The sequence below is a fragment of the Strix uralensis genome, chromosome 5 (genome assembly GCF_047716275.1).
Source record: "Strix uralensis isolate ZFMK-TIS-50842 chromosome 5, bStrUra1, whole genome shotgun sequence".
Lineage (NCBI taxonomy): Eukaryota > Metazoa > Chordata > Aves > Strigiformes > Strigidae > Strix > Strix uralensis.
Window position 1 is genome coordinate 22,542,213 of NC_133976.1, and position 72,089 is coordinate 22,614,301.

General features: G+C 38.7%; 1 protein-coding gene across 2 annotated transcripts; it reads right to left on the minus strand.

Annotated features, from left to right (window-relative positions):
• Positions 1–10,459: 10,459 nt before the first annotated feature.
• IL17REL (interleukin 17 receptor E like) lies at positions 10,460–58,943 on the minus strand. 2 transcript variants are annotated; one of them, XM_074869329.1, is made up of 17 exons: positions 58,605–58,943; positions 39,679–39,706; positions 33,807–33,956; positions 32,917–33,026; positions 31,313–31,427; positions 29,680–29,724; positions 28,733–28,872; positions 28,498–28,569; positions 26,821–26,875; positions 23,347–23,510; positions 20,945–20,989; positions 20,244–20,301; positions 19,760–19,905; positions 17,110–17,169; positions 15,995–16,052; positions 12,414–12,468; positions 10,460–11,426 (listed from the first exon to the last, which is right to left on the minus strand). In XM_074869329.1, exons 1-17 carry the CDS (start codon positions 58,704–58,706, stop codon positions 11,399–11,401), a joined length of 1,431 nt encoding a protein of 476 aa, XP_074725430.1. In that variant the 5' UTR covers positions 58,707–58,943; the 3' UTR covers positions 10,460–11,398. The 2 variants fall into 2 exon arrangements, with proteins under 2 accessions (XP_074725430.1, XP_074725428.1); XM_074869327.1 differs by having other exon boundaries at positions 20,945–20,992.
• Between the last annotated feature and the right edge of the window lie 13,146 nt (positions 58,944–72,089).

Consider the following 72,089-nt stretch of genomic DNA (forward strand, 5'->3'; position numbering starts at 1 on the left):
CTTGAGAATACAAAGAGCAATGGTGTCCAGAGAGTTTTCCAAATGGCCTGTCTTGAAAATCAAAGAGACTGACAGATGTCAAGGAATGAATAAACAAACAAATGAAAAAACAAACAAGCAGATAACTAAGTGTCCTCGATATTGTATGGAGAATTTTGCTATGCAGTTTCAGAGGCACCATGCAATTGTGGAAGTACATTTCAACACAAGTTGTAATTCCCCCTATCAGACTCCCAAATGCAGCAAGACTTGAGCCTGGGCCCAACAGGTAGTCTATTCTTTCCTTACCAGTCATTATGGTTTGAATGCTGTGTTCAGTTTTTCACAATTAATCAAATAAATGCTAAACCTACGCAGTTGTTAAGAAACACTTGATAAAAATCACAGCTGAGAAGGTGAAGGAGAATGACTAATCCAAAGCAAACAGTACTTTGCATAAATTAAGAAATAAATACAGGGAGACATATTATTCATTGCAGAGCACTTCCCTTTGGAGCACTCCATGGTTAATTGCAAGTCAGTGGAATGCCATTCCACAGTTTTCATTTTTGGCCCCAGCTGTGCTATTAAGCAATCTATCTGAAGACAATGATGTCTTCTAGTGACAAAAAACTGAGGATGAGATAGAGGGCATGGAAATGGTATCCAGCAGTTTAAAAAGAAATATTGATGTAAATTTTTACTGCTGCAGAGGGAGCTCATGTTGGTTTCTCAACTGTTCAACATGCTTGTAAATTATCTAGGTACTGATATAAAACATTTGCCAATGATGCTAAGGTATTCAATCTGAATATGACAAATTGCAAATGGGTTTCACAACAGTGAGCAGCTGGTAATAAAATGGTAGGTGATATTCAATGCTGATAAATAACGTGAAGTATGTGGGAAAAAACAATCCTAACTTCACAGCTACAGAAAACACCATTGACACCACCACCACCACCATCACCACCCCTACCGTGAAACCTTAACTACATGCAGAATGTATCCTGGGATGGCTCACAGTAACTCAGTAGACTCATGAAAAAAAAAGCTACCATAATGAGTAGGTTGCAAAAGTTTTCTAAAGCTGCCTATCTTGAAGAAAAATATTGTAGTCCATATATGATATAGTCATGTACAGCCTGCTCTAGATAGAAGTGATTTAGATTGGAGGATCAGGACTATTTTCCCTTAAAAGCTGACTACGTAAAGAGCACAGTGTTATAACAGTGCATACAGTGCATGGGTGCCACCATCTACGACAACCTACTTACCATACAAACATCCAGGTAAGGAGCAAACAGCCTCTGGCTGGGTCTTCCCTGCAGGGTGACACAGGAGCATATTAACATGCATGTAAGTGTTACCAAAAACCATCTAATACAAGGGAAGTGCCGGCAGTTGTCTTTTTTTTTTTCCTTCTGATTTTGCTCAGTTAAAGAAGTAAAAATGAAGCATCCATCTCTTCTGTCCAGTCTACAAGAAGCAGGGTCTGCACAGAGCATAAACCTGCATTTTTTTGTAATATAGTGCTAAGCTCTGATTTAGCCATAAACACTAAGCAATGAGATCTTGGATTTCTAACAGTTCCATGTTGCCAACAGTCCAGTACTTAATAGTACTGGTTAAAAACATGCATGTAGTTTCCAGCATTATTAGGCAGGGAACAGAGAACAGGACCGAACATCACTATGCCACTGTATAAATTCATGAAGCACTCATATTTTGAATACTGTATACAGTTCAAGTGATTTCCATATAAAGAATGATTAAACGTACTAGAGTTCTTCAAACTGACAAAAAGATCAGGAGGAGATAACATAGAGGTCAATAAAGCATAAGGAGTGTGAAAAAATCAGTACAGAGAAACTTCATTATCCCTTTCAATGCAAGAGCTAGAGGGCAGCTAGAGCTAGGTAAATGGCATAGTGGCTAGTGACAGGTTTAAAGCAAAGACATATACTTCACATATCACTTGCTTAAACTGTGGAGTCCCTTGCCACAAGAAACAGAAAATTTGAGTTTACATGAGTTCAAAAAAAGACTGAGGTAAATTTGTATAAGAAAAACCCTCTCAGAGATATTAAACACCAAAAAAAAAAAAAATTAATTCTTCAAGTTCTTAAGAAATGGGCATTGAAGTTGGGGAGTATTACCCTATGCTTGTCCTGACTATCTGCAGACGTACGTGTTGAAGACAGAGTACAAGCTAGATGAACCTTTTACTTGACGCAGTACACACTCTCATATGTCCTTGTACAAAGTCAGGAAGCCTGAGGTGACTGGGTAGAAATGTGAAAAAGGTAATAGTGCAGAGAAGGTCTGCTGACAGTGTGCATTGAAACCCTGGCTAACTCATCAAGATTGGTTTTGGAGTGCTTCACAACAGGTAATGAAGGATGGGATTTACAGGGGAAAAGATCTGACTTTTTCTACCTCTGTCTGTGATTCCCTACATTCCCCAGAAGTACTTTTTACTTCTGGCTTCTCAGCCCCAGTTTCCCAGATGCCAATCAGCTGGGCTCCAAGAACAGGAGAGAAAATGCAGTGTTGTATGGCAAAAAGAGAAGGCGTGTCTCTAGCTCCAGCCCCACAATCCTCCAGGATGGACTCGATTTGGAGATGGCATAAAGGGAGGTGGCTTGTCTCATCATGCGATAGAACATGGTTGAAGGAGGAGCATCTTTGTCACAGCACACAGTCCTGGCAACTGTGAAAAAGTAGCTACCCCCACAAAATACCAGGACTGCATCCTGCCCTGAGTTATATCGATGGGGACCTAAAGTCGAGTCTTTAGGGGAACTAGCAAGGATGACAGCAAAAGCATGGAAGCTCATACTGTCCTGATCCAGAGCCCATCAAAATTTGCCTAGTGAGGAACAGACTTTGATTTCTCATGCTTCTATACCATATATATCATTTGTACTCTCTGAACAAAACCTATAATTACCCACATTTCAAAAGCTGTTCTGTATGTCTCATAGTCTAAAAACTTGCTTTCCACTTACCTGGAAATGAATCATTGGACTTCATAGGAGAACTAAGAGTTTTTGTGCTTCTGGGAAATGAAACTCAGTAGTGTGCATATATTGCCAAGCAAAAAGTAGCACAAAAGACAAATGGAATCCATATTTGACTGGGATTTACTACTAATTACTACAGATGACTTACAGAGCAGAGGCTTACTTTCCTTGGGCAGGACAAAGTCTGTTTTCTTCATGACAATACTAAGTAAGCAGTAAATGATGATGTTTCTGCAGGCATAGTGACTGTTGCTGTCAAGCAGTGGTTCACAGGGCAGATAATACACAAGAGAAAGTTTCTTGCGATGTTCATTCTTTGTCTCCCTTTGTCTCACACTTCACACACATGAACACACACACACCCTTCACAAAAATTCACAACTGTCAGATTAGACATGGAATGGGAATTGTGGTTGTGAACTATATTACAATGACCATTCTTTAAGAGACCCTCCCACTTTGCTGGAGTTTTTTAGAATTCCATAAAATTGCCTATTATTACATTTAAAAGCAGTTTCTTTACAGACCTTAAGATATAGATAAGGGAATGCTGCTGCCCTGTATGCTAAGTCTTACACAAACCTATCTCCAGGAAAGACTTGATGCAATAGTTCTTCATTTTTGTGAGCTGGAACCACAATATTGGAGTATTTAATGGAGAAAGAGAATGAAACCTTGTGAGAATCTAAACCAAATTAGCCTGCAGTGTCTGAGTCTTATAAAATACCAGAAACATAGATGGTGGCTTACATTCTTCAGACACAGTCACTACTTTTCTCCTGTAATGATACAGAGCTTTGGTAAGCTAGAGTACAGCAGAGCATCCATTCAGGAATCACAGAGTCCTCTTTCATCTGAGGTAATGACACAACAGCAGCAATTTTTGTACAGCTATTTCCCTTGATACCCAATGTATCTGCACCAAGCAGATAATGACAGGTGATAAACAGCCCTCACAATTACATTTACATTATCTTTGTGATCTTTTCCATAGAGTAGATCTTAGTCTGCAATATCAGTTTGTGCAGATTAGGTTGTATATATGCTGTTCTAGGGCTCTTTCAAGAGCAGACTGGCTATATCCACACCCCCCCAAAAGGAGGGAAAATACCCTGGAGCTTAAGCTGTGCCCATGCTTTGTCTCAGATGTGAAAGGTTAGTTTGCTGCAAATGAAAGCCCTGGAGTAAACTACTATGTATATAATATGGATGATCAGAACCCTGAAGTAAACTGGAACAATAAAGTTTCACCCTAGGGACTACAAAATATTTCTTAGACAAAGAAAATAACAAAATATCAGAGTTTTGTATTCCCCAAAGACTGGGGTCATTTCACAATGACTCTTCAGACCCAGTTTCCTGAAAGTTGTCCCTGTATCACTTTTAAGTGCCTGATAAGAACTTTGTAGCAACTGGAACACATTTACCTCAGCATCCTGTTGGTGTTTGTCTCTCCAAAGTATTCCTTTAAGTTAATTCCAGCTGGCTGTGATTGAAAGGGCGGCCTCCTTGGAGGCATTCCACCTCATGGGACAGCAAGAAAAATAGGAGGACAAGAGAGAAAGAGATAAGCTCATTAATAATTTCATTCATGCAAGAACAGATCTCCAGAGCCATTTATGGACTAGAGAAAGGCAGAGGAACAAACCTTTCACTCTGAACTTCAAGAGTTGTTCTCAGAGAAGAAAAGTCAGAAGACTGCTTGTCAGGGAGGAACTAACACATGCTTCAGCTGTGAAGGCATAGGTTCTTGATTTGCCCCTGGCATTTGTTGGACTTTAGGCTTGCCACAAAGGCCTAAATCCCACCCCCCACCCCCCCGCCCCAAGGTAACCAATTCAAGAACTTGTGAGTTCATTTTCATGTGGAGGCCAGATGGAGCTGCAGTGGAACAGCTCCCAGGAAGGAAAATTAGCAAACAAAATTAAAAAACAATGCAATAAGATGGCATCTGAAGGTTTTGCAGCCACAGTTGAAGAACATAAAGTCAAGCAGAAGAAAAATGTTTGTTGGATTTGACTGCAGTTTTTACTGACAGACTGGGAAGCCCTGTTGTGGCACTTCTTTTTGAAAGTGGGGATGATGTCTGGTGAGCTGGCCAGCATCAACTAACTGTTTGGTGAATATTTTTCTGGCAGTAGAAGCAGATGAAGTCTGATCATCTTGGAGCTTACAGATAAAGGTGATCTGTAATACACCCTTAAAGTGCTAGAAATGTGCAACTAGAAAGAAACTTGAGGGTCACAAAACATCACAGAAGTCAGCTGCCTGAAAACAGGCCAAAGGATTTGAGTCAGGCTAGGTATTTATGACAGCTTTCTGCCCATCACTAACTCACAGAAACTTAAAGGAACATAGGAAGATACCTCAGCTTGAATCACAAAAAAACCCCACAGTCTCTGATGGAAGGCACCCCAAATGATGTAGCTCATTTGGCTCAGCTCAGTCTCATACTTTAAACAAGCCAAGACAGAAAAGTGAATTTGGGAAACACAGCTCAGATAACACTGCAGAACATATATCCAGAAAAAAAGGCTGAAGTTTTGTTTCTATAGCAAGGTGAGGACAGATACCAGATTGCTGTCTGTGCTCTGACTTGGCCAGAGCAAGTTATAGTCAATCTGGAAACTACATTAGTGCTGTGGTCGAAATGATCTATTCTGCCTTTCAGTAAATATTATTAGTTTAGGCATACTCCCACACAAATATACTTAAGTGACTTCCAGGACTCAGATACACAGACATCTTAGAGCACAAACAGAAGAAGCTTGCATGGTCTAGAAATATTCTGAGATATTCAGACACTCATGGTTGTAAGGTTCATCAGCATAACCTGGGCAGCGTACAGATAAGGAACTGGGTAGATAAAAGAACACATCAATGGAACAAGCAGAACATTTAAGTGTTATTATGATATTGGTATCTGCAGACATACAGAGAAAAATGTCTTCCAGGGTGAGCAGGCAACAGCCCAATCTGAAGGCAGTGAGTTGGCCAAGATCTTGCAGATTAAAAAAATCAATGAGTAGAAACTACAGATGTAGGAACACATTCTGGATTTCACAAAGAATGTGAACAGAGAGCAGAAGAGGAAGAGCCCCTGGAGAGGAAGCTGGCTGACACAGAAGTCCAACACTGCAATAGAGGAAGAGATTCATTATAATATTAAGTAACTAAAGAAAGTGAAAGTTCTCCTTCTAAAAATAAAGGGAAACTGAGAGTAATGCAAAAAATGAAAGAAACAGCTCTGTCAAGTTCCAGTGTTTTTAAAGGGGAAAATGGTCATGAAAAGACTATTAAAGCTATATGGCTGTTGTGTAACTCAGTGTTTCTCCACTCATTTGAATCACACCTTTGCTTTCTCTCCCCACTGTTAGAACTTACTGAAGAAGAAAAAAAATGGCAGGCTGTTTCCACACCTCTTCTAACTCATGATCTGCACTTATGCTGAGGCATAAGATGACTTGCTGAGGACCTGACAAACTGTGAAGTCCTGTAGGTAAGGAGCCCATAGACACACTGAAGAGGACTCCTTGTCATACAAGGAGGTTCTGGGTCTGTTTGCCTCCCACTCACCATGACATTGTGCTCCATGAAGGAGGGGACAAGATAGCATAGGACAGTGATGAAGGTGAGAAGCAACCAGGTAGGACAAATGAAAGCTCTGGATGCAGAGCAGTACATGCCTGGTTCCTCTCCACTCACATTCCCATTTCACCTGGAGGTTCTGAGTGAGGAGTAGATCTAAACCAGCAATGTGAATCACACCTGCACTGGCTGGCTTCATCTCCCCCTTCCCTCTTCTGCCTCACAATCTTTGTCCCCTCCAGTCCATCTCCCCTGCCCCACCTTCCAGTCATCCCTGCCTCCACTTCCGGATGTCCACCTAATTCTTCACCCTTTGTGAAGGCTTCCTTCTGTAGACTTCATATACACTGTTTCCTGCTGAGTGCTTCTCCCTACCTGTGCCCATAGATTGCTCAAGGTACATTCTTCCCATCTTTCATCTAGTCATCCTATCTCTGGGCCTCCTTTTACCTTTCATCCTTTCTTATTCCAGATACATCCCATCAGAGAACCTCTCATGCAAAAGCTGTTGCCCAAGCAAAAACCCAGCTTCAGAATGCATACAAGCTATGAGAGAAAAGCTTGGAAACCTCTGCAGTGGGTGTTTAGCCACTGAACATGTACTAGAAGTTGTGAAATATATGAGAATAGTGGCTAGGTAATAATAGTGTAATAGTGGCTAGGTACTCAAAGGTAAGAGCTTTTTGATTATACTGGAAACAGTATGAAAAGGTCCAAAATCTTACAGCACTCGTGTGGAGACAGCAATGTGGAACATGATCCCATCCCAAGCTGATTTCAAAAATGATACCTTTAGAAGTTATATAGGAACTTACACAGCTTTAAAAGAGGATGGTTTAGGTTTCATTAGTCAGGAGGTATTCAACGGCAGGAAATATATCTTACATATTCAACCTGTTGAAAGATGCAGTCTAGTGAAATTATCATCTGCTTTTCAGTATTATTGTATCAGCTGTATACTAAGGAGTCCTTTAGTCCAATGTAAGATGGAGAGCAGATGAGATCTGTCTTGACACTGATGGTTCCTAGAAAATCAAAATTTCTAGAGTTCTTGTGAATCCAATAGAGGAACTGCTCCTTGCTCATTTAATTAAAGTTTTTTAAAAGTGGCACTTAGTGCCACATAAAAGGGCCTATTCCTGCAAAATGTGATCCAGTGATACTGACAATGGCTTGGAGCAGCAGAAAACCAGAAGAGGGATGGGAGTACTAGTTCCCACTGTTGCTACTGGACTTGTTCCAGTACTGCACTAAACACTGCAGCATTACATGTTTGCACTAAAGGGCTTTCTGGTTAAGAGAGAAAAATTGTTTTCTTAATCCAGGAAAGATATTTTATGTACAATAAAAAACTTACAGGGGATATGAGATATAAGATAAAGTCACCGTTTTTTAAGGCCAGCTGTTACAGAATATGAGTAAAGGGAATTTGCTCATTGCAACTTTTCACAGTAAATTGAAGAAAATAAATTATCTTCTGTTTCGTAGGCACAGATACGTGATCAGCTTGCAGTGTTACATTACAGTTCGGTCAATCTGCTATCTAAGGAACTAACAGGAGCAGCACTGTAGCCCCTATAGCTGGGCTGCTTCCCTTCTGCTGGCTCACACATGCCTGACTTTGTAGTTCAGGAAGTGAAATCAGCAGTAAACCCTGCAAAAGTAGTCATTATTTCTCTTCCCATTTATTTCTCTGAAGTAGATTATCAGAAGTCCAGAAAAGAGATGGGTCAGGAACACAGACTGCAGAGCACTGGACTAGATCTGCTGTGGCTATTATTACGGCTTAGTGAATACACAGCTACTCATTAGGGTGTGGCAATTCAAGCATACCACACAACTATAACTTGCTATCAAGGAAATGTATCCACTACTGCAAATAAAGACATCCAAAATATTGCTGCAGCATCAGTCTGGTTTCCCACACGAGACCCAGTGTGGGTGTGGCAAGTGCAAATAAATCCCTAAATAAGTGGAGGAAAACTACTTTAGTTTATGTGGTAACTTTAAATTATAGTTTCAGGTTTGTGTAATGCATTAGACACAACTGAAAGTCTTCTGAAGAGATTAGTACAAAGCATCTATCAGTGTTTTTGCTATACCTCAATGATATTCTGATATATACTAATATCGGAAGAACTGGGACATTGATGCTCTGTGATAATAGTAAGAATGTACAGATGACATGAAAACAAAATAACTGCAGGTTGTCTCAAAATAGGGTGATTGGACTGGGCCCACAATAAGCAAGAAGGGAATTTCCTTCAACAAAAGAATGGAGGCTCTACAGAATTAGCCAAGTCTATAGGCAATCACATAGGGGAGTTTTGCATTTGACTGTTATTACAGCACATTTACTTGTGCATCAGTCAATTCTGCAAAACTATTGCATAGTTTGGGTGAGAAAATAAAATATTTCAGTGGTCAGCAGAGGAAAATGAATACTTTTAGAGTTGGGAAAGGTTCTCATACCTTCTTTCAGGATTGGCCTACCAACGTTTAAAATGTTATGTAAAAAAGAACAAACAAACAAACAGAACACTTTATTTTTGTAGCTGTAATGTCACAAGGACAGTATTATCTGGTAGCTTAGTAATGCAGAAGTCTTTAATTTCTCTAGAAAAGGAAGCACCCAAGTGGAATTCCTTCCTGTGTGTTACATGTACAGGGTGGTCCAAGTCACTACTTGAGAGAGTGGGAAGAGGTAGTCTCAGGTGGAGCAGGAATTTGTAATCAGAAAAGACAATATTTACCTGAAGTAGCGTATTAGAATCAGGACTCAAAGATCAGTTTGGGAGTCAATCAGAAAACCTACCAGCAATTTTCTCACTACACAAACACAAACAGGCAGACCTGAGCCAAAGTATGGAAATACTATTATTTACAAATATTGCTGTAAACAGGAATATCTCAATGGTAAGCACTTAGGCTAAGTTGTCTAGGCTCCCTCTAAAACAAGTATCCAAGCAGAATGAAGTGTGCTTGGGAAGTACCTATCTGTCTGCAGTGGCCATCATGGGAGCCTAGACTACTACCTTTGAATGAACACTTTACTTTCAGACAGTTAATTTAAGTGACATGTCTGCTATGTTCACCATTCATGCTTTCCTGTAAAGCCACATGAAAGTGATCAGGACCATGGCTGGTCACATCCTCTTTGCTATTTCCATCACTGCAGCCAACAAGAGAAGATATACTGCAAGAGATTTAGTGTCTGTGCAGCTGAAACAGGACCTTATCATTGAAAGCATCGAGCATCAGTACAGCTATAGTTGCTTCAGGACCTCTTATGAACTTCTCATTGGAGGCTGTGTTTTGTCTTCGCTACACTTAGGTTTTCAGATCCTGCCACACCTGTAAAACTTTAATTCATTTTCAGTCTGAGGACATATTCAAACAGTTGATCTTAAGACTTTGCTGCAAAAAAAAAGCACACTGTACAAATCAACCTTTCCTACAGAAAAGACTTTTCCACTGGAGGAAAGTCAAGAGAATAGTGTTATGATGCTCTCTCAGTTGAATGGCTGAATGACTTGTTTCTGGCTGCAGTCTGGAGGGTATTAAAGGAAAAGCAGATGTCCGAATAGATCAGTGCTTCTATTTCACAGCCAAAGCAAGTAACTAAATGCTTCAGGAAAGCTGCCTTGCCGCCTCTGCTTTTGGAGCTGTAGCACTGCTTGGAATAAGAATGTATCTAACATATGTGTCGTCTATGCAATGAAGCTTTGATATCAAAGGAGTCAAGCAGAATTTGTCCTCTTCAGGGCACCTCAAAACCCTCATGTTTCAAAACAACAGATATGTCTCTTACACCATATTTGTCTCCTGTAAATTGGTCTTTGAAAGTCTTGAAACAAAAAAAAACATTCAGATGGAATTTTTTTTTTATTGATCAGCTTCTTGTTCCAGACCCTTACTCCCCACCCATATTCCTGATCCCCCATGAGCAATTCCACATGGTTTCAGGATTTGCTATTAATCATCTTTTAGTTGGCTTTATTTCCTTGTTACACAACAGGAAGTAAGGATGTTTGACAGGAGTATTCAGTGAAATAAAGGCCAAATGTTTGATAATCAGTACAGTGTGTAATATTCTCAACAATGGAGTATAAATACTGATATAATGGGAAAAAAAACTTAAATTCTTTCCACTAAACTATTTCCTTCTAGACTGGATTTCCACATGACAGTTTTAAATAGCTATGAAACAAAAGACATGTACCTTCTCAGACAAATAGGACAGTTATGTCCAAATCGAATACAAATGCAAACACAGAAAGCAGTTGTTAGACATATTTAAGGAGTATGGTCCGTCTAGGTGAGATCATCAGAATGGCATCAGAAAACAAAGGAAATTACAAAGAACATTAATGTAACAAAGCTGAGAAATCTTCCTTCATTCTTCATTTCTCAAAATGTTTTGCTTCTGGTTTAAAAATGAAGGTTACAAATAAGAAAATCTGAAATACTTGTTCCATAGGTACACAAGGTACTATGAATGTACTCATTTATAACATATTGTATATAAAATATTAATTTAGAAGGAAAATGTGAACCTGATTCTCTAAGTGATCTAAGACTTTTTTGTTTTGAAATACTGGGAAATGAGGCACAATAATACAGCTTCTTTTGGATATGTTAGAATAGGTTTGGCTTGCTAAATTCTTCACTCATGAGAATAATGTCAGTAATTAGCAGAAACTACTAACATGAGATATGACCAGTTAGACAAGACTTGCAAGTTGAACCAAAATACAACTTGATGTTGAGAAGATACTAAGGACCTTGAAAATGTGTTCTTAAATTCAGTGCACGGAATGCACACTCTTCATTCTAGGGGAAAAACAGAAGAGGAAAGAAGATTGGCTTCTTTTCTCTGAAGTGTGAGAGTTCATTTCATTCATATACAGTTGGAGTTAAATAACAAATCTAACCATCTGTCTACAGTTTGTGGACTTGACTGTCACAGTCCAAACAGCACTCATATGAACAAGTGAACAAAACCAAGATACTTTATTCTGTAATGATATCTTCTGACAAGGGAAAAGACTGCCTCAAAGCAAAATGGTAGCCCCTTTCTCAACCACATGACTTGCGTAACTTCTGCAAAGCTGCGTGTTTTTTCCATCTTTGAACAAGGGCTTTTCAGAGCATCTCTATTCTCTCCGGAGTTCTAAGTTGCTCCTGCTATTCTAGATCGCCTCTGAAAGGGTATCCTTAAAGGAAGGGCATTTTAAGAGCTCTGGGTCTACCAAATCATACATCTATGGGCTGCATTAATTACTGATTTGATTACAATTTAGGAATAGGTGTTTTGCAAAGGGCTGTGAGAATGAAAAGAAGCACTGGAACAGCTGAGCAGACACATCTAATGAGTGAGAGCACAGAGGGGACTGATCTGCCTGCAAATGTCAGGGAAAAAGCAGGGGGCAGGTGTAAATAATGTGAATGTCATGCTCAGCAAATCTGAGATTGTTCTAGGGCTCTTGAAGGTTGTCTTGTTACTTTACAAGCTTCTCACTTCCGCTGGTTACTTGTCTCCCTTTGTCCTCTCTCCATGGTAGCAAGGCAGCTACCTCTGATGCCAGACTGCACTGTGGTGCAATAGAGAGAGAGCAAGAGGAGAGAGAGCACACAAGCAAGAGATGTCTTCAGTGGGGACAAGGAAAGGGGAGAGATAGGAACCCGATATTCCTGCTGGCTAGTACAAAATTTGCTCAGACATTGCTTCTGTTCTTTGGAGAGGCCAATGATATGTTTTCAGGATTAACAACACCATCAACTCTCAAAGATGTTTTAAACTATACATTGGATGGATACCTGTGTGTCATGGCCTTTGCTGGGTTTCCATCACCGTATGTCTGACCACAAAAACCTGAAGAAACAAGTTCAAAGGTAGGTTGCCATTTTGTTTTCATTATGATTCATGCATTTGTTCTCACATTAACTGATTTGGGTTATTGTTTCATTCAGAATAGTTAAGTTTCTTTATAATAGGTGAAATAATGTCTCAAAATGTTTAGCTATGTTAAATGGAATCCAGAAAAGTGGCCAAAGGAAAAATAAAATTTAAAAAGAACACAGTTTTGCCTCTAAGTCAATGCTATTAAATGCAAACAAAATTATTTTCCCATTTCCATCCTCTGTAGAGCAAATAAGGCTAAGCCATTCTGATTCCAAAACACAGCTACTGATAGAAAAATGCAATGCATTGCAATATAAGGTATTCTATGTGCCAGAAAACTCCTCTTGCAGCTGGAAAGAGTGTAGTCTTCATGATGGTTAGCTACACTGTTTTTTTTTATAATAGATACTGTCATCACTTGAATCTTGGTTTTGAGTAACAAAATACATGTTAATAACATGGCTCTTTTGGACACACTGATGCTGCTCGGTACCTTTAACAGTGATACTTAACAATTTAAATTTCTATTTTAGAAAGATGTATGCAGTAAATATTTTCACTATTTTCACTATGCCATTATAAGAATTATAAATCTCATTTACTGTGACATTTTGTGTAGTCCAAATTGTCACAAATTACGGAAAAATCTTAGGTTTAATATTCCCTTCACCTTTTTGTGGACTTTCTTAACATCTTAGGTTCAAACACAATAGCATCCCAGTGTAAGAATTATCACTCTTGGTGACATTGTCTTTAAGAAACTTCCATCATTTCCTGATTTTAAAAAACTAGTGCTTGACAAAATATGTTTGCTGTAGAAAATAAGCATTTAAGAATACAAAAATCCTTAGTAGTAATGCTATTACTATTACATTAAAAATCTTACACATGGCAAGCAGTTGATGGCTCCCAACAAGTCATTAAGAACACAGGAATTACAGCAATGAGTTGGACCCACCTAGTTCAGTTTCCCATCTCTGACATTGACTTGTACCATCTGCCTCATAGTGAGGTCTTGGGAACCCCTTCCTGGTCAGCTGACATAGATGGAATTATCCACCTGCTAGTGTGGATCACATTATCCCAAAAATATAAAGTATGGCAGAATCCATGAAGCATGAGGTTAATATCCTCAATACAACAAACACAGTGATCATGCATTACAGTTCTTATATTCTTGATATGCACACAGTTTCTCATATTCTTTTCTGAGTCTCCACAAATTCTTGATCAAAAAGTTCCACATTTAAATCAAATACTGTGCACAAAAAGTTCTTTAGTCAGTTTTTGGTGTTCCACCATTTTCATTTAACATGCTCTCCTACTATATATATAACGATTCTCTCCTACTATAAAGTAGAGGGGGATCCCCAGACTGCCAGCTCTGGAGCCTTTCATTATTTTACACGCTTTCATCATAGCCTTACATTTGTTAAAAGGAAAGTACAAATAAGGAAAATGCATCCAGACTACACGAATCACAATGCTCTGATTATTTAATCGATTCACCTTGAGTGGGCTTGTTACGAGTTTTTAAGTGGAGAAGAAACCTGAACTAGGATTATGCAAGTGCTTTCACAGAGAACATTTAGACTGCAGATTCAAGCCCCCTCCTTTAGTATCAGGCTTCCAAATCTGAAGCTACAGTTAACTGACAGGTATTTTGAGACAGCAGAGAAAATCTGTCATAGAAATCACTGGTTACAATGACCTGGGAGGGCAGGTAGTTTGTTTGGGTGGGTTTGGAAAGATGGTTTTGGCAATACTTAGATTGAGCTTTCTCTCAGCTTGACTCCTTTTAGACTTTTTAGTTCTAAACTAGTCAGTCTACTCCTGTGCTCTTCACAGTAAACCCCACAGCCTTAGTTCACTCTGAACTCACTAACTTCTACAACGCCTTCCTTTCAAGGCTTGAAGATTTCAGAATATTCTGACTCCATGAGTGTATCTAAGTGTGCCTCAAATCATATTTACTGGCCGCTCGAGGCTTGGATGATCACACGCTTTGCTGGGTAAAAAACTGGCTGGATGGCCGAGCCCAAAGAGTTATGATGAATGGAGTTAAATCCGGTTGGCGGCCAGTCACGAGTGGTGTCCCCCAGGGCTCTGTTTTGGGGCCACTCCTGTTTAACATCTTTATTGATGACCTAGACGAGGGGATCGAGTGGACCCTCATTAAGTTTGCAGAGGACACCAAGTTGGGTGGGAGTGTTGATCTGCTCGAGGGTAGGGAGGCTCTGCAGAGAGATCTGGACAGGCTGGAGCGATGGGCTAAGGCCAACTGTGTGAGCTTCAATCAGGCCAAATGCCGGGTGCTGCACTTGGGCCACAACAACCCCCAGCAGCGCTACAGGCTTGGGGAGGAGTGGCTGAAGAGCTGCCAGTCAGAGAGGGACCTGGGGGTGTTGATTGACAGCTGGCTGAACATGAGCCAGCAGTGTGCCCAGGTGGCCAAGAAGGCCAATGGCATCCTGGCTTGCATCAGAAATAGCATGGCCAGCAGGGACAGGGAAGTGATCTTACCCCTGTACTCGGCACTGGTGAGGCTGCACCTCGATTACTGTGTTCAGTTTTGGGCCCCTCACTGCAAAAAGGACATTGAATTACTCAAGCGTGTCCAGAGAAGGGCAACGAAGCTGGTGAAGGGTCTGGAGCACATGTCGTACGAGGAGCGGCTGAGGGAACTGGGGTTGTTTAGTCTGGAGAAGGGGAGGCTGAGGGGAGAACTCATCGCCCTCTACAACTACCTGAAAGGAGGGTGCAGAAAGCTGGGGATGAGCCTCTTTATCCAAGTAATGAGTGATAGGACAAGAGGGAATGGCCTCAAGTTGCACCAGGGAAGGTTTAGACTGGATATTAGGAAGTATTTCTTTACAGAATGGGTTGTTAGGCGTTGGAATGGGCTGCCCAGGGAGGTGGTGGAGTCCCCATCCCTGGAGATGTTTAAGAGTAGGGTCGACATAGTGCTGAGGGATATGGTGTAGTTGGAACTGCCAATGCTAGGTTAAAGGTTGGGCTAGATGATCTTCAAGGTCCTTTCCAACCTAGATGATTCTGTGATTCTGTGATAATAATATCATCACCGTACTTCTGCAGTGGAAGGCAGTACTACTGTCCCATTTGTAGAGGTGGGGAATTAACAGTAGCACTGTGTACCTACTTGCCAATGATTGTTTTTAACTAGTTACCTCATGTACTGACAGCAAGGTAAATATAGGTGTGGCATGCAGAACTTGGCATAGGATGGAAAACTCACCCAGGAAGCAGAGAAAACAGCCAGCCACACAAGTTGCCCTTGCAGTAGCTAATTAAAAGCTAGTCGAGGTATACAAGTCCATTGTCTATAAAGGAAGCTGAGCATATCTAGCTCACATGCAGACCCACATTCAGTCAGGTGAATCCCACCTCAGTTTCCCAATGAAGACATACTTCAGCTGAGATGCTCTCTTCTATACAGTCAAGATCTAATTCTTCTTTTGTTATCGTTCATACTTACCACAGTGGATATCACAGATCTGCAGTGGAACTGAATAATCTACATCAGTCCTCCAGCCCTTTTAAAAGAAAGAATTGAGTCTTATTCCCTTTTCAGCAGAACTGTTACTAAACATTTGTGTTGACAAAATGAGATTTCTTTATTAGTTTACTCAAGTGACTGCACTTTTTAAACTGTTTTTAAATAAATGCATATGGAGACTGCTGGTCTAGTGTATATTTAGTGAGTTGCAACCACTTTTAGGTTTCTAAATGATAAAGCAAGTCAGATGTTTTTTTGAGGAGGGCCGTAGAACTGTATTCTGACAGATATCTTATTTACAGAATAAATTATTTATGCAAGAAAACATCGATATTGCCACCAAATCTGATTTTTCACTAGGGAAAGAACAACTCTCATTACCCAGAAGGCTCTTGCCAATCTCACTTCCATCTTGCCCCTTTCTTCCTAGCAATGAAGGTGAGGCTGACAAGGGCCTTCCTGGGCAGCTGCTGAAGTCTCGCAGCTCTGGCTGTCAGTCTCTCTTGTCCTGGTGTCTGCTAAGAACATTAACTCCAGAGAGGAATAAACCTATCAATCAGCTTCATGCTCATTTTCTATTAATTTTGTCTTAATAAAGTTCAGCTACGGAAATAGTGTGCAAAAATGTCAGAAATAATTTGCTCAGCTCTGCTTTCAAGAGTGCTAATTCTAGCATACTATGCACTTACTGTACTGTTTGCTGTATGTCTAACCTTTTCCAGCTAATGTCAATTTTTGAAAAATTCATCTATGATTTACTTGGATCTTTTGATACCTTGGAAATTTTTATTACAAAGGAACATATAAAATCAGGATTAACAATCTCCTGATGATATTCCTTTATCTGCCACTGACAAAGGAGCAAGATCATGGAGAGCAACTTCTCTGTTAATTAATGTCATCTCAATGAGAGATGGTGGCAGCACATCAAGCTATAAATAATGCTCTTTGCCAACTCCATTTGCACAGTAATCAGATTTGGCTGGGAGGAGAAAGCAGTGAGAGTGCCTGCTGGTTTTCTTTTTTGTGGGTTTTTTTTTTTTTAATGATTTGTTTATCTTGTACAGAGTAGCTGGCAAAATCAAGACACATACCTGAATGCAAATTGTTGACCCACACATTTCCCGTGACATAGTGATTGATACAGAATCTCCCTAATGAAAAGAAAACAAATTGAAAACTATTATTTTCTATACCCTCGAACAATGAAAATGTGTTGTGTCTCTCCAGTTCTTTGGTTTGTTTGACAATAATGCTACATATTCTATTGTGTCAGAAAATTAATAAAGTACATACTCATTATGGAAGGTTATTTATTTTCAGAGATATCCCCAGATCTCAGTGACCATAAGCAGCTGGTGTAGCTTTGCCAAGCACAATTTGGGCAGCACGGGAAGAGGGCAAATGTTCCTGCATTTTATGAAGCATCATAAGGCAGGACACCCTCCCCACCATGGCTGCTCACACTACGTTAGCCAATGAGCATCTTCACTTCCTTTCCCTGGTGTACATGAGTTGAAGGAATGACCCTTTCTTTATAGTTCTGGATTCCCCATCACATTGTATGCTGAGAACAAGTCCAGCCTTAGGGTAAAATTGTCCTAAATGACTGTTCTGACACTTAACGTTTGATTGTTTATGGTTTGTCCTCAAAATATTGTTAGTTACTCCACTAATAGCTATGAATCCTACACTGCTCTCTTTGTGTGGCAAACTCCTAAAATAATTTCAGGCAAATTAGGTGAATATGTTCCTTTTTGAGCACAGCTGAACAGGGATTACTAGGTAAATAATGAACATTGGTTTCTAGGAACACAGAGCTACGTCTTGATGAAAATTTTGTGTATATTGCTCATGGTGTTGAGACAGGAACTGTATGTGGGTTTTTGTGGGCTCCATTTTTATATGGGCTCCCATTCTGTCACAGTAGCAGAGCACATAACAGCTTTGTACCAGAAGGAAGAAAACAGCATTTTTAAATGCATCAGTGCCCTTCATGAAACACACATTTTGATACCTAGCTGTGATTTATTGGTGCTTCACCATTACCCTTCTCACTTAGTAATTCACACAGGGAACCTTTAAAACCAGAAAGCCTAAACTCACAGATTTCATGTGAAATAAGCCAGTTGAAGCAAAGTGCCACTGTAAATGTTCACTGAACATAGAGTTTGACAACTCTTCTACCATGCAGATCTCCATCTTTGCCATTTCCCCAGACATCCTTCCCCATTAGGACAGTCTCTTGATAGTGCCACCAATGCCCTCTGTGGTCTGTGTTGATCAGGATAGCTGTTTTTTCCCAGCCTTTCCCCATGATTATTCAGCTCTGGGATCTCCTGCAGAAGCAGTTATCATGTTCCACTTAGCATGTGCTTAGCTTCAGCAGCACAGCTGAGTTGGGAAACTGCTTTTAACAGCTTCTCTGTTACATTCAGCACCAGAGATGTAATAAAGACTTGAACTGATTAATTAGAAAATAAATTCAGCTTTCAGTGTCCACCCCTTTGAGTTTAAGAAGTCCTTATTCATAGCTGCCTCCTTGTCAGCTACCCCCTAGCATATGCACCCTGCACACTGAAAGCATCAGAGGTACTTGAAAAAGTCACAGCTGCACCATGTATGTGCATACAGTGGCAAAGGAAGTACAGCTGGAATATATCTTAAAAAGAGGACAGGTGTAGGAGCTACAGCATGCTTGTCTCTTCTAAAGCACATCCCCCTACAGCAGCATGAAGTCAGTGGGCACAGTCAGGAATAACAGTAGAAATCACAACATATGAATTTCTCAACTTTCTCAAAATCCATCATATGACATCTGATATATCTGGTCAGTGGAGGAGACAGCAGGAGCACACATTTAGGGGTGGGCATAAGACTACTGAGGAGCTGGCTGCTGAACCAGCATGGTGGTCCTAGTAGCTCCTAGACCCTATTCTGCTAATATTCTCCTATTTGAAAAATAATACTATGGCCACTCCTCTTCTCTTTGACCCTGCTTTCCAGATGTACCTCTCAGTAGATCACAGGTCAGGCCAACAAGGTAACTCTGGTTGGGAAGGTTGAAGGGCAAGGGCAAGCCACAGTGCTGCACTGAAAGTGTCTGAGATACAGGCTTAGTTGCAAGAGAGGAATGAAGCTCCCACTTCCTGACCAGCTGCTGCCTGAAACAGAAATCTCACCCTCCCATAATCTTTTTCCCTCTCTTCCCCACTTTGCTGGAAGAAGCAGTTGTGTAGTCACAGTCAGCCAGCTCAAAAATCTATTTTGGCTGAAGACTTACCTTTTTTGTGTGTTGAATTTGTTTTGGCAGCTGTGAGATTTAGCGTGGCTCATCATCATGGATTTATGCCTCAAGTCTTATGTTTCATGATGTGAGATTTGCCAGGTCAGTTGTATCAGTGACCCATATATGAAATACTAATACTAACACTAACATTTGCCATGTACATAATAGAAATACTACACCACAAAGATGATGTTTAAAGCACATCAAGGTCCCACTCAATAGCCACTTCCTGTGATGTGATTCATTTGACTTCAGGATCCTTATTTATTTCTTTCTTCAGTGTGGGATCCGAATTAAAACTACATGCTTTAAAAATGTTCCAGTAATTGTTCCAATACGTACGTGCATGGGTTTATTAATGCTTTCAAGCTGCAGAGTGATAAATGGAATAATAAATGAATGCAGTCAGATATATTTAAAAGTCTTACAATGTTTAAGAAATAACATATACAAACCACAGAGACTGAATGGTGCATCCCAACAGATTCACATGAGGCCAGCTGCGTCCTGTTACACACAAGCACTGAGAACTGTGCCTTGGTTTGGGATGTGAAGAAAACTTGTATTTGTTCTGCAACTGCAGCAGTTCTCATTTTCCAAGCTGATATTAGGGGAAAAGACTTACTTTTAGATGTACAAGGATCATATATTATATTCTAAATTGTAATATTTAAAATAAATGCCTTTTTAATTAGTTAAGTGCAATGAAATAATATGCGAGTAATTATTTTGATCCCCACTAGTTATTTTTTATACTGATAAACACTTGATCTGCTGGGGATACATAGAAGTAGCAAGCTGACAAATCTCTTTGCCATAATTTAGCAGCTACAGTGATGTGAACATATCTCACTTGCTTACTGGAGAAGGTTCATATCTAGTGATTGATTTAAATATTTTTCACAATTTAGTATTATGTAATTAAAAAAATATATTTACCTGGAAATTCCCCATGAGCAAATGGACATTTAACCCAAGAGCCTTGCTTGGTTGTAAACTGAAAGCAGAGAAATCTGTTAGGAAAACTGATTTTTCAATTTCAATCTGTGGCTACAGATTCAACTAGAGATGATCAGTGAATTCCAGAAAGTTGCAGAAGGTGAATTCACATCTTTCCTGGTCTATTGTATCTTCCAACTCTTGATTTAAATTAGGTCCCCCAATTCTCCAGGTATTTATGCACATGCTTATTTTACAGAAACCTGTAGTTCCACTGACTTAAAAGTAATCTAAAAGAAAACAATAATATGCCTATATTAACCTTATGTGTCATTCTTTTCTCAACTAGAATAATAAAAGGTACTCCAGTAAATGTACTGTATTGATCATTTTTATTACCAAATATTTAATATGGAAAACTTTATATGTTAAGTTTGGTGCATTCTTCAGAGTTTGCATTGACCTAAAACACTTTTTCTCTGCTTTGCTTAAGCAGAGAAAACAGAGGGCACAATCTGACCTGCTGCTGACTTCAGAAGAACCTGCTTTTAATCTAGTCTTTCATATTTCCTTAATTCTTGCTTCCCATTCATCAGAGCTATGAAAAAAATTATTGATCCTAAAGAACATTAGAAACTCATTCTTTTAGAGCTGACAGAAAGAGGACAGTTAGCAGGTGTTTTACAAAGAAATCCCTTTACCTTCATGCAAAGTCTTGGGTGAGTGTCCACACGAGAATATTTAACCTGCTTGAAAAGACAGCACTCAGCATTAGCTAGTTTCATTAACTAGTTTCACAAAGTCAGTTACCCATAATTTTCATTGTTTGATTACTGAGAAAGGAACTGGTTTGTTTACTTTATAAACACCCCAGGAAGTTAATCACATAAAATATTAAGAATAGAAACAACCGCTACTTTGGACTACTGAATAATTTGCTTCATTTTATCTGTGCCATATAGCATTTTTATAGTCAGTCTGACCAACTAGAGTTAATGAATTGATTCTGTGGTGGCTCGTGTGCAAAATTCTAATTACACAGACATCTAGGTTCAGTCCCTTATTTACCATTCATCAACGACTCAGCAGAAATTTCAAATGTACACTCAAAAGTGTTGTTCCACCTTCAATTCAGAAATTTTTCTATTTTCCATATCCCTATTCCAAAAAAGACTTAAATGTAGACTGAATTTTAAACATCTGCTTAAGTGACCTACAAAATATTGCTTTCTTGATTTAACTGCTGTTCATCTGCCAGGGCTTCACCATAAAAAGCCTTGTGTCATATAAACAATTGGTACCCATGTAGGTGATCTTATTTAAATCAACACCATTGCTCAAGTGACCAAGCACAATGGACCCTACACACAACATATGGCATCGTGACCATAGTAACACCTTTTTCCTGTAACTTTTTTGAGGAGAACATAATGGATGTCCTTGGGTATGTCTACAATATGGTCACAAAAGATACTTCTGTAAGAAACCATTCAGACATGGAGATGGCATTGCCATCAACAGAGAAAGCCCCACCCTAATTTGAGAGAAGAGTTATGTAGCTTCTGGGCCTGATCAGTACATATCCATGGTATTAGAGTGTGCAGCATGTGTGGATTCACTGGGGGAGCTGGCACTATATGAGGAATCTCTGCAGTAGACTCCAGCACACTATAGAGGTGTTCTTCAGGGTTACAGTACAAGAAATGGATGAAATTCATTTCTTTCATTTAGGATTAATTAGAAAAAAGGGAAAATTCATCATGTCCATGAAAATTATAAATACAAGAAAACATTCATCATCTGTAATAAACTAATCTTGGATTGTATTCTGGGTAATAGATATGACCATTACCAGCCAAACCTCATTTTAGGCTTCTTTCTTTTTTTTCTTTTTTCTTTTTTTTCATTTTTTTCTTTTCTTTTTTTTATTTCTTTTTCTTTCCTGCAAGCAATGAGTTGTGCTTGTTGTCAGCAGATGATAAATCCCACAGGGACCACTCACATGTATAAAATTAAATATATTTGGTTTTGCAAGATCAAAGCTTTGTTGAAACCCTTAACGTGGTGACTCTGAACAATCACTGAATGCTTGGATAGGAGTTCCTAATCAAAAAAACATTCAACAGCCTTGAGTCACTCCCCCACTCCAAATCATGTCATCAGAGTAATACTCAAAGTTTCAAAAATTAAGAATTTGTATTTTATTTTATTTGGCTTTTCAGTTGTTACCTCAAGTTTACTGGCTTCTCTCCACAATCAGGAAAGCCTGAAACCTACTTTTCAAGATGAAAGCCGGTATTCTAACCACCCTCATAAATCCAGTGCATTCAGCATCATGAGACTTCAGATTGAATTATTAAGCAGTTCAAGATATGTGCAATGTAAACCCTTTTCAACTTCAGAACATAAGTGCTGGAAGAACCAAGGAACCCAATATTTCAATACCCACAATTTCAAGACACTGGACCAGGTTGAGGAAGGCACTTCAGAGAGACCTTAACTGAGTACAAAGCAATTGTGCCCTACCAAAGTACCATTATGTCTCCAGTAAGTTTTAAAGAGATTTTGCTTCATCTCACTTACATTTAAGGTGTCTAAATGTTAAATATCCAAATCTGATCTAATCACAGTAGACTCTTGTGATAGTCATTGAAAAGAAAGAGGTACCTTCAGAGAGAAATCCCTCCAACCTTTCTTATATGCCTGTCTTCAGATGAGAAGAGTTGTCCTCTCAACATGTCTGTTTCACTTTAAAGGGAATCTGACACGAATAGCATAGACTTGAACACTTATCTTTTAGACAGCAAAGTCAGGGCAGATGAATCATGCCTTTACTATAAATGAAAAACAGACCCTATTTACCCCAAAGAATTTAGCAAACATTACCAGCTTCACAGTCATCTCCACTTTTTATTTCTTAATAGTGAGTCAATGAGCTCTGAATAAATCATGTGGTTACTGTACAAGAACAGACTGTGATTATGAATAGTTTTAAGTATCAGAGAAGCAGAAAGGAATTGTTCTAATTCCAAAGTCTAGCTCTTCACATTATGTCTTTGGTCATGGCCTTCTCACAGTTTGAATAAATCTACATAGCTCTTACTTTCTCAGGAGAATTTTTGGAAGAGTTTTGTATATCTTCACAGTGGTCGTTAGACTTCATTAACCTGCATAGGTTAACCATGACAAGCACAGGACAGGCTGGCTCCCAAGCTAAGGTTTGTGTTGCTGGGTTATAAACAATATTATCCCATAGCGCCTTTGTATCTGTGCACAAAGAGTGGAAATGTTATTCAAGATGTCTAAAAATTAATCAAATTTGTTCACAAATCTGGTACTGATACATGTGCTTCAAACCAAAACCATTGCTTTTCCATTTCCTTGTCATTTTCACCAATCAGAACTGCAGTGTTTCGCACTGCAACAGTGTAAAACTTGAATTCATCACACCAAAGTGTTGGCATTTACCAGAGGTACTCAACCTGAGAGCTTAGTTTTACCAATCTCCCACTACGGTGATAGATAGGCATCACCAGGGAATGACACCTAGGCTCTTAAGTAGGCTGCACAAGCTCCTGGAAGTGAATTCTGTGTCCATCAATCACAGGGGGAGTGTAACACACATAAATTCCTAACCAAGGACCTTCAGTTAACTGTGTATGATAAACTGGAATGAATCCATACATTACTGACTAGAGGTCATTGTATTGGAGACTCAAATTCTGTGTCTTGTGTAGCACTTACATGTACACCTGTATGTAAGAGTATAAATTCAAGCCTTTAGCTGAATATCAAGAACTCCAATAACAAAGCTGTGCAACTAATTCACAATAAATAATTTTTCTACAGCATTCATATAAATCTTCTTTCTATCTATACTGGGCACACCGTAATTTCAGAGCTAGCCAGCATATATTTGGGGATATCTTAAATAGGCACTATTTTAAAACAAAAGCTGTCTTATTTATTTGGTCAAATTAGTCACTTCATACTGACTTTCTTTTCCATTTAGCTGCACATGGATGAAAGAATTTCAAATTGATATTTCAGTTCTTGCTTCAAGAAATAATCTTTTTTTCTAATAGTCAGAAGTAGGAGAAAAATATATTTCTGCAACTATGTGTGAAGCAAAAACTTAAGAACATGGCCAGTTGCATGTTCAAGAGGAGTGAACAAACAATACCCTTGACTAGAAAATGTAGCAAAGTGAAGAAGCACAGTCTACATCAAAGAGTGGAAACACCAGATGTCCAAATTCAATGCCCATCAAGCATAACAACAATTCCTATTGGTATCGCTTCTTTCAGAAATGTCCTGAAATAAAATCTTTTGATATTTTCTAACAGAAACTTTCCAGACCCTTTAATTCTACCAAGCCTCTTGCTGTCTTAACTTTGTGTCCCAATGCATATACATCAAAATACCGAAACATTCTCTGAAGTGAAAACTTTTATTCTGTTTTTTAAAAAAACTGCTGAAAATTTTGGTTCTTTTTGAAGAATGTTGTTTTTAATAAATGAACATGTACTATAAAGCTAATGTTTAGAGACTATTCAACCTGACTGCAAAGTCCTGGGTCTCAACAGTTCTGACCGTTTTCACAGCTACATTTTGAATGTTACAGGAGTCTGTAATACGTAGATATAGTGTAAGTGTAATTCCAATTAAGAGAATAGCACCACAATTAAGACTTCTCATGTTTGTTTCCAGTCCTGCTCATTGACTTATTACCTGAGTTTCCTTCTGTCTTACTCTTTTGTGACATCTACTTCTTTACATCATAATAGATGCTCATTAATCTACATTGTTTAGTAACCAATAGACATTCTTTTTTTCTTTTTTTCTCCTCTTAATTAACAGTTATTATATATAGGAGCTTCTTTCTTATATAAAACTGTTAATTACCTCCTACCACAGAACTAGCTCTATAATCCCAACTTTATTACATCAGTGATAAATGAGACAAAAAGAGAACCAATCTACTTTAGATATTCCAAAAAAACCCTGTCAGTTAGGAAAAAGAAAGATTTAAAAAGAATAAAATGTGACTCAAAGGCTGGAACTCCTTATATACCTAAATAGCTGGGTACTAGTGTCTGAAAAATTGCTTGAGATTCCTGCAAGGAGGATAGTTGACTAAACAGCTGTAAAACAGTATTTCCCATATTCATTTCCTTATCAAAGCTATAAGTTATGTTTTCAATGGTAATTGCCCATTGGAACTGCCTAAATGGACAGAAATAAGCTTCAAGAGCTTCAGTGTGCCAAGGCACATACTGCCCTTCCTCTGACTACATAAAGCTTTGTAACCTGTGCTTCAGCTACCCCCAGGATTCAGTGGCATCAGAGAGGGGAATGACTGCCATAGGAGGGGAAGGAAAAGAAGCAGAATGGAAGGAATCACAGGATTCACGAGCCTGATTTCCTGCACTTGCAAAGCATACCATTCCAAGCACAGGAAATAGGTAGAGATCTGAGAAAATCTGGAAGAAAACAACCTGTGCTCTATGAGACCCAGACTCAGGCTGAACAGCGATTAAAACTAGAGGTTAGGACTTCATACTGCAGATGACTTTAAAGCCAGATCTGACTACATGACGTAGACATAGCTGCAGACAGAGCTTGAACATTCCTGTAAGTGCTCTCTATTGCATAAATAGAGGAAAAAAACAAAATCCCTTTTTATTTTATTTAGTCAAACTGCAGTCCATTGATAGAAAGGAATGGTAGTGTCACAAACACTATATTCTACCACAATAAAATAAATCGGAAATGAAGGCTGGGCTAACTAAAGAGGAAATAGTTTCCATTTTAAGACATTTTAACACAAATGTATTGGCCCTATATGAATGTGAAAGGATTGCAGTAAATGTCTATGCAGTTTAATGGAGTTTGGATGCACTGTTATGTGACGGTGTTTTTATTATCTCTCTTTTTTTAAAAAAAAAAAATCCTTAATGGGCTTCTTAGCATAATCTGGGGCAAAATTATTGTTGTACTTATTTGGACTTAACACAATAAAACACTTTTTCAGGCTACACTTTTTTTCTATCTTCCTGGTAAAACTTTCACTAAAGACCCATATAATGTAACAACTTCTTTTTCAGCTGTCATCTCAGACCAAACTCTGACGTTTCTGGAACACTTTGTGTAAATAATTTCCCATTAAGTATGAGAACTCCCACATGCAGTTAACTCTTCTTTTTCAACTCCCTATTCCCTCCTTTAAATTGGGTGACAGACACCTTCTTCAAATCTCTCCTTGAAGCCCTCTTCTCATATAAGCATTTCAAAGCTGACCTCAGTGGCTTTTCTTCCTTCTGGCCAGTTTGTGTGTGACTTAAGAAAATGTGGGAAATTACTAGAAAGTTACTTAGTGTTTATATTGGCATAAACTTGGTGAACAATTTGGTCTGAAAGTAAGTTATTTCCTCTACCCGCAGTATAACAAACCAATGTGACAACTTCCTTGAAGTTTTGCAATATATGGTTTTCACCATAGATTAATTACAAATTGTGACATACTACTGAAGCTGCTGAAAATCACTCACATAAAGAGTAATCACACAATACTTGCCATTTTCAAAGGGGCAAAGTTGTATCCTCCTTGCATCTGGAATTGCCAGCCAAGCCTACAATCCAAAAAGCGACCATTAGCTAGAGATTCTCAGATACATCAGTTTTTAACATTTCAGACAGAATGTGACAGAAGACCTGTCTACCAAACATAATGATGCTATGTTTATTAGAAAGCTTTGGAAGTAGTTTATTTAAAGGATGTTTTGCACTAGATATCTTTTATTCTTCATCATTAGGGGGATTGGAGCTGATGAACTAAGGTGATCCCTTCTAGCCCTATATTCCTACTATTTCTGAGTCATATATTTAGCCCAATTTCATTTAGAAAGTCTTCCAGTTTGATTTTCATTAAGTTTCTTACAGTGTCATTACTTTCTAGGGGTATCAAAAGACATTCAAGAATCATTCCAAAATCTCACTACTCAGATTATCAGAAAAAAAAATCTGTATCTATCCTGAATATATTCATGGAATGAATTTATCCCCCTTTCTTGTGGCAAGAATGGCTTTAGCTTAAAAAAATCTCATAGAATCATAGAATACCATGTTGTAAGGGACCTCGAGGATCATCTGGTCCAACCTTTCTTGACAAAAATCTATTATTTCTCCTTAGAAGTGACCCTTCTGTTGTGTATTTAGACAACAAACATATTTTCTCTTTGCGTGTGTTTTACCAGGCTAATGAAAACATGTTCTTTGAATCTCCTTTATAAGACAGTCTCTCCATTCCCCAACCATCTTAGATTTGTTATGTACATCTTCCATTTGAATTAATCTTTCTTGAATACAGTATTGCCAAAGTATGTCAAAGAAGGCCTTGTCCATACTTTCTTGTTAGCTTGGAATAATCTAACCCACTAGACCTTTGTTCATATTTACATCATGTAAGCATGTTAGTTTAATCATCCTGTGGTGAACTATTACAACCAGATTTTTTTCCTCCACTGTTATTTATAAATGAGGACTCTCATCTTACATGAAGAATTCTTTTTTAGTAGAACAAGGCCACGAACTTGCACTTCACACATTACACTTCATCCTCCTTTAGTTATTTCACATATGAAGACCTCTAGTCTCTTCCAATTATCCTGACCCTCTTCCATTTTGATTACACCTCTCAACTGTATTATCAGCACATCTCATTAACATTCCCACCTTTTGTGCCCATGTCATTGATGAAAACATTCATATAAGAACTGCTCTAAGTGTGGTCCTTAAATAACCTTCCTACTAGCACAGTCCCATTCAACAGGAGTAGTCTAGTTAGCCTTCCAGCTAGGTATTATCTACCATACAAATCTTGTTCTCACTCCCAACTTCCTCAATTCCTCTTTTAGTTTCTCATGCACGACTATATCAAATGCTATGCTGAAATTCAGTCAGATTAAATTTTCTGTCTTTTCATTGCTTAAAAAAATCAGTCAAATTAATCTTACACAATACTTTCCATAAATTAATGTAAATTGTATCCCATTTTCTTATCTCCATGTTTTAATTAGTGTTTCCTAAAAAATTTATTCTACACTTACATAATCATAAGGTCAGACAAGCCTTAGTCAAAAACTTAAGTCTAGAGCCTTTTTCTACAGATTTTTCCTCCTTTCTTAGCACAAATCCCAGATAAAATTTCTTTAATCAGAAACACAACTATATATTAAATTCCAGACTGTATTACCTCAATGCAAAGACAAGGGAGTAGCTGAGAATATTTCAGAGACACTGATTTTAAAGATTCCTTCCCTTTTATCTGAAATGAAACAGATGGTCATGAATCCAGGACAGTAAATGACTTTTCATAAAGCGAAATAAAGATATAGAAGGTAATTTCATATTACTATGACCTCAGTGAACATTTCCACCTAAATGTCACCTCCCACCAGTTCAACAAACTGCTTTGAGCTTTAACTCACCACAGCAAACGCCCCTACATCTTCACAGGTAAACCATTTGTGGCACAGACGAACGTAATAATCTTGATCTCGAGGAAAGTTGGATACATTCACTGATATAATTTTCCTTGCCCTGTCTACATTATAATCAAACTTTCCAGCTGAAAAAGAAAATTCAAGCATGAAATTATCACATCTGTTTCTTTACTACTTTTTTATTTCTGATTTTTTTGTTTCTTTATAAAAGGTACAGAATATATTTCATAACTTGATGGAGATTAAACTCAACATCTATAGATTCTTACCTAGGATGTTTGAATTAATTATTTTTATATCCTGATATTCCTAAAGATATTATTATTTTATGAGATATTTCAATATTATTCCATTTTAAATTAGCCTGTGCAATACTGAGACGCCAGGACACCTACCGATTATACCTCAACCTTAGTACTTGAAATGTTATGTAGTTCATGTACAAATACTTGAAATATACACACTGTTACTATGACAAAAACTGATTATCCCAAGGTTCCAACTTCATTACATAGAGAATATGTGCAATTATGTTAGCAAGTACAATACGTGCGGGGATGTTTTATTTTTTTTATATTCATGGGTATGCCAAAATTGGGATAGCAGTTTGGCAAATAAATTTCAATCTATTTATGAGGTCTGTCTATAGAGAAAATATAAAACCAGCAACCCAAAGGGCATGAAAAGGTCACAAACTTTTTTCTAAAAGTTTAAGTATTAAATAAGTTGTCATCTTTATCTGCTATCTAGCATTTCCAAGTAAATATAAAGAAACACATTTTCCAGGGTATTACCTATCAACTACATGGTAATTATAATTAGTGGTAGTTGTAAATAATCATTTTTTCTCCTGCTTATTTAGCTATGAAAACATATCATTGTATATGTCACCAGAAATATCTCACAGCTTTAAGTTGTATAGATCATCTCACCCGAACAAGCTGAAATATGTTTTCCCACATCACTGTTTCTGCAATCTGTAAAATAGAAGCCAGAGTTTTCTTCAGTGCTGTTTTATTTGTATAGCTGTGTAAATAAACTGCTATCTCTTATACCCCTTTTTAAAGGCAGATTTACATCCACTTCTAGATAAACAGCAAAAAAGAAAAGTACCCTTACCACACACAGAGATTATATCACAACTTGCCTTAAGGGGCTATCTCACCAGTGTGGGGTTTCTACTGGAAAACCTCATCAGCAGTTTAAGGTGGCAATCTAGGATATAACACTGCACTTCTTTACCTAATACCTAACAATAATTCCAGTAATAATAGTAATAATCATAATAAAAATTTCCATTATTCTTTCCTTGAAAGCTACTCCTGTTGTTTACCAGGCTTATTCCTCTGTTATAAACACCTGTGTATTTTTGCTATTCTGACTGTACTCTAGGCTTACAAAGAAACACCTTATTTAGCTCCCAGGAAGCTTACCAGAATTAGAGGCCAGGTGACCCTTTCAGAATATCTAATATTTGTATCTCCAAACTTAAATCTTGATTTAAGAACACTAAATAAGCTCATAATGTGCTGCCTACTGTTTTCATCCCTCCTTGCTTAACTCAGTATTAGAGCAGCACTTTGTGCTCATTTCCCTACACAGTTCTTTTCCCCAGAGAAATATTTCCTGTTTTCAGTTGTTTACTCACCCTTGTAAAGTCTCTTAAAATTGGGCTCTGTAAAACCTTAATTCCCCCGCTCTTTATTCACAAATTACATATCTACTTCAATAGTGGATCAGGATTTATCAAGAAAATGAAAGGCTTTTTAAATACAAAAAGGCTTTACTCCTATGAAATCATGAAACAGCTACAACGTGTCTGATACTGTGTGCAAGGGATGATACTGGACCAAGGGGAAAGGGCAAGATCCACCCCTCCACACCAGGCTCTGGAGGTGGGAAGACAGGACAAGCCTGCGCACTGGATCAAACAAAGGGTCTCATTTCATTTTTCGCACCACCATTTGGTGCACTTGTCTCCACTAGACACACTGTATCTTGGTTGAACCGCAGCGCTGAATCTATTTTTGTATGCATATGGTAGGCGCTTTACCCCAAAAACATGGAAAAATGCTACCTTATCTTAGCCGGTTACATGAAAACAGGTGATAGAACAGCTAGCTGATGAAAGTAAAAAGAAATTTCTTTCCACTTCCTTATTAAGCTTTCCTCAATCTCTGAAACCACCTGTGACATAACTATGAAAAGAAGCAGAGGTTCCATCTTATGCACAGAGAGCACACAGGACTGAACCTGCAGGCAGAGAAAGAGCACATGCCAGCCACAAGAAGGCCAGTTAGGACAAATGCATAGTGTAGTTCAGTTTTTCATATACTTTTAGATATAAACTCTGGTCTCTGTTATTTATAGCAAGTCAGACATTTATATGCACAAAATCAATCATCGAAATGTAGAATAAGACTGGTCCTGGCATACATGATCTACCATCAGTTAGATCAGTGTATCCCAGAACATGATTTGGCTTTGCATTTGAGGTTTTTTGGCTTTTTCTTTTCTTTGAAAAGATGTTTCTTGAAAAACATCTGGTTTAAGATGTTTTCCTACCTTCAACATAGTATTCCTGACTCAGCTTGACTTCACAGTAATTTGGTACTGTTTTGATGGTCACATAGATGTGTTGTGCTACATTGACTTCAATGCAATTGAATTGTACCTGTACCTGTTCAAAACATTTATAAAATCAAGTTTGTGTGTGACTTCCAGAATACACGAAAACTACTGGTTATCAGATTTAAGCAAGAAATATTCTTTGTTCAGATTTATTTATATTTACGAGGACCATTGTCTCAGATATTTTAGCATTAAGAATGTAAAAGAAGCAGATACCACTTAATGAAAGGATTTCAAAGAGCATCATTACTTCTCATCCAGGATGTTGCTATCTTCTTCACTTCCAGAAATCCAAATATCTACAAGCTATCAAATAATCCTAAAAGCACAGAAATACAGGTACCCAATGCTCATTGAACTTCAAAAGCAAAAAGGTCTTTCATACTAGCAAAAGTCCCAGTTTGTAGGCGTTTTACAAGCAAAACCACTTGCAGAATAGGAAAAAAAATGCCTGTTTAAAGATTTAATGCCAACTTCAGCAAGTTTTTTTATTCCAGTAACAGTTTGTGAGAGAGAAAGTAATTTATGACACAAAAGTTGATGTCCAGTTATGGTAGGTCATTCCTTCACTGACAGCAGTAACTATTAAATTCAATATAGGTTTTCATGCTAGATATACTCCTATTTGGTACAAGGCATTTGGAGGGTAAAAGACATCTTATTGTCACCATTCTAGTCACTGAACTGAAACTAAGAAAATTACATTAAATATGTTTGTTGAGTCTTGCCTATAAACTTACCTTACCCTAAAAGCTACCAACTGTTCATTGCTGGCCCTGCATTGCCTATAGGGAGGGACGTTTGATCATCAAGTGATACAGACTGTAAACTGCAATTGCAGTTTGGGAGAAGAACATTGTTTCACATGTGCAACCAATATAACACTTACAAAGCACATTTTGTATGAGATTAATAACAGTTATCCACCAGTAACTGAAAGCAAAAATTCATGTCTTTTAAACAGTTGGTAAATGTTGGGGTTTTGGGTTTTTTTTTTTTTCCCAGTTGCAAATTTTAATAAAAGATACTTCTGGGTTTAGCTTAGTAAAAAAGTATATTCTGCTGTTGCAGTTACTACCATGAGTTTAGGACAGATGTGTTCAAGTGCTTAGGCACTTGGCTGTCTTCTAGATGTGTAAATTCCATTGACACGGTTGGACTTAAATAAGTCATACGTATGCACTTAAAATCCCTGTGGCATTGTGCTTCCTAGCAATTGGAGTTACAAAAGCTTCCCCCCCACACAATTTGGTAGGCACAAAGAGAAAGCTGGCAAGATTGATATGAAAATTAGGCTTTGCAGAGGCAGCTTCTCTTGCAAAAAGGTAAGTGGAAGAAGTATGAAAATGATGGAGAATTGAATTTATAGCTTATAAAAGGACATTTTGTTATGGAGTTTCATTTGACAATGCTGAAGCATACATTTCATTGCAGTTTTCCACAAAGTCAATAAGAGGAGAAAATAAGAAACAAAATATTTTTTTTACAAAGATTCATAAACATTTAAATGAAAAACAACCCCCAAAAAAGGGGTCTACCTTCTTTCCGTTAAGCATCTTGCTTTTTTTCCTAGCAAATCTCACATTTGTGCACTGAGATTGCTGAGTGTCCAGTGAAAGAGAACATATTTCCAGCCCACGGATATTTTCTGAAATGAGTCAGGAATAGATTTCAGAAATATAATTTGAGAATCTTTAAGAAAAATAGAAAATAAATAAAAATATACCATATCGTAAGCTTTCGTTCTAAGTGAAAGGCACATGTATTTTATCTCCTTTAAAAAAAAGGGGCATTATATATAACACATGCATGGGGGTAGGAGCAAGAATTTAATACAGATTGCTATAAATTAAAGCTTTAATTATGCAAATTCTTATGCAAATTTTAAAAATAAACCTATTAACTCTGAGTGAAGCACACTAGGAAATATCTAAATGGTAACACAGTAAGCACATGAATGGCAGAGTGTTAAGTATAAATAGACTATGCCCCAAAAGTCTGAGTGCTTTCATTTTATTTTAGTGCAGAATTGTAACTTCAGATGCATAAACTGTTTCTCCTTCTGTTGGGGCAGTCGCTCATGTCTGAGTTACCAGGGCAGAACGAATTAGCGCATGTGTGCATGCACGCATGTCACAGCTAGAAAGAAAAGGGCAGCAGTATGCTTGGGGCACTGGTAGAGAGAAGTGTATTATGTTGGGAGTAAAAAATCAGTTTTCTTGAACTCATTATCTCAGTTCTCATTCCCCTGAGAAGGGCCATGGCTTTATCGTGGTTTGTAGTAAAATGTTTTCACAAAAAATATCTTTCTGATATAATTACATGAAAACAGCTTGGACACAAATATTTCAATAAGGAACAAAATCTGGCTGAACAGCTATAAACAAAAAGTAACCAGAAATTATTCAGGAGCAAATCTGTTTCCTACCATCCAGATTCAGAGTTCCTTTAATGTTTAAATGAAGAGAGCATGGGCTTCCTTGGACACATTTCATCACTGTTGAGATCTTCATGCTTTTCAGTACCATAGAAGATAGAGATTTAGGAGCATCATGGCAGAAGCTGTTAAAAATGCCACCTGCAAATGCAAATACACAGACAGAGAAATCTCACTGTACACAGGATATTTGGGGGCAACAAAGCACCAAAGGTGAAGGTCCAGCTCTACTGAAATCAGTAGGAAAAGTCACCACTGACTTGAGCAAAGCCAGTACTTTACCTACTTACATGGCCAACATTGCTAGTGAGCAATGCAGGAGGGTTGGAAAGAACTGCATTACAGATAGGGTTTGATAATAAATTTCCTGGCTTAGGGAAGTGTTAACCCACAAGAGGAAGGAATCACACTTCTAACAGTTAAGGCTAGCAGAGCACAACTGGACTAATAGTGTTTTTAAATAATCAGATCTCCTAGGTTGTGGCTAGACTAATAGTTTATTTAAACTTTTTTTCAAAACTATTACCTGTATATTGTGAACACTCTCATAGGTGGTATTTTAATTTTAGGATTGACTGATGGTCTCAACTGCGGTTAAAATTTCACTTTCACACAAGAGGGCACCATTGCATTCCAAGTCATGGAAAAATCCCTCACACCTACAGGATTTCCTTCTGCTTTAAACCAGAACAGCAAGAGCAGAATAAATATTATTCAGGCCTTCTTCAAGGTATAAACAGTAGGCACAGAACACAGCTACTATGTCTCATCTTATTTTCCCATGGAAATTTAGTCATCCCGAAGCCTTAGGACATCGGTTTGCATAGCTGCCTTCTGTAGGCTAATGTAAAAGAAAAAACAGTCTTAAGGCCCCAAATCTCATCAGTTAGCCATATTTCATCTCTTTCGACTTCTCAGACTGCCCTGCACAGAAATCAGTTATTTATTTATGAATTTATATTGGTACAGTGGCTTTAATCCCCAATGCATTCCTTGGGCTTCTCTACCTCACATATATTGTTTGCAGTCCCAAAAATCAAGAGTTCAAGAAACTATCAGAATGAATAGCCAGGGAATTGTGTTTTGTCCCTTGGCTTTGTGGTATACAATTGCAACACACCTCATTTTAGCTGTAACTACATCATAGCAATTTCTTTGAAATATTTCTTACTCGTCTCACTTCGGTACATAGCATGAAAGTTAAAAGATACCCAAGAAAAACAAAGTAATTTACTGCACATTCTCCTCCCACTGGGGAGAGGCTGGAAGAACAAAAAACATTTGACTTTTTAGTCATACTGCTTAACATGTGTGTAGAAGGAGTTCAATTACTATAGCAAAGAGCGTAGTATGAAACAGCAGTGCCACAATACTGTGCTTGCCATAAAATACAGGATAACACTCTTAAATCATCAGAAAAGGGTGCATCCAAGAATTGTTGTCAAGCATGGATGCCCATTGACTCACATGGAAGACACATCCACAGTTCTCACAGAGGAAAGGTAGGATGTGGAGGAGGAAGAAGGGCAAAACTTATCCTTCCTTACCCCTCCAAACCCTCCAATGAAGGAAAGTGCTCTAAATTTAAAGACTGAAAGTGTATTAACCTGTGTAGGACCTCCTTCTATATTATGAGATCCTCACTTTCACAGTGTCTGGTTGCAACTGAAGCTCATTGTCAAGGGCTGAATACTGATACATGAAGGATGTGAAAGAAGGCTGACATAAATGTGGTACCTTGGCTTGAATCTGTCAGGCCTTAAGGTGCCCTCACACTTGGGATTAGGATAAATAAGTCCTGTGTGATACATATCAAAAGTCAGAAAAGACAAACTCTTTGCACCTGAATCTCCACTCCATTATCCTGGTTTTGTGCCATTAAGCATCTTTTAGAGGTGACAGGATATGCTGTTATGAACCAAGTGGAAAAGAATGGAAAAACAAGGACACTTTACCTCAACTGACAGTAGAGTCAGCTCTCAATTATCCAAGGTAATATTGGCAATGAGAGAAGACAATTTGTGCAAACCAAAGAAAAAACACAGATCATTCAAAATACACAAATTAGGCTTTAAGAGCAGTGGAGTACATTGACTTTTGAAGAATTTGTAAACAAGATTTCACAGAGATGAGGAAGCCTTAAGAAGTACAGTGTACAGCAGCCAGATGTGAACACTATATTCCATGTTCCAGGAATGGGTGGTGTAATAACCCTGAAGGTATCTCAGGATAGAGAGCTACTGTACAACACCCAATCAATCTACCCACAGTTAATTGGGAGGTTACTATATTGCAGAACCACCTGATAATTATTACTAATAACATGATATATGATGATTAGTTTTAGCTCTGTCTCTTTGCTCAAAATGATATTTTCTTGACTGCATCACATGACATGCAGTTGTGGATACCAAATGGTATCAAGGAGCAACAGTTTCTGCTTAATTTCTTGGCTGTTGGTGTAAATTTCTTGATCCAGACCTATAATCTTTCACATTCCCATGTCTGTGTAGAAATGATTTAAGAGAAGAGCAATGTATATATGTATACATTGTCAAAGCTGACAGTTCTTTACAAAGTATTCTGTTTCGGTCAATTTGACCCTACTTATTTTTAGGAGTGACTGTCATGACTTAATTGAATTCAGTTCTTAGTTATTACTGCCTGAAGTATGGTATTATCAGATGTCACAGGCTTGGAACTATCTCAGCAGAATCCTAAAACATACCTAGGTGCATTACTGACACTGGATCAGTATCAGGCAGATGCACAAACACAGTTTTAGGGAGTGCTGTCTGTCCTTAAGCAGGGACACTGCGCTCCTTGATCACAGTTGCTACCTTCAAACTGAGAACAAATAAGTAATACACTGGATAAAATAAAATTACTCTTCCACTTTGGATTTTTTTCTATTAATTTTATGATACATTTTGAGAATTGAAAAAGATGCTGCAAAACTCATTAATAATAATTTAAATGGATCATATAATGCATGAGGATATTAGTTTTGGATGACAATAAATATATGATACAGGGAAAAGCTGACAGAAAATAATTTTCATTCTATAAATCATCACAGTATAAAACTCATTTCTGACTAATTCTTCAGTAAACTTTTACCTTATCATCTTTTAATCCCCCCTAGATAGTTTCCTCTGGAACACACACCTCTTTCTTTTTCTCATGATTAGTTTGATCTACACCCCAGAAGACATAAAGATACATCTTGCTACACAAACCATCTGCTGAGTAAATCTTGCCTAAATTTTGTGTTTATGAATTATAACTGTAATTAGCCCCACATGAGAGAGGGATTGTTGCTGTAATAAAAGATTCCTTAATTATGGACACATATATGCCCAGGCATAAAGAACCCAAGGCTTATTATTCAGCGTGTAGACACTTTCCTTGTACTTTTGCCATCAGATCAACCACAGCAGATTATTTTTTTATCTGATGATGCAGCAATCAACCCAGAACTGTCACGACAGCAAAACACACCTTATGTACACTGGGATAATAGAAGCCAGAGCTGAGCAATGAATACGCAATAGAAATGATTAGATGGATAATTTGAAGCCTCAAGCAAGAAGATGAAATTGGAGAACAGCAAAAAAAATTGCAGAGAAAATCCATTAATAACAGGTCCAGGCCAACACCCAATAGAAAATCATAACCATTTTTTTGTCCGATATTTCTTCCCTACAAGAATTGTAAGAATCTGAAATACTTAGGATACTGACAGTGCTAAATTTGTAAGCATATCTAAAGCACACTAAAATTGCTTCACTGGAACATCTTTCCATGAGTATAAATTACAGTAACATTTCAAACCTATTTGCATATGATTTACCACAGTATCTGCTGCATCTGTGCATTAGGGTGATTCAACAAAATTCATAAACAAACTAGATATGCTCTGCTAAGATAACCACATGGTGCACTTCAGTTAATAAATACCAAAATTTGCTACTTAAAAGTACTTACATCAATTATGAAATTGGTTAAATTTCAGACTGGCAGCCTCTCTTTCACAATAGATTTCAATGCACAGTAAATTAGAAGGGTTTCACAGTTGTACATTCAGAAAATATTTCAAACTTCCAAGTATATTGGACAACATGGTGATATACTATGCCAAATACATTTTCTGATAATGTAAGGTTTCTTACATTATATATCTGGAGATATATATATATCCCCGGATATATATATCTGGATATATATATATGGATATATTACAGTGTATTACGTACTAATAGTCTAGAAGAGCAAGAGGGAGAAGGCAGAGTCAAAGTTATGTTGCCAAATACTACAGAGCTGATAGCTGCAATTCTAGAAAATAAAGTCATCTTTTTGTTGCAGCTAAAAGCAATGACTACTGCAAAGGTGCTCTATTATACAGTTAAAGTCTTTTAAGGTAATTTTATCTCAAATAATAAGTAACAAAAAGAATTACTATAGAAAAGGAAGTATGGAAATGAGTATACACCCACTGTTGCACAAGTGAATTAGGATGAAGATTAAAAAAATGTTTTTTCATCACCCCTATAAGGCTGAGTCATCCTACACGTTACTTGTATTAAAGATAGGCAGTAAGTCATTTTCAGGCAGCACTGAAAACCTACAACCAGCTCTGCTTCGTGTACATCATCTTGAAAGATAAGGATCTTTAGTTTACAGACTCTTCAGGGCCCAAAGTCTACATCCAGCTAAGAGCTAAACATCTAGTTTATGCTTATGTGCATCATCTAAGCACCTCTGGCAGTCAACAGAGAAGGAGAACCCCTCTCGCCTACCTCCCAGCACATAAATCACCTGGTCCTAAGATGAGTGGAATGAATCACCACTTTGTGGTACCTGTAGTGAGTCTCCACTATCTAGATCTGCATTTTTGCAATACCCAGCACAGATTTTAACTCATAACCAACAGTATTGCAGGTGTCCTTCCCTTTGAGACCAGGGTTGAAGGGTTTGGTTTCCTCAGCCTGTGCTGCCCGAGGGCATGAAGGCAGGCTTCAGTTAGGTAGAGCAAAGGTCAATGACCCTGTTTCTTCTTCTATCTTCCATGTAGTTTGTGTAACTAGCAGCTCAGCTGCCTAATCCTAAAAGGACTCATTCACAATCCTTGAACCAGCCACCAATGGTTCAGTCTGCTGGCCAGCAAAAGATTAGAGACCTTTTCAGGTGGGACTTTTAACTGCATCCCTTCCACAGCCGTGTTCTTTCTCTCCACCTCAACACATGTCCCACAAATGCCACGCTTTCAGAATAAGACTCATGACCGCTGATGTTCGGCTCACACCCCATGCCACAGCATCAGCATCTCTCGCGCTTGCGGCTCAGCATCGCAGCTTCTCCCTCTTTGTGGACTCTGCCATACGGATCCAGGAAAGGCACCGTGGAGACAAGCAGTGCTCAGAGCTGCACCTCCAGCTAGGACTTCTCCTCTCAGAGGGGACTGCCTGCAAGGCAGCTGCCTCGTACTTCCCTGTTAAGAGACTGTGTGAACTGGAGGAGTGATTGATGAAAGCTTGAGAGTTCAGGTAATTAAAGAACCTGTATTATTACTGTAGGCAAGAATATAAAGTAGAAGCAATAAAAACATGTGAAATGACTAAGCAAATACACCCAGTGACCATCTATGGTAATGAAAACTATAAAGCAACAACGCACAGTCATTATTAACCTATTATTTATCAGAGCTTACCAATTTCCAATGTTTTGTACAAGGAAACTGGTGGTAAATACCCTGTCATGACAGTGATCTGATGTCACCAGGAAAGTGGATTTATTATCTGCAATAAAATATCTTTGACTTTTAAAAACAAATGTAGTAAAAATGTGAATGATGTATACTCACCGGAAGGTTTGCTTTTACAATGAATCCCCTGCAAACAGAAACAAAAATATTATAAAATCTGAGGTAACAATAAAAATAAATATTGCTTAATCATTGGACACAAATATAAACATATCTTAAGCAAGTAAACATATTCACAGTCCACAACAGAAATAATTTTCAAGATAAAAAAAAGATTCTCAAAACAATGCAAATGCACATCACTACTGCATATGACAGCCTGATACGTACAGGAACACAAGATCAGCATTATCCTTATTTTCATGTATTTCCACTGAGGTGTAATTGTTATAACAAGTATAACAGTTCCATCAAATACAGACATCATTTTATCAGGTACTGCCATTCACAGTGACCAATAGCTTATTTATTGTTTTGTCAAACTTTACAACAAACTGCTTCATACCAGGGCAAAGAAACCAAATGATTTTGTAATGAAAGATATCTAGAACACTATTGAATATTATATGATTTTTAGAAGATCACACTAGGCCAATAGAAGGAAGTATTACAGAACTATCTGGCTCAAAATCCTGAAAATGAAATTACTCAGGCACAGTACTTACCATGTTCAAGTGGGAGAGTGTTTTTATAAGAGTAAAATGAACCTGACACTGAGATTTTAACAAGTTTCCAGCTATCTTTCAGACAGACTCCATCCATTTTCCCAGCAAACTCTTAACCACACACTAAAATTCTGTAGAGTTTGACTACTCTGCATGACATTGTAAAAAAAGGCTATTACTGAGCTAACGAATACTGTGTTCTGCTTTGTATCCAGCACATATGTTCCCCCCTGCTTTCCTTTAAAATCAGTGTCTCAATCACAGAGACACTTTTGTCACACCCACAAAAGGAGCAGGCACCGCCTTGTCTCCTCTGCTCTCAAATGGACTGGCAGCTCTCAGTCCTTTTAAAACATCTTAGGATCTTGTCAATAAGCAAAAGTCTCTCCATGGACATTTTGAAGTTCTCAAGTGGTGGAGAAACACAAAGACTGCAGCCTGGGTAAGCATTAGTACATCGTAAAATAACTATTGCTTGGTGTTCCATGAGGCTTTCGTCCACAGGTAATTCTGTCCTCCTCATAAACACAGCTGTAGAGCAAAATCCTATTATTGCTGCAGGTGAGAAATGGCAGCATGTTAGCTACCCTGTGGCAGCTGCCTAGAGTACCTGAGAAGTGTTTTCTGTCCTTCATCACTGCTTTTAAGTTTTTTGCTATATTAGCTTGCTTTTAAAGAAGGCCTTTAGAAAACCAGTGACCAATATTTAACCCGTATTAATTCTCATTCCTTGGTCCTTTTGGCACTTTTATTTTTAATCACTTCTAGAAGTAAGTTGTCATCTTTTTTGATTGGCAGTTTGTCACTATGACTCATAAAAGTGCAGGCACATAAAAGGTGGTATTTTAAACCACTTTTTATAATAAGACAGAGATCGTCATATTCTTTTGTGGAATCGCTGGAAAACAACGAACATGTTGTGAGCAATCCAGACCGAGTGGCCTCACTGTAACAACAGGCTGCAGCTGTGTTCAAGGACATATGCAAGGCCGAGATAGATTTAGAAACTACATTCATGGCCAAGAGATAAGGAAGTTGGACTGTTGAAAACAGGATGCCTACCTAGTAGGAGAGCAGCGCGTGGACACCACACCTGGACCAGTCATAGAGGGCAAAAGGACGCGTGGACAAGTAGCTTTAGCCTATTAGCAATAAGATAGCAACGTGTGTACTTTATGTTAGTGTATAAATTGCTGTGTATCCTTTAATAAAGTGGCATTAACTTGATCACATTGGTCGTATAAGTTGTGTCCAGGACTTCCGCGTCAGCATACTTTCATAGACAAGTTTATAAAAATTACTTGTGACATTGTAAAAGATATCACTTTGGCTGCTTCTACACAATACTACATTGACACTCAAAGAAGTAGGGCCTATTGCGATAGGACAACTCTATCAACTGTTGCAATAAGGACCCTCTTAAACTAAAAGGGTAGATTTAGATTGGACATAAGGACGACTTTTTTTACAATGAGGATGGTGAAACACTGGAACAGGTTGCCCAGAGAGGTGGTAGATGCCCCCTCCCTGGAAACATTCAAGGTCAGGTTGGACGGAGCTCTGAGCAACCTGATCTAGCTGAAGCTGTCTCTGCTTATTGCAGGGGGGTTGGACTAGATGACCTTTAAAGGTCCCTTCCAACCCAAACTATCCTATGATTCTATAAAGGAAATCAAACTTCTCTATATAACTTCTCTAAAACTGGGGTACTTCTATTTCACTGGTTTCATTAATTCCTCAAGACCCCCTGAAAGTCTGAAAAATGTAACTGATAAGACCTCATTTCCTCTGTAATGTGTTCATAGAAATAGTGGTCATTTATTAATTATTTCTGCTCCCCCCCAAAAAAAGCTTCATTGGTAGTTTGCTGATTCTCCCAATTCACATTAATCAGTAGAAAGAAGACCATAGCTTTCTGAATAATTCAGTGCAACACTAAACCAATGAAAGTGGAACATACCAGCTCATATAAAACTACTGGAATTTAACTGCTGTTTCAAAGCCCTAATTTTGAATTATTTCTGATCAAACCCAGCAGTATTATGCAGAAGGACAATCTGAATTCAGTTTCTTTACTTGAAGTTCTCCATGGCCTTAGGGAGTGGAATAGACGAATATACAAAATGACTGCAAAAATGAAGTGAGTAAGTTAGGGAGCTTTCTTGATGAGAAAATCTAACTGTTGGATCAACTAATTGCTGAGCCACTGCTTACTGGAAGAAATTAATCTCTCATGAGGTTGATAATTTAGCAAATTACTTCTGTATTTTTAACTTTTCATTTTGCAGCCAGACTATTGAAAATATTTTGGTTAGGTGGCTTGAGAAAGTTCCCAATTGCCAGTCAAAATTTATTAGAACATCCTCTTTAAACAAACTTCTGTAACTGTTCTTTCTGGTTACAATCATGGTGCAAAAATACATTAGGAAAAAATCAGGATCCCATTGAAGTAAACAACAAAAACATCACAAAACTCAGGATTCAGCCTTTTATATAAAGAAGGTCAGTGCTTTGGAACCCTCGCTATGACACCTGAAAAATGCAAATCATGTGTAAATAAATTATCTTAAGTTACAAACATGGAAAAAAAAAAACCACTCACTTCTGTGGGTCTGTGGAACAATGCAGAAATCCTCCTATACCTTCTGGTCTATCTTAATTAATTATCATTTTTCAGTATTGCTCAGATGAATACTACCACATGAGCACTTTCCAGTGCCATCTTGCATTTATTTTCCATGGGGAAAAAAAAAAACAGATCCATCGGTGATTTTTTGTTCTGGTAGGGAGATGTTTTGTCATTCTTGGGCACTTGGGTTTGTTCTGGGTGAGGAGTTGTTGGGAAGGTTTACATAAATAATCAAACATTTGCACAAACACTTGCCAGTTACAGTGAGCATTTGGTCACAGCTCAATTCCTTTTTTTTAATAAGGGTTTCTTCTTATTGTACAATACCAAGGGGGGGTGGGGGTAGTATTTTCTTTTATGATCATTTTGCAAAATAGTCAAAAGAGACCATTTGTCTCAAAGAAGAACTCAAATAAATTAACCAAGTTCCTCTCCCACTTTCTATATCTTTTGTTTTCAGGAATTTTCAGTCATGAATGCAATAGAAAAACATAACACACTAAAACCAGAATGGAAATTTTCTTCCCCTTTCACAAATGCCGTGGGTGTCTTTTATGCAAAAATAAGATCCTGAACATGATAATACATTTTACTCCTATACAGAGAGCATCTTTAATTCATATCTGCTTTGGCAAAGAGCCTAAGCAAAATATACTTACACAATGCACAAACAGTTAGGGATTTTCCTATTTCTTTAGGGTTTTCCCCATTTGTGGTATTACTCAACTGTAGCTAGGGGTTATCTGAACAGACACCACCAATGTGTAGCATTCTGAATAGAAGGTGTGGTGCCAACTTTTTAGCTAGCACAGCAACTTCTCCTCAATCTAAGTCAATTGTAATATCACACTGTTTTGTTTAAAGACTGTAGAGAAGAAAGTGAGATCAGTAGAGGAAGACTTGGATTTAGGGGCACAGAGAATATTTTCATGAATTAAATTGCCAAGAAAAAGAAACAAAGATTAGACCTGCTTCCCATTTTCTCTCATATCTCTAGGCACTGAATCAAACACAGAATAGCAGAAATTCTTCTCTGAATGTTCTGTCATGCAGGAAAGAGTCTGAGGCAAATTTGGTTTCACAGTCTACCTGTTAGCTCTGCTGTACCTCGTTCATAGAAGAGTTGGTGGCATGACTCCATAAGAAATAGTAATATGCCTGAAAATGCCTTAAAATGTTTCCTTTAATTGGACCAGGTTGTCAGACACTTAACATTCATTCATTAAGCTACCTACATTAGTCAGTGAATTTAGAGTGAACAGTTTTCGTCCCTTTTGAGAGATCCTCAGTGGCAAAGCTATTATCTACATTCCTACTTCAGTTTCAACTGTCAGAGGGCAGAGAGAAAGGAACATGACCATATTTTGATGTTTCCCTCTACTCCAGCAATTTCTGTTCTTTGACCACCATTAAAAATAAGCAAAGGACTGTATGTATTCTTACAACACAGGGAAAGCGTGGTCTTGCAATAACTGATGCTCAAATTGTAGCCAAAATGCTGATAAAGATGATGAATTTAATCATGTTCTTTTTGATTTCCAGTTGAGAGGGAATGCTCCGCACAAATCCATCTTATTCTGCACACAATTAGAAAGGACCCCCCAGATCACTGGGTCTAGTGCCCTGAAACCACAGGTACCACATCATCTAATCCCTTTCAAAAACTAGAGAAACTTCATTTTAAAATCAGTCAGGCTTCTGTGTGCATTGCTTCAATAGCCAAAGCTATTCCAGAAGCCCTGTTTTCTGCCAGCGCCAGCACCAAATCTTTTTATTTCTAACATAAACACAATAATGGCTAGCTTATATTGGCTTCTGATTGTGCCCATTATCTTTTCACTTAAATAGATGCTTTCCACCCTGGAATTTACTTTCCATTTATTCACCACCTGTAATATACCTTTTCTCAGTCTCAGCTTTTTCAAGACTACAAAAGCCAAGCTCTTTTATTCCTCTCTAATAAGACAGGCTTTCCTTCTTACCATCACTCTTCTCAGCAGCTATTTCTACTTTAATGCATCTGTCCAAATGGAGTGACCAGAACTGAAGACACACGGTTCTGAAGACAGTTTCCCTCTAGGGTTTATCTGGTGCCTTGTAAAGCGACAATATTCTTTGTCTGAATTGGGAGCACCACAACCATGTTATATCAGTAGTTATCCTCCAATACAGAGAGGGAGTTACTTACCCCTTTCCATGTAAGCAATCCAGCAGCAGCCTTCTTTTTTCCATCTGCTCACCCCATTCAATTTATGGAGGGAAGAGCCTACAGATGCTGGGCCATTAGAGACCCAAATGATTTCTCATGGCCTCTAGTGAAAAACCTGACAATGTTAACGTGATCTCAGTCACTTCCATAAAGAAAAAGGTCTCTGAGCAGTGGACAGCCACAGTCAAAGTGATATGGACCTATACAATTTAAGAACTTTGGATGGAAACAGAGAGGATACGGAGTTGTATCATAAGCTGCTCAGACTATCAACAAATGATTGCAATTTCTTTCATAGAGACATTCAGCCACAGAAACTACTTAAGGAGAACTTCACAAATGGAAACAACTGAGTATGCTTTAGCTTTTTCCAGAGCTATTTTCACAAGCGAAGGAGATAATGGCTTTGCGCTTTACATGTTCCTGATGCTGGTGAGGTTTGGAACCTCACAGGACTTCTCTCATTCTATTCTCATAAGGGTCACCACTGTATTTATCTTACCAGATGTAAGGAAACAGAATTCTTTCCACTAAGAGAAAGTACAGGGATAACATAATGATTCCTGTCCCACTAAAAAAAAGTCTTAACTATATCGTGGTCAAGTATGTATACGAAAAAGCTTGTTATTGGAGATGGGTGAAAGGGAAATTATAGGCCTACAGAACACACTTGGCAATTGAGTAAAATTGTCGTTATTTACTGAGAACCAGAGGAATTATGATTAATACACGTAATAAGAAAATTTAGAACTGTTAAAAATTCATAGTTAGTACTGCTGATACAGTGTCCCCAAAAGACCTTTTCTCAAAGGAAGCATCTGTATTTGTGTTGACGTCATGTAATTACTTTCATTGCCAAGGTAAAACTATCTTACTGATGATCCTTTTTAATTTTTGGCAACTCACAAGGTTGTTCTTCAACTTTTACTGACAATGTGGTGATCAGATACATGTGAACAGTGTGCAATGAGATCCGCTAAGCAACCATAGAAGGAAACATTTGGACTGTTATCCATGCAGAAAAGATAGGCACCTGAATTTATGGCAAAGCATTATTTTGGACTACTTTGAACTGCTTCTACAAGGGTGCCTGGATGTTGCTGGATTTTTTTACAGAATGTTAAAACCAAAACATCTGAGTCATTATCCACCTCCGAGTCTCTGTGTGTGTGCTCCAAGCTGAACAAAAACCATCCCATCACATTAGTGCAGTGCTGAACCTGAGGGGATAAGTACTACTAAGAAGTGGGATATTAAGCTCAGGCTCAGTACAGTGCTAACAAGGCCCACACACTTTTTGGATGAGAGTCCAACAGAGCAAGGTTAACATCTGCCTGTGTCAATGTTGTGTTGATATGCTCTCAACTAAACAGTGAACAGACAGTGAACAAATGGGGAAGAGATTAGTGGGTTTATTGAAGATTATTGGACAATCTTCAGTAAGACTGCAGAGTGGTCTAAAGCATAGCCTTTTAACAATTTTTGTTTCCTGCACCATTTGCCATTTCACATGTATATGCAAATGTATGGACCCTGTCCTCCACAAGCTGCTGTTTGTCACAGAGCCAACACTTCCATTACAGTCTAGCAGCACTTCAGTAATGCAGGAGCACATGATTAACAAAAGACCCTCAAGCCCCTTCGATTTTTTGTCCTTATGTTTACCTGCTACTCTTCAGGTATAAAAGATTTCTGTCCTCAAGTCAGTATGTATTTCCTCCTGCATTGTATTGATGCAGAGGAATCCTGTTCCCATATTTTAACTGAACTGTCCCATATTTTAGCTGGACTGTATGTGGCATATAACGTCTTCTGACCATTACTGTGGCTGCATGGCTGTATCCCTTTTATATAGCAGAACAAGTGAAAGAGTTGGTAGCACAGTAATTATATTTCTGGGAACTCTTTGCAGTGACATGCATTTATTCTATAAGCGAATGTCCAATCAAAACAATATTGCTTTGAGTTCTCACAGCTGGGAAGAATATTGCCCCGTTGTATTTTTTTAAGTGATTTGTATGTAAAAATAAGGATGTGATACAAAAAGGACCTACATAGAAACCACTTGCTTTTAAATTTATTGGACCAAAGGGAGCTACGAAAGTCTGAAATAAAAGCTGCCTGTTCTATTGTATGCTTCAACTCCAGGACTAGAAGCAGAATTTGCCTGAAGCAACAGTATGCTCTAGCTTCTTTTTTTTAGAAATTTAAAAAAAAAAATAATAAAACAAAAACATTGTCAATCATTTTGATGTCGTGTTTCCTAAAATATTAATACAAGTTGTTAACAAAACAGAATTGCATACAATAGACAAAGTAAAATTAAAATTCACTTTGAATGCCATGCCCTCGGCTGGTATAAATCAGCACCATCCCATACATAGAGTGTCAAAAATTTCAGACCACTCAGCTACTTGAAAGGACAACTAATCTACCAAATCAGCACTTCTAGTCTAACAATGAGACAGGGACATTCTAACACAGCATTAATGGTTATTTCAATGAATGACTGGAGATCTCATACAGAGGATGATAAAACAGAATCAAAGAAATTTAAGGTGGAAGGAGTCTCTGGAGGTCACCAAGTCCAGCCTCCTGCTAGAAGCAGTACTATTACCAAAACCAGATCAAGTCAGCCATTATTTTGGCCATTTCTTGAAAAACTGGAGGATGTAGATTCCACAAGCTCTCCAGACAACCATAGATATCCCCTGCTTTGAGGTTAGGATGGTATAATGATCGCTGTAGCACAGAAGAGGCTACGATAAAAACTTAAGATCCCTCAGCAGCACTGACAGCACTGAGACTTGCTGCATTAGAGGTGACTGGAACCAGTGGGCAGTAAGATTGCCACAGAAAAGGAAAAAGAAAAAAACAAGCAAGAATTGAAGTGAAGATCATGAGAAGAGACCCTCCAGGATAGAATTGCTCTTCCTGCTGCTGCTGCTGGAGGCAGTGGTTATTTCTTTGGAAACAGTTATTTTTCTTTTGGCCTCAAGATCTTTTTCTATTCCAGTTACATCCTAACGCTATTCCATATATCCTAACACTATTCCTCAGCAAAAGAGGGAATATATTGCATGCCTGGCTTTCCAGTGCTCTGGCATACACAATGAAGTCCTCAACATTTTGCTCTAGGCAACTACTTATTTTCCTTATGTTTAGAGTCAGTCCCAGGAGCAGAACAGTGTTCTGCTGTGCACTGTGACCTTTATAAATTATAAATGCCATCCTGCTCACATTCACAAATTGTGGAGGACTATGGTTGAGTGAAACTCTTTCCACTGATTTGAATGAACTTTGAATCAGATCCAAGTGGGGAAAAGCTTTTTGCCTACTGTGGTGGGTTGACCCTGGCTGGAAGCCAGGTGACCACAAAAGCTGCTCTATCACTCCCCTCAGCTGGACAGGGGAAAGAAAATACAATGAAAGGCTCATGGGTCGAGATAAGGACAGGGAGATCACTCACCAATTACTGTCATGGGCAAAACAGACTCAACTTGCAGAAATTAGCTTGATTTCTTACCAGTCAAATCAGAGTAGGATGATGAGAAATAAAAACTAAATCTTAAAACACCTTCTCTCCACCCCTCCCTTCTTCCCAGGCTTAACTTCACTCCTGATTTCTCTACCTCCTCCCCACCAGTGGCACAGGGGGACAGGGAATGGGGGTTGCAGTCAGTTCATCACACGTTGTCTCTGCAGCTCCTTCCTCCTTAGACTGACTTCTCACATTCTTCCCCTGCTCCATTGTGGGATCTCTCCCACAGGATAGTGTTCTCCACAAATTTCTCCAATGTGAGTCCTTCCCACAGGCTGCAGTTTTTCATGAACTGCTCCAGCGTGGGTCCCTTCCACGGGGTCACAAGTCCTGCCAGCAAACCTGCTCCACCATGGGCTCCTCTCTCCATGAGTCCACAGGTCCTGCCAGGAGCCTGCCCCAGCACAGGCTTCCCATGGGATCACAGCCTCCTCCGGGTGCATCCACCGTTAACCTCCATGGGTGCAGGGCACAGCTGCCTCACCATGGGCTGCACCACGGCACCTGGAGCACCTCCTCCCCTCCTTCTCTGACCTTGGTGTCTGCAGAGCTGTTTCTCTCACATATTCTCACTCCTCTCTCTGGTTGCAGTTGCTGTTGTGCAGCAACTTTTTCCCTTCTTAAATATGTTATCCCAGAGGAGCTACCACCATCGCCAAGGGGCTTGGCCTTGGCCACTAGTGGATCCGTCTTGGCACCCCTGTAGCTCCCCCGCTACCAAAATCTTGCCATGCAGACCCAATACACCTATACAAACTTCAGATTTGCCCATGATAAAAGGGTCACATAACTTCCAACTAAGGCAATTTCTGTGTGCTGATTTTGCATTACTACTGGTAGTGAAATGAAGCCAAAGTTTGCAGTCATTTGCAAAATAAGATTAAGTCAGCCAAATCTAAAAGAGGATTTAAGTACCTTAAACATGATTTAAGCAAACTAGTAATCTCAGCTGAACACCATGATCGATAATACCCTATTAATTGCCACCTAACACTAGAGGCACCCAAGATTATTAGGCACCTCCCTTTCTGATCTGAAAGCTACCTGGAGACATGTAGTTTGGTGTTTAGTTCATGACCAGAATGAAGCTGGAATGACACCTAGCTCATGCCAAAGCTCTTTGAGATAGCATTACACTCACCTGTGAGACACCACATCCCCCAGCATAGCAGGTGGCTGGAGGAGATTTAATAGTAACAGAGGACAAATTAACAAAGCTCTAGCCTAACTTCTCTCAAACTGGAAATATTAGAGGAGAAAATCAGACAGGGGCATGTTCCAGTTCTTATACTCTAGCTTTCAAGTCCTTACCTCAAGGGATAGCCAGGTTCAACATCATCCTTAACCTGAAGCGGTTCTAACCCTAAGTTCTCTGTTTGCCACACTGCCCAGTAAACTAGAGGGTTTCCCAAGCCTCCTGTCAAAGCAGTGATATTACATAGAGAGAGAATGAAAGAACGATGGTCTGAGAGAAGGACAGGCAAGATGCAGTGTAGTTTTTAAAGCTGAGTGCTTCCAACATTCAAATGGGAGATCTGTTCCCTTCTCAAAGCCCACTTAAATTTTATTTTAAGCAGTCATCAGAAAAAAAACAGAAACTGAAACTTTGGAAGAGTGGCTCTCAGCAGCTACTCTGAAGAGAGACTGTCAAACTCTGGCTCATAACTCAGGTGTCTGGACTCTAGAGAGTGGAGTTCAGAGTAACCTGGTGCTTTAATTTGTTCCCTTGCCTCACTTGAGGCAGTACCGTGCTGAGCAGGCACGTTTCTCATACTGCTCTGACAAGTCACTAATGCTTTCTCATGATCTCCATCTAATCTGTACTTAATAACCTGGAACCACAGGAAAGGAACATAGAATGGGTGAATGTTGCACAGATACTGTCCTGAAATGTTGGCTTAAAAACAAAAATGAATGTGCTAATCCTAACCCTGCCAGTGTGGATCACAAAGTCATACTAAAATGTAAAACAGAGCACACTTATTATAACAGTTTCAAGACTTTGTAGGCCATGTGTCAAGGCTCAGACACTCTTCAAAGCCATGCAGAGAAACACAGGAGCATGTTTCTGGTTTTTGTAACTCCCATAAAAATGGTGTTTCTCCCTCTTCTCCTTAAACAGAGAAAAACTTAAAACCTAAATAAACTTGGAACTACCCCCTATTATGGCTCTTCCTGCTGAAAAATATTTTTAAATGTTGATTTTGATTTTATTCTAGCCTTAGCTTGTTATGTGGTTGTGTAAGGATGTAAGGCTGTACAAATGATCCCTTGGACCATGCTAGAAGCAGTGGTAGTGTAGTCTTCGGTGACAATCCTGAGAAGTCAGTGCATTCCTTCCTGGTGTCACAGTATCAGTTAAGGAACTGTTTCCGTTAAAGACTTAATGATAAAGGTGCCTGACTAGCTCTAATTGTGCTTGCTTGAATGTACAGAAACACTCTAGCCACAGCAAAATGAGGAAAAATCTTCTTGTAGGTGAAAAACTTTTTTTGCAGCTGTATACTTGAAAATTTTTGAGAGGATTATTTCCTATTTGATTCCTTTCCTAACTATTATGGCATCTGAAAGTTTTAATCCTACATCAGAAATCTTATACCAGAATCCCTGCATACATGCCTTTCCTCTCCTATGAAGAGCAACAAAAGCCAAAAACACCTTTCCCTGAAAGAGCTAGCGGTGTGAATACATGAAAAATTAAAATATATTCAAAATTTGCCATGTAGAAAAGCCCTACTGAAAATATCTGTACTGTGCATTCCAACTGAAACATTTGCAGTTTGAGATAACTGATACAGAAACTAGTTATGAATAAATTTGGAAATGCTAAGGAAGAATAAATCATATAAAATACAGACTTAAAAATATTTACTCAAAAAGTCATTACACAGTCTATTTCACTTTTTACTGTTAACTCATAATTTTGTGGGGATTTGGGGGGAATGGAAAAAACCCACCAAACTATGGATAATCACGTAGTTTGGCTTTATCTTGTGTATCTTCCATATACTGTAGTTGCTAAAGTTAGCACAGTCCAATTAAAGGAGGCAGAGGTTCAAAAGAAGAGCTTCCAAGGAGGCAGGATTCTACCAGCTTTACAACAGCAGCATTGTTTCAGCTGACTCTCCTGATCATGCTCATGTCCCTAGAGGAAGCTGTAATTTCTGGGCATAGCCTCAGTGTAACAAACCCATCAGTGTTCAGTACCTTCATATGTTGCTTCACCCTATGTCTCATTTTTAATGATAGCACTTACTCACTGAAAACCACCTATGCCACACATTCACCTAAAAAGTGTATGTGGGTTTTTTTCCCCATAAGTGGAAGATAAAATAAGCTACAGAGGCAGACTGAATGGTAACACAGATGTGACCGTGCTCTAAAAATTATTCTATCATATACAAATATAATATATTGAAAATTAGGGGAAAAAATTAAAGAGCACATACTACTGACCAAAAGTAAGCATGATACTATAATGAGAATTGCAAAATTAAATTAAAAAAATAAACAAACCACAAAGGGGGAAAAATTATAATACAAACATCAACATTTGAAACGTAATGGAGAAAACTCTCATTGCAGTCATGGAAGGAAGAACAGCAGGTCAAGGAGATGAGGAAGTGGGAGAAAGATCAAGGAAGTTTGCATATGTAGGGATGAAAGGGAAAAACAAAACTGGAGACAGTGAAATGTATTAACTGCAATAAATTTTATTTCCTCAAGGTTTTTCCAAGAAAAGACAATGAATGCACAGCTAGTACTGTACAATGTTGTTTATATGACTCATACTTTCTGAAAATATGCAGGCAAGTAGAGGCAACTCCAAGACAATCAGTTTTCCAGAAATGATTGAAATTTGCCACACATATTCAAAGCAAATAAGTTGAAATATTTTCTTGTAAGAGAAAGAGCCACAGATCATTTACAAAGTAAAACTGAAACTCTCTTCATTTTTGCATAGACACTTCCTGAATGAGATTGTATGTCCCATACAGTTTTCATGGTGAGCCCCATATTTTGCTTGCTGAAAGGGCAGGATATGCAATACAGCAAGACAGATCTTTGGCTCTGTTGAGGAACTTGAAAGCCCATCTTTGGATCCCACAAAAGAGAAATTTATGAATGAAAGCAAAGATATGGGTTAGAAAAGAACTCAAGATGCCATCTACTCTACATTTCTGCCTTAGGAAGAATTACCTTTATCTGAGACATATCTGAGAGGTATTTGCTTAGCATGTGCAGAGATCTCTATAAGCTCCTCAGGCAATCTATTTCAGTGCTCAGCATCATTAGTTACTGTGACTTTCCAGCTTATTCATGACCTCAGAAAACTCTGGCCCAACGACTTCCTACAGTTGTGAAGGCAGGGTCAGGCCTGTAATGTGTCCATATCACATCCGAGCATACATGATTTTATCAGTTCCTAGCCAAGTAGTTCAGAGCTAGTCTGGAACTTCCTCAACAACACACTGCTGTTCAGGGCATATTTTCTGTTTTGTGTTTTTAAGATGGCAAATAATTTTCAAAAAATTTTCAAAAAACAGAAAATAAATGTTAACAAAATTAAAAAAAAAAATTTTTACAAGGAAAAATTTTTTCCTGAGAATATGAAAATACCTGTGCGAGAGTTGATATATAAAACCTAGAGATCCCTTGTGGGGATGATAGTAACGCAACACATAGAACTTCAAATGTGGATTCCTGGTTTGAACAGCCTGGTAGCCATAGCATGGTGCACAGGAGTTCATGCTCCCAGAAATCAAAAGATTTTCAGTCACAGATAAGAGGAAACTCCTTTCTTAGGTCCAAATTACCTACCTAGCTGGGAGTGAGGCCTAGTTTCTCAATGCTGAGCCAAGAAAACAGGACAGTGTCCAAATCTATCCTTAGAAAGAAGTCTTATAAAACCTCTTTTTGATCCTTCTCATTTTTGATCATCCCTGGTTCTCTCCCATGCACAGACATTCTGGCAAGAGAGGAAGAACAGGACAGTATAGACAAACATGACAAAGTAACAGGTACAGCATTACCAGCTCCAGCAAATGTAGAAATTAAGCTAATCCTAGACCTTATTGCAAGAATTCCAGATAGGTCACACCACATGGTCTCATTAAAGTTACTACCACTCCTAAAAAATTTGTCTTGCCTAGATTTGATCAAATTACAAGTAGCTTTTCAACTGCAAAGCAGTCAGTCAGACAGCAATACTCTGCAGCTGTGAAAAGCACCTGCTCCCAAATCTCAATATTCATCAGTGAGCTTTGGGTCCAAATGGAGACGAAGAATATCTTCACTCCCTAAGATCAGGGCTGAGAGACATTTGTGAGCTAAAATTAATTGCCAATAATAAAGGTCAGCTGCTCCCATCTCCTGCTGAGCTTTCTTATATATCCCCCTTTTTTTTTTTTTTTTTTTTTAAAATATCTACCTTCTGCTGCAGGTACTGATTGCACATACTTGTGTTGACATCTCATGGTGGTGAAGCTTCTAGAACTGCCTTATGTTTCAGTTGCAGGACACCTTGTCATGTCCAGTTCCAACATCTGTTAATTCTGTGCCCCCAACTTTCATGACTGCCTGTAGTGCCTCTGCTCTTGCTACTCCAGTGGCTTATCTCTTTCCAGACCTTGTAATCTTTTTCCAGAGTTTCTGAGGAAGGAAGAAGTGAGAAAGAAAAAAAACAAGAGCTACCATTGCATTTTTTGCAAGCTCTGAATTGCAGAGCTTTCTCCATCTCCACCTCTCCTGAAAGAAGTGGTGGTAGATGCTCTAATAATGAGGAACAGTGGAGAGTTTTGTAAGTCCCTGCTTGTACCTGTCACTGGGTGTTTTCTTCTCAGAGGGTGAGGAAATGGGATGGCACCCAATCAGTGGCATAAGACACAGCAGGAAACATGGAAGCTAAGTGTTTCATCTCATTGCCAAGCTATTTTTGACCCTAAGAGCAAATGTAAAACACAGTCCAAGAGATAAGTCACCTAAACTTGCTAAACTGCAGCTCTCCTGATTACCAGCAGAGAAGGCAAGCAGGGATATCTAAGCAAATGGGTTAATATCACTCTAATACAGTGACTCAACATGATTGAGCCCCTTAAGTATGACTGTTTTGACTAATAAGTACTTAACATTAATTATAGTATTCAAAGCACTTAATTAAGACACATAATTAAGACACATCACACAGGAAGGTCAGCACTATTTTTCACTTGTGAAAACTGGAGAAAGGAAATTACTTGGATAGGGCCACACAAGTGAGTCAATGACAGGCAGGGATGCAAAGCCCAGGCTGTCTATCTAGGGCATTCTCTCATGGATTGTAGTGCATCTCAGCAAATATTAGCAGAGGATATGTTTTATGTTTTTATGCATCTCCTCCAGTCATCAGGTATATTGATGCATACATAATATACCTAATATACTGTGGTGAATCATCTTCCTATGTTGGCACTTCACACTGTATCTCTCACTCTGAGGAAGCCAGGTCTCTGATCAGTCTCTTTAGACATTTTCCATGTCTAAAACTAATTTTTCAAACAGATTTTAGAGAACAAATTAATTATGTTACCTAGCTTATCATGTCCGTTTTTTAGAGGCTTGGGACCACTTCTAAAATACAAATTGCTTACCGTAATAATGAACAAAGAATGCCAATTTATGTCAGCTGAGTTAGTGGCCTAATGGCTGTTTTATACCACTGGTTTTGCAGTGTGTAGTATTCAGCAAGAATGGACTGATCCATGGCATAAATATCCACAAAGAAACACCACGTACTTTGATTATTAATAGCATGAACAGACAGCAGCTATATCAATAATTTGCTGCCAATAACCTTTATAATTGCAGGGAAATCCCAGGTTCACTTTAGGGTTTCTTTCTTTATCCATGGACTTTGGAAACGTTACTACAATTAACAGCAGACAATACAAATACTATTTCATAGTTTTCTGGAGAGTTTTTTTTAAATGTAGTCCTCTTGATCTTTACCAGCTGTTGAGTCAAATTTGGCATAGGCCTGTTTCTTTGTATACAGCCTGCAAACAATGTGGATTGTAAAATGAGTAGGGCACAAACCCAATTTCATTTGCAGGCTGGGATTCCCCTATGCTTTTACAGGGAATCTTGGTTGATAACTGTGTTTACTATTGGGTGAGGCATGGAGACCAAGCCCATTGTATTTAACCTTTGAATACCAGAATATCACATGAGCTCTAAAGCCAGGCATTAAAGTAAGGAAGGAGAAATAAATCATTATACATAATAAAAGCTTGATTGTTCCTTTGCCATCTCTCAACCCACAATTGTATATTTTTATGCTGTTTAAATTTTCATGTAATGCTTTCATAAACATCCAATGTTCTTTTGTTTTTTCCTTTCCTGTACTGAACAGAAGTACAGTTTGTGGTATAGTAATGAAACCTGGATATTGCCTTATACAAGGCAATGCAAGGATGTCTTGCTGAATACTCATGGTAAACTAAGAATGATTCATAAAGTCATAATAAGATCCAAAATCTAAACAGTTCAGTGTGAAGGGCTTTTAAGTCACATACCTCAAGACAGTTATGTCACTATTTCCCTCTTAAGTACAACCAGTGCTTCACTCTGATAAGGAGTACCCAAGACGGTCAAAATTGCTTACAAATAGTCAAGGGACATAGTCACCTTAAAATCTAGTCTGCTGGTCAAACTCAACAATTTCTGTTATTAAACCTGCTCAAAACCTTCTGACAATACCCACAGTTTGAAAAATGCAGAAAAATGCAAATTAATTTATTTTCATTACCCTATTTCTTTATGAAGAACCACACAACCTCACGGTTGACTCTGCCAAAGGGGAATCCATTATAGAAACTTATGGGAAAACTTCATAAAGAAAAAAACAATCTTCTATAATACTCACTTGGAGCAATTGCAGCTACAGAAAACTTCTGATAGTTTTACAATTACAATATCTTATTATCACATTAAGCAAATTCCTAGGAAAAATGGCATTAATTCTCTACTTTGTGATCTGATGTGCTATAGCAGAAGGCAGCACACATATATTGCACATAGACAAAGACAAATTGTAACCCCTGGTTAGTGCCCCTATAAAGACCATTGAGCTATAAATTATGGAGAAGATAAACTGCACCCTTTTAAAGTAACTCAGGTAGGAATGGAATTGAGGCCACAAACTGTGGTCGGTTATGTAGGGAAATTGAAGTTACTTCCAAAGGAAAAGAAAGAAGGAGTTTTCTCTAACAAGCCAGTCATGAGACTCTAAAGTTCATGTAGCTAAAATGCTTTGCTCTAGATTGAAAATGTTAAGCTGGCAGTGATTTGTCCTGTTGAGATCATTATTGTTCCCAGTGAGAAAACATTTTTGACTTAAAAAGTCATTAATGCATTCAAGATTCTACTGAATACAACTAGCGGAAACGTTACATAGAGGACATGAATTGAATCCTGTCTTTAACATCACAAATGATTGATTGATTCCATTATTCTGGAAACAATGTATTTCCACTGTAAATTAAAAAAAAATACACCTTTCTCAGTTATCCAACCTACAGTATTGGAAAAGTTGTAAGACAAACTCTTGAAAGCAAAGGAAGGGATCCAGTTTACCAAACCTCAGGGCTGTCTATATCTTAGACATCTAGTGAATCAGTCTTCTTAACATAAATACCTAAGATATGATGGAGAAAGATGCCCTTTCAGGTCCTCAGAAGTAATCCTATCCCCTAGACTGATTCACTCCAAAAAAAGTTGCTACTGTTTTTTACATGTTGAGACTGATAGTCATACACTCTTTGGAGAGATAGCACAGTAAATCATTTCTATATTAAACTCTCATTGCAGCAGACCAAGGAGCACAAATCATTTAAAATACACGTGTGTTTGCATTCATAAACGTAAGTACATAAAATTCTTGAAAAGTGCTCAGGTATATCTATAGATTAATCTCTTATGACTATATTTTATTATTCTAAAAACACTAAGTGGATAGAGACTACAGAATTTGAATGTAGAAACATTAAACAACTTTAAATATAGAAGGGGTTTTTTCCCCTCAGTCTGGTATTTTATAAGCATCTTTATTCCTGATATTTTCTAGGATAGATGTATAAAATATAGAATAAATTCCTGAGACATGTACTAACGTAATATCTGGGTAGTACTACCACATTTAGACATTCTTTGGTACGTCTCATTGCCTGACCTAAACACTGACATCTTCAAGCAGAAGTCTGTACAGACAGCCAAATTCTTTCATGCCATCAATTCCACTTCTCTGTAGCAAGTACAGAGTTAACATCATCTGCTAAGACTGATAGTCAGATTCCCTATTGTTTTATCCTTTTTAAATTTATCTTTCAATTTACTCTATTCTTATAGTTTCAGAATGCCAACAGAAGCAGACTATCTCCATACTGCCCCTCTGTGGGGATAGTTGGAAACATACAAAATTCAAAGTTATTAAAGAGATGGTATGGCTCACACTCCACTTTTATGCACATACATAAGTAATTAACATTAACATTCATCACAGAAAATTAAAAACAGGTTTTACTCTTTCTCAAGCTTAATTCATTTACTCACAGGAAAGTCAGTGTTCCATATATTCCTTACACAATTAGCAATTTCTGAAACTTCATGTTCCTCCCTCCCTCATCTCTTTGGCACCACTGCTGTTACAAAAACTGACTCTCCAAAGTAATGAATATGAACTATATCATTTTTTTCAAATACAGAAAACAGATTTTACAAGGTACTAACACCACCAGTTGGAAATACTGTAAAATACATTTTCTTACTCCTAACAGTCATCTTTGCCACTTCAGATACTTAATTCAGAATGAGAGGAATATGAAGTGAATGTTCATTCAGGACAACTGAAATATTTTTCCATTTTGCTTTCTTGCTTTTCTTACAATTATTTTGACAGCATACAACTACTATATTAATAGATAGCAAATAGGAATAAGAGATTACCTGAGAACATGAAAGTCCACATTCTTCAATCCTAGGAATAATCTGACAATCCAAAGTCCAAAAAAGAATTACTAGAAGAATCTGAACATGAATACTTATCATCCTAAGTTGAAAAAAAAAAAAAAAAAAAAAAGAAAAGGCAAAACCTCAGAAGAAACCTTCTACTCTGACAATTCTCCCTCTCATGCCAAACTTTAATATGATTTTTAGTCCCTCCCACAGCACCTCTCAGCTCCTCCCTCTAAAACTTTCCAAAGACAGAAAATTGCTAGTTGTGGGAAATATAAAGCCTGTTCAACTCATTTCTTATGTTCCATAGTGAAAAATCGGAAATGTGAATTTCTGACAATCACACTAAAAGCCTTTTCCTTCTGGATTTCATCATGTCAGCTTTAGATCAGTTTTTGCAAATTTCTTTTCTGTAAATTCTATGTAAATGAGAACTTTGTTTCTAGAGTGATGTATCAGCAGGTTAACTGGAATCCAAATGCATTCTTATGTCTACTTATTTTCCTGGGTTTCTAATGCATTGAATAAAAGAAAAACAGCTTTGCTGAGGTGGGTAGTCTTGAAAGATTGGTTTCTTGTTTTTCACCAGCAGGTAAAACAGATTCTTTTACCCTAGAAATGTGTGCCTTGAACTTATTTCACTTATTATTTAACTGTATCAACAGAAGCCTCTTGTTCTGTAGCCTATCTCCAGTTTTTGGATTTTCAACACACTCCAGAAATATGCATGCTTTGCCAAAGAAGCTCTGAAAGCAGGATAGGAGTGAGTCACAACACCTCAATACCTGTTAGCACAACAAAATGCTCAGGAATGCCTTTCTGGGTGCTACCTTGCATAGTCTCAATTGTCATCACAAGGAATAAGTATTCCAAAAAACACACACTCTTGTTCATGTGGAGGCTATACATGGTGTGCTATGCCCATAGGTGGAATAAGGAGTTATTCCTCCACAGAGAGGGCATGCTCACAACTAAGAGAAGTATCTTTCAGTAGAACACTGCCAGACCCCAAGTCTGCAGTGCTCTTGCAAAACTTTTTACATCAGTTAAATTAGGAAGTTCACACTTAACACCATCTGGTAGAATCTGACTTTACCAATTATTTTTTTAATAAACAGGTAAAAGACAATGTCTAGTCTGCCATTGTATCTACTATACTTGTATTTTAGATACTTTCATGTGAGTCCAGTTGGTCAATTTTCCAATAAGACTTTGGTTTTGGAAGATAAAAAGCAGTATCAATCACAGTACTAAACAAATTGTTAATGAATTATTTTGGTTAAAAGTAACAATGAAATTTTGTCATCCATACATAAAAATACACCAGATCAAAGATCCACCCAGTCCACTCTCCTGTGACTAACAGGATCAGTAGCAGATGCTTAGGAAAAATAATAAAGATGTTAAATATGTTACTTATTTTAAGATATGTGGCATTTATATTTTAACCTACATAGGGAATTATTTTAACCTATATTCTGCCAAGCTCCAATGACCTGGATCTTATGGATTTCCTGAACTGAAAGCCATGTGCACATCACTGGTTTTAATAGCTGTTTCTGGACCGTTCTTACATGAATTTGTACAACAGCTCTTTGCATCTATTTATCTTTTTGGTTTTCAATACTTCTTGTGGCAATGAGTTACACAATTAAACTACTTTTATTTGCTTTGTTTTGATTTTAAAACTGCTTCCAAATAGTTCAGTTGGGTTCCCCCCTTGTTCTTGCTTTAGAAAAAATAGAGAATATCCATTCCCATCTCACCTTTGCCAAAATAGTCACAATTTTATTGATTTCTAGCATGTCTCCCCTATTTTTTCTAAGATTAAGAATATACCTCTTCATTTTTGCTGTACTGTTTTGTAAGATAGGGGATCCCACACACACAACATTCAGGACTGAGCAGATCAAGGATCTTTTACACAATAGCACAGTGATGTTGACTGAATCATCAGAAGCATGATTTCCCTCTACCAAAAAGCCATTTTGACTCTCCTTAGTGTATCATTTACCTGTATGTCTATTGCAAGCATGCCAGTTCAGCACACACCACACTAGTTTTGCAGCTTCAATTTCAATTGCAATTTATGGCACCCTGTAGAACACCATTTGATTACTGTTTCAGATAGTCTCATTGTTTTGGATTATTTGTTTTAAACTTAGATCTGAGACAATTCCTCCAACTCACCCTTCAGTACGTTCCCCTATAATGAATTCCACTGCAAGCAAGCAAGGACTTCCTTTTTTTACTGTGCCATTAGATTTCTTGAGCAAAAAGTGTCCTTTCATATCTCCACTACTAGTCAGTTCCATAGACTTCTCCATTACTAGTCAGCTTCATGGACTTTTTAGAAGGTTTCCTTCTCATCATTGATTAAAAAGGATGATATTGACCTTTCTTTAAAATATCGTGTTGGGAGCTGCAGAAAGATGTTTTCTTACAGGTGTTCTGAGTTTTCCCTACATTACTTTTAAAGAAGCTCCTTGTGCCTGGAAAGCTTCTACCCTTTCAACTGCTCCTTTTAACTTCCTTTTGGAGACTTATTCATTTTACATAATTCCTTTTTTACTTACACATCTGTGGTGGTGCAATTCTCACCCCTCCTCGCCTCTCCTTGTTGGGCTGCTTGGTGCTAGGTGTGATTCCACCCACCTCCCCCGAGCTATACACCAGTCTGTGGAGATAAGGACTGCTAACAGCAGTGAATCAGAACTTTAAGGTGCCCCTTTAACGAGCCTGGCTCCTGCCCTCCGGGTTGCTTGAAACGGTTATAACAGCCCATCACCTCCAAACGGCCTGGCACACCTGTGCCTGTGATGTGGTCAAATGGAAACAATAACAGAGTTGCACATTCATCAAGTTGTTGTGCAACTGCTAGAAGACACCAGAATACTTTGTTGTTCGAGCTGGGCGTGAGCAGAAGGTATCTGACAAAAGTCAATTATCTTGGACCCTATAAATTGCAACCACAGGGGAGACCCTTTGAGCTCTCCTAGATCGTAGCAGGCCTGTGACCAGCATCTCCCCTGAGCTGGGACGCCTCTCAGGTAGCAAAACCCTTAAGATGTCATCTGCTGCCAGAGCTGATGGAAGGCCAGGGAGAAGTCAACCAACTCGAGTCTCAATTATTGCCCGTTGAGGAATGCCAAGGCATTGTGAGTATTTAAAATCAAGAGGAGGGAAATTTTACTTTGAGCTAACTTCTCCTTCACCCACTCTTTCTCTGCTCATTGGTGTGTGGGTACATACTTCATTCTACCAGATCCAAATACTTTTGTCTCTGTGGGTGTTTGTACATTTTGTGTTTGTGTATGGGCATGTACATATGTATAGATTTAAGATACCATAAAGTAAGTTAGTGTGAATCTTGTCAGAATCTGTAGATAAGTCGCTATTTTTATAATATTTTCTGAATTATTTTGTAATGATCAAGTGCTGTTATTAATAAATCTAGATTTCCTGTTAAATCATTACTGTGTTAATACTTTCATCTGCAACAACATTAGCATAGCACACTTCTTTGGACGTTGAACTTGTGTCACTATTGAAGAGCAGTTTCTTGCAGGCTGCTTGGAAAGGGACTAAGAGTTCTTTCTCTTACTATGCAGTCTATGATTACTTGCTCCAAGCAACAGTCATTTGCTCTGTTTATAAATTTAGTTTCTCCATCAAGTCCGGAGGTAACACTCCTCCAGTTTCCATAGAAATTACTGATGTCACTCGCTTATTAAGTTTTCTTCTCTCTTACTGTTTCTGGTATTTCTTAGCACACCTCTGTCACCTTTGAACAAAGTGGTTAGTAGCACTGTTCTAACAGAATACGCCTTCTATGCAGGACAGTGTTTCAGTTCAGACAGTTTCTGTAATACCTGTTATTAAGTTCAGCAGGCAACAATCTCATTGTTATTTACTTTATTTGACAGTAAGCTTTTTTAAAAATCATGTCTAAACTAGGACAATCTACCATTTCTACATAATTTGTATCCTGGAATTACAGTGTTCATTTGTTGTTTTCATTACGTCAGGTTACAGAACCCCCCTTAGAGCTGGGCAGTATAATAGACCCATTTAAAAACTATCATTTATGTAGAAGCATCAATGCATGTGAACTTTACATGGGCACTAGCTCTTAGGCTCCTGCTCAAATGGGACTCTAATTCTAGATAGACATTCTTACAAATAATTCCTTGACAACAGATTTCTTTTATTCCTTGTTCCTCACTACACCTTACCTATATTTTAATCAACACTTGTGTTGATGTTTTTATTACTTCATCCCTGAAGAACAGATGGTAGCAAATGATATATTATCCTGCTTCTACCAATGTTCCCTCCATCTTAAGAATAAAGACTCTTAATACGAAGTGCCTCCTTTTACCCTTTGGTAATATAGACACTTTGTGCCCTAAAGCTTTCCTAAAGCACTGGTCGATGATATAGAAAACTCTAAACATTTCTCAGTCCAAGAAGGTTTGAGTCCAAATCATGCACATTTCAGGATGGTAGCCTGGTTGCTCAGGTTTTTTTAATAAAATGCAGAGATAGACCCTAGAGTACAGAGCGAAATCCAGTATTTCCCATTCTCCATTTTCTCTTTGGTCAAGCCTGATCTCTGGACCATCAGCCCAGGTCCCTTCTCCTTAATTGCTCTCTGGCTTCACAAATTTTGCATGCTTGGCTACACACTTGGCCCATTTCAAGACAGACCACTAATATAATTCCACTGTTGCTCAAGTGTGTTCAAGGAGCATTACATGGAAATAAAAGTCAGGACAAGTGTATCACCAGACATACCTAAGCAGGCAGACATGGATTTTGTGACTTGTTGTGTAGGAGTTTAGGCACAGAACTCCACACAGATTTCTACCTTGACTACATATTTACTGACTCTATTGAAAGAAACATGTCAGTTCCTAGGCTGGAAGGCATATCCCTGTCACATGCATACTGGAGAAGTCCCAGCCTTCTTTGAAGCACAATAGCCACATTCACACTACGTTTTTCAAGAGTATCCTGTGGCGCAGCACTACATACTTTCATGTCTCACCAACACAGGCACACGTATCTTATTATTATTATTCCAGCTGTCTGGAAATGAAGGGCCATGGCTGGCACAGTCCCATGGCTCCTCTTTTAACTGAGTGTGCAGTCGTACTGCCTGCACCAGGCAACAGACATCTTGCCTCAGGGTCACTCACATCAACCACAGGACAGCTGAGTGTTTACAACTTAACAGCTTCTTGTCATGTTAGGCAAGCTCTGGAGCAGAGCCGTGTAGGGTGCTACTGTCATCATAACAAAATATTCACAATGATTCAGAACTACTTGGGAACTGCACTTTTCCTGGAGTGTGCCTATATCTCCTGTCAAGAGTGAGCCTGCGTGGCCAGGGCAGGTACTCAGCGAGGGTACCAGCAGAGCTCATAAGTTGCACAGAGCCACAAAACAGATTGGTGAAACAGGAGCAGCCCAGCGCTCCTGTATCCAGCTTGTTACTGCTTTATTGTCCAAAAACAATTGCTCCTTATTTCATCTACATGATCCAAGGGGACCCTCACTCTCTTCCCCCACCCCATCCCTTTCCTACAAGAGTGACAAGTATTCAGCAACAATGACAAACATTACAGTAGGTAGCACCTTAGGAGCATTGCCTACAACCTGTAGAAGCCATTGAAACACGCACAGAACTGCAGGTAGAAGCTGGAAATGTCATTAATGCAGAAGTCTTCACTACAAAGGGTGAAAAAAATGCTCAGTGGGATGCAAAAACTCTGCTATTTCACTTGGCTTTTGCTGTACTATAAGCAGGCACTTATAGCTAGGCCCAGCGCTGATGAGATTACACAGTTTTTGCAATTATCCTACAATTATTCTGGGCCCCTTTGGAAAATGCAACTTTCAAAATATGGCCTCAAGCAGCAGCAGGTCAGGTGCACCAGACACCTAGGAATTAAATCCTATGTATGCAACTACTATTAAAATCACATATACTGTATCGAGGCAGCAATATCCCGTTAACTGAATTACTTCCAGGAAGAACTACTAGCCATAGTATTGTGTCCAGTGATATTGCTTCCCTGCTAAAGCAAGGCAGTTTCTCCTGTGAGTAATCAAGAGTTCCTCCTTGTATCTACTTCTCCTCTCACCACCCACAGTGCCAGGAAAAAGGCAGGAAAGGATGAAGCACCCCTGGAAGGTTGTCCCTTCCCTCAACCTTTCTCCCTCCAATACAAATATCCACATTAACAAACTTGTCTGCTGAGTACTCTCAGTGGAGTGCACTGACCTGACAGATTCATTGCTGCTCCTCTGGACTAGTATCAGCAGTGTGATATTCACTAATACACTTTTTCACTTAGTACAATCAGGATCACTCTCATAGACAATTCAGGATCATTCTCATAGACGATGACATCTAATCGGCATGTGGTTTTTTTCCTCTGTCTGATAACTTTAGTTTTAGTTTCTTCTGTCCCAGTTGCTCTGCTGCTTTTTGGATACTTGTTTTAATATTGAAACTGCATTTAGTTTATGTTTTTCCTTTATATTTTTTCTGAATCTTCCCTTTTTGAGGAAAGGATAATGCAAGGGTATGCCAAAAGTGAGAACATCTGCTTGATAGGTAGACATAACTTTGGAGAGGCAAAAACCTGGACTTGGTAGCTGTTAAGAAGGGGAAAACAAGAGGAACATGAGCATTTTAGACATCTGAGAGGAGCCTGTGGGGCTACACAAACTCAGTAAAGATTGTGCAGTGGAAGGGGATCGGGGGAATAGACAGAAAGGAGCCAATTGCATCTAAACAGCATCCAGTCAGTATGCATATGACCAAGCTCTGAGCTTGATGGGCCCAGTCTGTCCTATCTTCTTACTGAATCCTTTCTTAACCATCTCTCCATCATCTCACTCTACCCTGGGTGTGGAAATGCCAGCGAGGATGAGGTGCCAGCGCTTGGAGGGGCAGGCAGGAATGCAGTCGGTGCCAGGAAGCAGAGTCTGCCCCAGGGTGCAGGCAACCCTGGCCAGTGGCATCAGCAGCTGGAGCAGGTGGAGGTCTTGCCCACAGCCACTGGAGTGGGAACAGTGCGTGTCCTAAAAAAGCAGCTACTGTGGGGACGGACATGAGTTAGTGGTGGTACGTCTGGGAAAATGTATTTAAGAAAGGGCAAAACGCTGCATGGCAGTGAGGAGTGCGGACAAAAGTGTAAGAAACAGCAGCCCTGTGACCATCAAGGTCTGCACTGGAGCAGAGACTCCCCTGCAGCCCGTGGAGAGACCACAGCAGAGCAGGTATCCACACTGCAGCCCGTGGAGAGGACCATGGTGGAGCAGCTATTTCCCTGCAGCTCATGAAGAGGGAAGGAAAGAGAGGAACCACTGTGTACCAACCATACCACTGCCATCCTCCCTGCACCACTTAGGATTGGGTAGAGGAATTGGGACTGAAAGAATAAAGTTCAGCCTGGGACAGGAGGGGAGGAAATGTGTTGTTTTAAGGTTTGTTTCTCACTACCTGAATCTATTTTAATTGGCAGTAAATTCATTTTCTCAAAGTCAAGTCTGTTTTTCCTGTGACAGTAACTGGTGAGCAACCTCCCTGTCTTTACTGAGATGCAAGAGCTTTCTTATCCTGTTTTATCCCCCTGTCCCACTGAGGAGAGGAGTGAGCAGCTAGAGTTCGGCCCTTAGCTAAAGTTAACCCACCACAGGTGTCAGACAGGCAGGGGGTCCATGCTGGTATTTGAGATGATCCGCAAGCGTAAGGGCACCTGTGAGATGACTCTGTGTGTGTTTGCTAACACACATCAAGCTGGACCAACTGGCAAGTAGTACACCTGTGAAGCAGGTAAGAGGACTTGGGATCTGGGCAGGAGTAGTAGACAGAGAAGCCACGCTGATGCTCAAGGGATCTGTGAATGTCCATGTGAACAGAGTGAGTGGTGGGTGGGTGTTCTTTGACTAGTGAGCTTCAATCCTGATGAGCTGAAGAGGACGGGAGGACTTGGCTGTCTGCACTTACATTGAGTTCTGGCAGTACTATATGAGGGTGCTGTTGAAGGCAGTGCCTCCTCATGGCAGCATGTGTAGCCAGCCATGTCAGTGTCCCCTGTGTGTGTGACTCCGGGACACATGCTCAGCCTTGCTGCTGGTTGAACCTGCAAACAGAAAAAGAGCAGCTGCGTCCATCAGCCTGGGACAGAGACCTCCGGGCCTCAGGACAGCCCAGGCTGGGCTCTGGCAGCCAGGCAGGAGGTTCCCCCATCCCCAGAGCTGCTGGAGGGGCAGCCCCTTATAACACATCCCTTAACAGACATTTAGCACAATCAATAGTTTGAACTGGTATGTATATAATTGTCTGCATGAAGTTTTTTTACTTACGAAGGGATCACCAGTTGATGGGTGTTTTCATCCCCACAGAATCTGTGAACTGTTACCATTCTTTTCCAACCAGATCTGTTTATAGAAACAGCCTCAGGTATGAGCTGGGTAAAACAAGCTGAGCAACTCACTATAAAAAGGACATTGAATTACTCGAGCGTGTCCAAAGGGCAATGAAGCTGGTGAAGGGTCTGGAGCACATGTCGTATGAGGAGCAGCTGAGGGAACTGGGGTTGTTTAGTCTGGAGAAGAGGAGGCTGAGGGGAGACCTCATCGCCCTCTACAACTACCTGAAAGGAGGTTGCAGAGAGCTGGGGATGAGTCTCTTTAACCAAGTAACAAGCGATAGGACAAGAGGGAATGGCCTCAAGTTGCACCAGGGAGGGTTTAGACTAGATATTAGGAAGCATTTCTTTACAGAACGGGTTGTTAGGTGTTGGAATGGGCTGCCCAGGGCAGTGGTGGAGTCCCCATCCCTGGAGGTGTTTAAGAGTTGGGCTGACGTAGCGCTGAGGGATATGGTGTAGTTGAGAACTGTCAGTGTTAAGTTAATGGTTGGACTGGATGATCTTCAAGGTCTTTTCCAACCTAGATGATTCTGTGAACTCTTGCAGCTGAAGGGGCAGTGCTGCTCTCCCTCCGCACACTCCCAGCAGCACTAGTCTGACACTTCAGTAAGATGACTGAACTCTTTAAGCTTGCAAAAAAGCGCAATTGCCTGTATTCTGAGCTTTCTATACATAGAAAATTGACTACAAATTACTGACTCATAGATCTATCAGTTTTGGCACTAACAATGCTGCTAAATATTTAAGGGTTCTGTTTAAAACATTGCAGGTTAGTTGTTAATGACAAATCATGTTCTTCTACAGCATTTTATTAAAGTCTTGCACAGTTCTACAGTTCTATTTATTAAAAAACAACAACAACAACAACAAAAAAAAAACAACAAAAAAAACCCCAACCCACTCAGAAATAAACAGACCCCCCATTTTTTTCAAAGACCAAAGTGCTCTGAATTATTTCAGATATATGGACAGAAAACAGTTCTATCACTTATCACCTTGTTCATCTTTTCTGGATTGGGGCAAGCATTCATAGATAAATATTTTTATATTTATCTATGTATTTGCAATATAGCTGAGCTGCAGCATTTACTTATTCTCTCCCACTTGAAAATATTTCCAGATACATTTATTCCGCTTATTACTCTGTATACCTTCAGAGAGGAAAAAAGAAGCCATGAACCCTCATTTCAGTTGGATTCTACTTGAAACTCAGCTTGAAAATACTTGTTATAGAGATGCACAGTATATATAGGCCATCATCATCCAAGTATAAGCGAGTGCTCTTAAGACTTTCAATGGGCTGTAGCTGCTTAAACTGCAAATTAGGCACTTTTTCCTCAGAAAGGAATCTGAATCCAACTTCAGATTGGGCTACTAGGGCTCTCTATATAGCGCATACAAAGCATGCAGAGGTTGAGAAGAGGGTCCAGAATTGCAAGCATCCTGAGCAGAACTGCCTAGTGCTAGACTATGGGGAAATGCTAACAAGAGGCTGTGCTTAAACCCTTTGCCCCCTCAAGAGTTCATGACTGCAAAGACATATTTGTTCACTTTTCAAACACTGCAGTTCTCTTAAAAGGCAATTATATCTTCTCTTAAGGCACTTAAACATTGGAAAGAAAAATAAAGCAGGGAATTTTGCATTAATAGTGATTGGATTAAAACCAAATCACGTACAAATGATATCAAAGCAAAGACTAGATACATATACAATCCACAGCAGCTTCCACTTTTACATGATACATCTATTTCAGCCCATTCATCTATGAACTGACAGCTCAGAGACAGGAGATACAAGTTGAAAATGCCTCCAAGCTGAGAACAACACTGGCTCCAAGGGCTCAGCCTCTCAGGTGAGTGCGCTGATTCCCAGGCTAGTACATAAAACACGGGCATCAGCACTTTATTTAAAGCAGTCACAGCCACTTTTTAAATGGGACCTGGACAAAACAGTGCATTAAACATGTTCCTGGAACAAGGCTTTTAGGTAGACCACCACCTAGACTCTTGAGGAAAGCTAACTTTCAACTGGTATTAGGAGACTGCCTTAAAAGAAAAAGCTGGAAAGACTGGAGCCATCTAGAAAAGTGAGGAAGCAAAGGGTGGATATGATACAGATGTACAATAAACTAGACAAATCAACTTAAGACTTATACTGTATTATTAGCATTATACTCACAAAAATGACACTTTAAAAAGCTCATGAACTTTAAAAAGTTCATATTTACTAAATAGGTACTAGCTGATATTTTAGAAAACTCATGTAAAGGCCAGTTAAAAGAATGCATTCTTTGAAAGGGAAGACATGCATGATCTATTTTCCAGAAGTTTGCATCTTCTTCCACTTTGCTTTTATGAATAGGTGAGAAAAGTTTTGGATCTGGAATATTCTGTGTAGATTGTACAGGACACCTGGGGAAATTGGTGTGCCCAAAGGATTTTGTCTGTACATATTTTACTTTACTTTTTTCTCCAGTTGAGAACTCTCATACATTGCAATGAACATTTTTAATTTTTCCGTATCAACATTTTGTTTGCCATCATCTAAAGGTACCATTGACTCTCTTTGCTTTCAGCAGCTGGTTGAAAGACTCTTTAGGTACCCTTGATTCTGTAACATTAACATTAGTGGTGGGAACAGCCTTCTATCTTGAGATCTGTAACATTAATTGAAGATGGACTGCAAGTAGTCTGGAGAAAAACAGATCAGTGACAGATTCAAAATATTAAATACTGTACAGTCTCATCCACTAACTCTAAATGCTATCAGACAATTTGGAAAAACTACAAAATTAAGAACACAAGTATATAATGAACACAAAATAAGGCAAAAAACCCTGTATCAGCTTTCTTATTAAACTATTGTTAATTAATCCTACCAACCCCTCTGGACATATTTGTCTGTACGTTGCATCTTTTCTTAGGCCTAGTAGGTAAGTTTTCAACAACTGGTTGTTACCTTTGGTACTGGTCTGGTAATGTGTCCATGACAATGGGACTTAAATCTTTTCTTTAGCTTCGCAAACACAACTGTAATGAAAATAGTAAAAACAACTCCTGTCAACATATAGTATACTCAGTTGTGCAAACTGAATACAACTAAATTCTACTTTTAAATAAATTAAATGCAGGCATAAAACAAATACCAAAAATGTAATAAAATTAGTAACATCCTCAGTAAGATTCAAAAGCACAGAAAAAGTATTTTATTTCTTCCATTGTAACAAAGATTTTCGGGCTGAACTACACATTACAGAGTTCCCAAATAACTGATTCACTTGAAGTCATTGTCATGAGACCTGTATAATGCTGGAAGAAGGAATCTGTCAAGTTTCACATGAAGTCATGGGAATGTTCTCTTACATACACAACTGACTTCTTAAACACTGTTTTAAACTGAAGGTACTTATAGCACTAAAATATTTCTTAGAGTTTAAAGCATTTTCCAGAATGAGCTCTCCTTGACCAGAATGTAATGCTATATCCTCCATACCCATTTCCAGAGAAATTAATTTTTTTCTGTATCCTTGCTTTTTTCAATTGTTTTAGTATTGGGAACAACCTTGTTTGTATCTTCTTGTACTTGCATACATAAATTTGCTGTGACTGGGGCTGAAAGAAATTTGGTTGGACTGGTGTTGACTTCAGTCACCCATTGCTTAAAGACCTGGCCAAGAATAAAGTCTGCCCCATTTGACTCAAAACTGTTCTTCTTTGGTTCAAAAATATCTTGAGTCATCTTCATGGTATATCAACCTTTCTGTTTTAAAAATGAGATTTGAATTACAATAGGAACTTGGGAACCTTACTATGCTTTTCTAATACTTCTTCCTCCATTACTACTGTAACTACTATAAGTAAACGTGTACAGCTGTGTAAGAGGCTGCCACAACAAGAAATTCAAATTGCAGCCATTTAGGTTACATCAGTGGGAAAACAAAACAAAACAAACAACAGTATTTGTCCCTTTAAAAAGGTATTCACTACAAGCTAATCCTTAACTACTTTTGGAAACAAAACAAAATATAACATTGAAGTGCTAAGGCTTGGACAACCTGCCCAAGCCAGAGTTAACCTATAGATGAATCCTGTATATTTTATAACTGACAACCATTGTGCCAGTAGGTATTGTACTAAGTTATAACAAACCACCTGTTCTGATGTAAAAAGTGGAAGTATTGAAGCCTGAACAACAGGCCCTGAGCCAAATCTGCTAACTCAGTATGTAGTCATTAGTGAAATACGTATGGAAGATGTAGCTATCTTGAATGTATCTTTATCTTTCTTTTGTGTGGATAACAGGGTCATGGAGACAGTTGTCTGGCCCTGTGACCAGATGTGTGACCTTGCTCATAATCCAATTAGATAAGCAGGGAAACTCCTTTAGCTTCTCCCTTGAGCCCTGGCCAGGCTCTGGGAGAATCTAATGTGAGATTGAAACCAGATATTCCTGCTTAAAACAAAGGTGCCAGCTATTCTGGCTTGCTGATTTTTAGTATATAAGGCTGGACCTGTTTGCAGTGACTTTGGATGCCTCACCTATGGGTGGACGCACCCCGTAGGATTTCCCGCTTGCTGGGACAGGCTCTCCAAATCCTCGCTGTTACCAGGGCTCCCCAGCGACTGCGGATCTGGATGATGGTAACATATGCAAGTGGTGATGTAATCTCTCTCATGTAGTAATGATTTGATGCATTACCCTGTATTTTCCTATTTGTTTAAGTGCACTATTCTGTCTTTTCTTTTCTGTATGTTTTCTGTATTACTCTGTTACATTATTTAGCTATGCCCAGTAAAATACGCCTACTGTTTTCACTCTGATGTCCAAGTTTAATTGGTATCCTTAACCAGCAAAACAAACATTACTCAAGAAATACCTTTATCTGGGTCTACATCTCTCTTGTTGATCTTTTCTTTGGCCTCCTGTGGTATTCTACTGCTGGCATTTAAACAACACACGAAGAAGCATACAGAAGCTGCTGTATTCCAGAAGTCCTCTAAAATAAATCTCATTATTGTAAGTTCT

What these genes read in the sequence shown, in the direction of transcription:
- IL17REL (XM_074869327.1), bottom strand. Translation starts at nt 58,706, where the DNA reads ATGATAAGTATTCATGTTCAGATTCTTCTAGTAATTCTTTTTTGGACT. An exon ending in GTGGACTTTCATGTTCTCAG is followed by an intron (nt 39,707 to 58,604) that starts GTAATCTCTTAT and finishes TTCTGTTTGCAG; the next exon opens with GGGATTCATTGTAAAAGCAA. An exon ending in TGCACCATTCAGTCTCTGTG is followed by an intron (nt 17,170 to 19,759) that starts GTTTGTATATGT and finishes TCTTTTCATTAG; the next exon opens with GGAGATTCTGTATCAATCAC.